Here is a 72,089-nt window from a genome sequence, read left to right as displayed (position 1 = left end):
GTCCATTATCTATTCTCGCCTGATTTGTTATGGCAATGAGTATAAATCATACCACGCTTCCCTCTTGTGGTGAAAAAACTCATTGCTCATTGCCCTCAAGTTTTAAGACCAGGTTTTGTGGCTTGGCAACTCATAATGCTACAGAATATGCCAGGAAAAAAACAATCATTATTTCCACTGGAAGCTGATTGTCTGTCCAGTTTTTTTTTTTTTTTTGTATACCACACCAATTAAAACATATTGCTTAAGGTGACCTTTCCTAGTAATGGACTTCACATAATAGACATCACACAATACATAAAGCAAAACTGTAATATTGGAAGCAGACTGCTATGTGTTTAACTATTACAACCTAAACAACAGCTAAGCTGACTGTTTGCCAACTGTTATCAACATCTTTAATAGGAACTATTATGAAGCTAAGATGTATCTACTCTTTAATGAAACTGAGAAAATCTTGTTTCCAAATATGATTAAAACATTTTATATAGCATTTAATTAAAAATGTTTTTAACGTTATGAATGCTGAATTTAGTGTACTGACCTGAAATAAACAGCTTCTCGTCATCCTCTATTGCAGACATTGTATTATCCATGTTGAATCCTTGTGGCAGAGTGATCTCTCGCTTGGCTACCATGCCACTACGGGGTAGTGGGATTGGACGTGCCATAGTCTTTGGTTGCTGCGTTGATCTGGCTTGTATCAGCTCTTCAGCTAACACTTCCTCCTGAACCCTTTCCTCATCCTCTTCTTGCATATAACTTGTCATGTCTTTGTTTTCTCCGACTGCATTCTCACCATGTCGGTTCTCTTCCACTAGTGTTTCATCCACTTTTGTTGATTCTTTTAGTTCTCCCTCTTCTTCCAAGTCTGTATCTTTGGCCAAGGTGATCCTGGTGATAGTTCTCACTAATGACTGAGAGCTTTCTTCTTTTGCATAGACATCGTACTCCAGGGATGCTTGGTCATTTGTGAATGAGAGGGGCAGAGGAGATGAGCAAAAAACCTGCAACTGGTCCTGTGGCGCTTCTGTTATCTCAGCATTAACTGTCTCCTTCTTGTTTCCCTTACTTACACTAAGAGTCAATTCCTCATCCTCGGCCAGTGGAAGCGACAAGCATAAGTTACTCTGAGGAAACTCTGGCAGCTCCAACACTGAAGAGACTCTCTGGCAGTGCTTCTCAGCACTAGGTAAATCTCCAGACTCCTCTCCTAGTCCTACCTCTGACACGTCTCCATGACTTTCCATAGACCTATCTAGTACCTCCTCAAACTCTCTACTGGCATTCTGCGTCTCCTCATTTAAGCGCATCTCTTTGGTTTGTGTTGCCAAAGCTGGAGCATCTGTGGTTATCAAATTACTTTCTACTGGTTTGCCATCAACCTGATCAACAACCAAGGCTTCAACTGGCACAGCAATGCCAAGAATTCTGGCAGCCCTTTGTTCAATGGATTCATTTTCAGGAATGCCTTTGGCACACTGGACTTCGTACAGATTACTAAGGTCTTCGGTCTGCATACTGTTGGCCTTCTCTTGACTCAAAAGAGTCTCAAGATGTTCATCTGCCAAGGTCTTTTCATTACTCCAGCTCATATAATCGGAATAAAAATTTTCGTCATCATCATCATCCTCAAAATTTGGCTTAAACCTACAATGAAGACTCTTGATCACATGGATGCGTGAGGACCTCCCTGATCTAGCAACCTCTGTGCTTTCTCTCCCAGCTTCCTTTTTGAGGGCTTTGGAGTTGAAGGCATTATTATTGTTCAAGCTTTGAGTACCATCGGCAAACTCAGGGCTGTGCCTGCTCAGATCTCCGCTACTGTCTGATGAAGTAATCTGCAAGGTCTCACACATCTCTGAGTTATCTGAAGGGCTGGTTAACATAGGTGACTCAGGACTCAGGCATGTGGGGGATCCAGAGGTCACAGTGTCTGGAACGGCAGTGTATACTGTTAAACCAACATCCTTAAGCATACACTCCTTTGGCACTGGGATATCCTGCCGATGCATCTCTGGATCTGTGTCCTCACTGTGCAGAATCTCAAAGTTGACATAATTTTCAGTTTTGGTGACAGGCATCTCTTGCATATGGCTGTCCACCTCTGGCTTGGACAAATAACCTTTTTTTCCTTTGTATTCTGGATGGCCTCTGTTCCCTGAATTGGACATTACATTTAAGTTATTGCTTTTGAATTGTGTCTCTGTGACCTGCACTATATGTGACTGCTGAACAGTTTCTTTCTTCACGTGAACTGGGGTGGTTTCTTGTTTTGTATTGTTGACCTCTCTGCTTGTGTCACTCAGCTCCAAAATACTGTTCAATGCATCATCCAGCTCCTCTATAGTCTGGTCAACATTTGGAGACTTCCCAGTATGATCCTGTATTTCTTTATTAAAAGACTCAAGCTCCCCAATAGCATCCCATTTTCGTCTGTTCACTGGCTTTAGCAAGAACTGTCCAAAAACTTCTTGACCATCTGCTGTTTGCTTGGTCTTTCTCAGCAAAGGTTGACGGTCTGGAGATGGTGGAATTGATGCTGACTGGGGTAGAGTCGGGCTCCTTATACTTGAACTACTTCCAGTCCCAGTTCTGGAGAATGCACTGTTGCTGGAAGGATTGAGATCCTTTTGACCTATCATGGGATATCCGTATCTGGCACTACAGTCGGTTCCATCATCATTATCAGTGATTGCGTAACTGGAGGGATGGTCATTTGCAGGAGGATGAGTATTTCTGGAAACTTCCGGAGAGCCCGTCTGAGTTTCCTGGTTTCTGTACTGATCTCCAGGCCAGGATCCTGCATAGAACAATTCATTGTCTTGACTTGGATCAAGTGTCCTAGTATCTACAATCTCTTTCCTTAAAGGGGAACTTTTAATTGACAGGGAGCTGCTGGACTGTATATGTGTCTCTTTGCTTGATGTTTTTATAAGGTTTTGGTTGTCATGCTGCACCACTGTGTTTTCTATTAAATTAGTCACTTTTTGATTGTTATTTGGGTCAGAGACACTTTTGTTTGCTTGCATACTAATAGGGACAGAAACCAGGCAAAACATTGTCTCTTTCAGCTTCTTCTTTGAGTTTTTCTTGTTCTCAGCCACAGTTTTTGCCTCAAATTTCTTTACTTGTGTCACTGTCTCAATCAAACCCTGGTCTGAGTTGGAGTTTTGTTGCATTGTCATCTGAATAGCAACTATATTACCATGGACAGCTGGATGCCTATTGCAGTTTTTGTCAGGTATTGTGTTTGAATTGTCTGTCTCCTTCAACACTTCCTTGAGCATACTGTCCTCATTAACAGAGACACTAATATTGCTTTTACTTGGTTCAGTGCGGTCAAAGGGTTTCTCTGTGAGAGAAAAGGCACTGTCATTAGACTTCTCAGATATGAGGTTGACCGGAATCTCATTTCTGATGTTTCTGATTTTGTCTGCATCCGTTAAAGAGTTCCCATCTATCCCTGCTCCTGAAATGTGTCTGACACGGGGGTCATCAAAGGGAATGTACTGAATGTTACCCATCCGTTCTTCACTGTAGCCTGGATACGCCTGTCTCCTGCAGGGCATACTTCTTCTTCCATCTCTGTAATGGTCTGGCCAAGCCATCCCAGTTTGCCTGATAAACCATTCCTGCACTTCTGTCATGGCAGAGCCCTGCATAAATGGGTCACCTCTATACTGGTGGTTAGCCATTGAAATAGGATAAGTTCTGTGAGCCCCTTTAACTACAGACTGCCTCCTGTATGATGGAGGAGGGATATAACCAGGGGGCTCTACACCAGAACCGCCAAGTTCTTGTACAAAGTACTCTTGCCTTGAGAAGGGCAGTGGAGTTCTGTCTCTGGCACGAGGAACAAGCTCCCCTGTGAGCATCTCTGCGCTCCCACGCATCTGCTGGTGGACTTCGTAAGATGGAGGTCTGAGAGGTCGGCTGAATCTGGGTTTTGATAGTGGTGCGGACTGTGCTCCTGATCGGTCAGTCCACCGCAGCCTGCACTCTTTATCATTAAGATGCCGTCCATGAGGGTCTCGTGTGTGGTGGCCGTTTAACTTATAGCTCCCATATGAATCTTGTCCAGCAGTTGGTATGCTGAAGTGCTGGTGGCTTTCAGATTGCAGAGCCATTCTGGGCAGTGACTGGGACTTGTTTTTGGTTCTGGGTGGAACGGCTCCTTCAGCAGTTCGTGGCCTACGTTGCTCCTGTGCCACCTCGTTTTCAGATGGATGACGGCTCATGCTGGTCATCGGACGCCACTCCTCTGTTCCCAAACTTTGGTACTTTCTTTCAGCAGCAATTCTCCACTGGTGGAGGGCCATCTCTCTCTCTCTGGCACGTGCGCTCTCTGCCCGCCGTTGTCTTTCACGGTTATGTTCCTCTGTGCTCAAGGCGGATTCTGGCCTCCGCTGCATGCCCTCTGGTTTGTTGGGAACCCCTCCTCCACTTCCACGTGGGTCCCTGAAGTCTGCATATTCCAGAAGCACACTAAAGTCCTGACCTCTTCTCCGCCAGTAGGACACATCCTGCTCAGATCTAGGCTGAGAATGTATTCCTCTGTGGGTCTCAAAAAACCTGCATTAAAAACACACAGATGGAATGAAATAAATAGAGGTCAGCTGTTATATTTGATAAGCTATACTTTGGCAGGCAGTATTTATAGGACTTGAGGATGTGAGATGAAGAGATTTAATGTACTTCTTTTAACTATAAATTTCTTGTTTTCAACTATATGTCAGTGATCCAGACACAAAAAGTATTTATACAAATAATAAACTGACAATGAAATTGTTTCTAGTTATATACAGTATACAAACATGAATATACTTAAAAGTGAAGTAAGCGAATTCTGAGAAAAGCTACAGAAAGTGGAACCGAGCACCACAACACACATGTAGTTAATCAGCAGTAGGGGGCGTATACACTCATGATGGGGAGGAGAAAGAGTGAGCAAGAGGAAGATTTGAAGAAAGACTGTAGAAAGAGAGATGGCTGAGAGACATTACAAAAGACAAAATTTCAATGAAATTTCACTGGAAAAAGAAGGGTTATGATCAGAGCTTTAGGACCTGCATAAATATTAGAAAAGCTTTCCAGCGCTGGAGAGACCTACGTCGGAAGGCCTGGGTGCAGATGCATAGGCTGCGTTGTTTCTGCTTCATACATGAGTAACAATGATTTTGCTATGTTTCATAGAACCAATATATGCTGTTGTTGTGATGTTAGCTATAGTAACAGGACAGTTTTTGAGTGTCATTGTTTGTCTGGAGCTGCTGACGACTAACAACAAACTCTTACTTGTGTATGTACTTACTCTTATGTACTGTATGTTCATTTTTTATCCTTCCTTCTCCTTTTTTCCTCATCTTTGCTTTATTTTTCACAAAGCATTATTTTGCATTGCTTCAGCTATGATAGAGAAGCGCCCACTCTTGCATTGCATGTTTGTGCATTTTGGGGGCGGAGCAATGATGACTGTTGATTTCAAATATGATTTTCAAAAATGTTTCTCAGGACACATCTGTGTTCAAATCCCACTATGCCAACACACAGGCAACATCACACTAACATTAAAAGAAGGAGGTGCATGCTGACAACGATGTCAACAAAGCAGAAGACCTCAAAGGCCCCAATAAACTGGGAGGTTTTAATGGTGCAAACACACCAAAATAAATTAGCATTTTATCTTAAGCAGGAACATGACTAACTTGTGTGGTGCAAAGCGTTGAGTCAGCACTGAAGGTCTGTTCTCTCATCCAATATCTTGGCAGCAGAGAGCATATGATCTGCATGTTAAACAATTCTGACCTGCACTCATGGAAGGATAATCTAGCTTAGTAACAGTCACAGCAGTGGAGCTGCTTCCTGCCCTGAACTGCTGAGTCTCAAAACATGTGACATGCAATTACTTAAAAGTGCAGAGATGCACTATAGCTTGATAGTATACCAATAATTGTCAAAAGAGACATCTATCTATCTATGACATTTATGACATTCATAATCTATGACAAAAGGACATTATGATTGACTAACTGATGAATGTAGGGAAAAAATGACATTTTGCAAAATTCGTAAGGAAAATTAAGTATTCTCATGTAATTTTTTTCTAAAGAAAATGAATCTTTGAAGCTGCTCTGCGACAATGCAGCAGGCAGAATTCAGATATTCACCATGTTTTATTAATAATGCTGTTATATAAGAGATTGTTATAAGGAATGGAATATTGATCTGACAAAGGGCTCATGGCCATGGGGAATGTGGTTTACTGCTGGCTCTGCTTGCAGAACTGAGCATGCTCAGCAGGGGGTGCTGCGGGCTTTCAGACAACATTGGTGTTTATTCCACTACAGTCCCGTGTGAAATGAGAGGAAATAAAAACCGCACTGCACTAAACATATTAATGAATTCATCTGCTACAGGGGGAGTGAGGTAGGAGAGAGTGCAGGGAAATGAGTGAGACTGAGGAAACGGAGTACATAAAAATGTAGGAAGTACAAAGAGGATGACGTGAGGATGAAAGAAAGTGCAAACAAAAAATAAGAAATGGAGGGAGAAAGGCGACAGGGGAGGAATTCAAAAAAAAGAAAAAAGGGAAAACTGGGATATGTCCTGGTGCAAAAGGGAAGTCCTTGACGGCTCCTACCTTTACGTAACACTCTTCATCATGCAAGACAGCTTAAACCTCAGATCAAAGGAACGAATGAAAAAGAAAGAAAGACAGCAGCAATACAAGAATATTGGACAGAAGATGAAGAGGTCAAAAACAACTCATGAGCACAACTCACCCACTGTCCGTGGTCATGCTGTCTTCTGGCAAACGTCCATCTCCTAGGTTACCGTTGTCCACGTCTTGTGTCCTCTGCTTCCTGACCCTGTTTTCAGTGTCACCGGGGAATCCCCTGGCAGGAGCTTGTCTGATAACTCCACCGCTGTAAACATGGTCCCCCTCGTAGCCATTCACGCCGCTGTGTCCTTTCCGCTTCTCAGCGATTTCACACCGGCTGTCGCTTCGTGACGGCAGACATTTCTCATAGGTTGCAGGGTGGGGGGAAGACGACTGTGAGACGGGGACATTGTTGCTGCTCCTTTGTGGGACTTTGTATCCATGAGAGATGAGAAGGTCTTCCACGCTGTACATGGCTACGCGGTGTGTTTATGCTTCTAGTGGTGTGTGTGTGTGTGTGTGTGTGTATGTGTCCGTGCGAGTGTCAGATGAATTCCACTCCTAGTCCAGATGAGGCAAGCTCATGAACAGCTGCACAGGAGAGGCCATCGCTGTGAAAGAAAACGGGACAGAGGGGAGGGAGAGAGAAAGAGAGAGAGACACAGACACAGATGAAGTTAAAATGATTATCTCTCACAGTTTTTTTCATAAGAGGATTGCTGCTCACAGCCAAAACAAAAAGGTCCTATCTTGTTGCCACGAGAGAAACGATTCGTATTGCTGTCGGTCTGTCTATCCACTGACCCAGTCTTCTCTTCTCCCATCTGCCCCCTCTTCTCTTCTTTCCTCTGTTCTTTATCCAGAAGGAAAATCTCTCCAGGATGACTGACTATCCATTCTTAGAAACTTTATCTTACCTAGGTGTGGAAAAAAAATCTTGAGCCACTATACCGACTTTAGCAATCGAGTAGTTGTTATAAAGACTTTATAAGAGGCCCTTTGTGTCTTTTATTATAAGATGACAATTAATGACAAATGCAGTCTGTTTGGATATTTGAATATGTGTGGATCTTTAAATATACAAGGATAGAAAAACCTGAAATTACTTACAATGGAAAGAACTTTGAAATAAAGAATTTCCCCAATGAGGAAAACGGTTTAATAAAACTTAAATAATGTCTTAATGAATATATAAAAAAATGCAAAAAGGTTTGCATGAATGTTAAGTTAAGATAGAAAATATCACCTATATTATTTAAAACCCATATTACAATGATGGTAATTCAGATTGTGATGAAACCTAATCTCATGAGATCAGATTTACATGTGAACATGCAACAGATTAAAAAGTAGTAGGCCTACTGGTGTAGACAACAGGTAACCAAAACAAAACCTGCCTTGAAAAGTCTGAGCAAGACTAAGGAAAAGACCTAACCTGTCCTAAACACACACACACACTGAGAGAGTAAGAGAAAACAAAATTGCCTGCAGTCTCCCACCATTGTAAGTTATTTCATTGATCTGCTGAGGGTGAAGTCCAAATGGTAGCTTAGACTTCCACAATACCTTAATGTTCTCACAGCTTTGCATGCTGACCGATTCTGTAATCTCCCTTAAACAAGCTAAAGCAGAATCTTTTATGGAAAAAACATGATTAGGCCAAATTAAAAAAATGTAGTCAATGACAATATCACCACAATCGATAAAAACACCCACAACCTTACGATTATGAATGATTCATTTCTACCATGTTACAATTTTACATGTTAGAAGATATAGACTGAGATTGAGATTTTTCTGATGGCACTGAAACAGATAGGCATGTTTTCATACCACATTTTTCCAAAAGAAAATGTCTGTTTTGATCTAAATGATGTTTGTCAGAAGTTGAAGGAAGCAGTTAGCAGAGGTATGACTTTAACATTTTCACACTTTCCAACCCAGATACTCCAGACTGATCCACATTCACCATTAAAAGCCCTTAGAGACAACTGCCTCTCACAGCATCATCTAGCACACACAGAGGTCAAAATGGGCAATAAAAACCCCTTTCTTTTCTCTAGCTCTTTACGTCTCCTCTTGCAGACACTCACACTGACAAATTTAGCAAAAAAAATAATAAATACGAAAGAAGAGTTTCCATCTCTACTGCCACATGGAAAATTCTTAATGTCAATTTTATCAATGACATTCATTAACACTAGTCATGTCTTTCAGAAACATTTAGTCCACCTGCACACACACACACACACACGAAGATGCTCTTTGCGTAATTCTCAAATAATGCTGGATAACACGATCATAGGTTTTACACAAACTTCTGTGGTTCATATCAGCAGCTGTCAGTAAATTCTTATATTTAAATATTTATAAATAATTTATCGGTGCACATCATTATTTTTTCATTCATGCACCATATTAATCTTTAATTAAAAACATTAACTTTCCCTCCCCCTCGATGACATCTCTTCTCTGACGACGCGTGCACCGGATTGAGAGGAGGGCAATAATCCCTCCCCTCCAGCAACCTGTCACTCACATGACATCACAGCAATTAGCAAACAACAACAATCCAATCAATTCCAGATGGACAAAATCATGTCACGCACTAAAAAAAATTCTCGTTCGAGAAGAAAGAAGCAGTTTCACTCGGATTTACGTCACAATAGGGAAGAAAAGACCCAAAATATCTATGTCTTCATCCCATTGCAACACAATAAATTCAAAAGCCAAAGACTTCAAACAATTCAAGCCAGGTCCACGGAGACTCTAAATAGCATAGAAATGTCTGCCTGCTTCAGAGCACAGCTGACGTTTTCTCGATGACAAACTGCCTCTTAGAGCATGAGTAAATTCATAAAATTGCAGATACGTGATCTAGACTACATTGCTTTTTTTTATTTATTAATGACCTGCTTTTATGGCTAACACATGTCACAAGCTAAAAATGAACAAAAGCGCAGACAGACCAGTGATGTCATGAGGCTGCTCTGAGCCAAAACGCCACAATAGCAGTGAATCATTTAATTCCACGCAGATATTGAGAACTTTAGATTTCTTTTTCCAGCAAGAAACGCTGAAGACCACCTCTTTGTGTCACCCACTTCGTGTAAAATCCCTTATTTGCAGCTAAATGCTAAAGATAAAACCCATAAAGGTGGTGGGCCTCTTACCTCAGAGCAAACTGAACTCTTTTCCTCTATAGACTGCAAGGTTTGCCTGTGGAGCCAGCACTGCCTTCCCTCATAAATGAATCACACATTTTTAGGTCTGGCCTGCCTCACACCCCCCCTCACCAGCAGTCCTGCAGAGCCCAGAGCTGCCGCCATGACAGTTTGGTGTCAACTCTTTATTCTTAGACTTAGTCAGATTTGTGGTATGTGTTTGTGAAAGAAAAAAAGACCAAAAGAGAAAGCCCAATAATAATAGTAAAAAAAAAAAAATAGTAAAAAAATTACATTTTCACTCAGAATCGGACAATGCACTGCATTTTTGCTAAACTTTTTTATAAAAGTTATTATGCAAAAGTGTGATTAAGATGTACAGCAAGCTTCATTGACTGGGAATTGAGTAAAGAAAATATTGACTTGCATGTCAGACGAAAAAGAAAGTCAGAGGTGGATCAAATACAATATTTTGTATTTTTTGAAATAACATAAATCAATGAATCGTGCACATTAAGACCAGGAACGTGTATTAGAGAGTAAATAAGGTCAATTTTGATTTCATGTTAACTTCCAGTCTGGAGTGACAGAACAACTGCGATGAAGCTTATGATGAACGACCTCATCAGACTAATGTCTCCTCACAGATTGCCTAATAAGTGCCATAAACATGAACGTAATGGCCAACGCAGTTTTAAGCCTGAGAGCACAGCCACTGTACCATGACACAGCATCATCTCATTCACTGAGTCAAATGTAAATAGGGATTCTGAGTGTCTATGGTTAACCAAAATAATATGTTTTATAACAAACAATACAATGTCCACCCTGTCCTATAAAAAGTCCTTTCAGTGCCTCACCCCTTCATTGTTCAGTCCATCCACAAGGAACTCCTACACTGTCCCTTAACAGGCACGTGTTCACACTCGGACAACAGGCGCTTCATCGTAAACACCGTGACATCATCACTGTTGACCTCTTCTTCCTGAGGATGTGTGCACATTTCAAGAGACAGGGGCAGATGGCTTGAATAAGCCTTTAACATTTACATTATGGTAATTTAATAGATGCTTCATATATTTAATAGAATGGTAGACATACACTACCATTCAAAAGTTTAGGGTCAATAAGATTATATTTTTAGAAAGTAATTAATACTTTTGCTCAGCAAAAATGCATTAAAGTGACAGTAAAGACTGTTATAAAAACAATCTATTTCAAATAAGTGCTCTATTAATTGCGATTAATCACATCTAACATAAAAGTTTGTGTTTATATAATATATGTGTGTATATATAGTATTATATTTATATGTAAATTATATATATATATGAAGAGTTCAGATGCAAAAGCCTCTAAGTGCCATCTGAAATTTTCTTCTAGAATGATCATTTTTATAAAGCTTGTATATTTAAGTTAAGTAATTTCACTTAAATGACAATTAATAGGTAATATGCATTGCCATTTAAGTGAAATTATTGAACTTAAATATACAAGCGTGATAAAAATGATCATTCTAGAAGAAAATTGCAGATGGCACTTAGAGGCTTTTGCATCTGAACTCTTCATATATATATATATATATATATATATATATATACATATATATATACACAATATCTGTGTGTGTGTGTGTGTGTGTGTGTGTGTGTGTGTGTGTGTGTGTGTGTGTGTGTGTGTGTGTAAATAGATATACATACATAATATATGCATACATAAATGGGTGTGTACACACACATAACATATATAGAAATATAATAATATAACACACATATTATATAAACAAAAACTTTTATGTAAGATGCGATTGATCGATTTGACAAGACTAATTTAAAATAAATGCTGTTCTTTTGAAAGTTCTATTCATCAAAGAATCCTGAATAAATGTATCACAGTTTCCACAAAAATATTAGGTGGCATAACTGTTTTCAACATTGATAACAAATAGAGATGTTTCTTGAGCAGCAAAATCAGCATATTCGAATGATTTCTGAAGGATCATGTGACCCTGAAGACTGGAGTAATGATGCTGAAAATTAACCTTTGCATCACAGGAATAAATTACATCATAATTAGAGAAAACAGTTATTTTAAATTCTAATGATATTTTATAATATTACTGTTTATTTTACTGCATTTTGATATTTTTTTCTGAAAACTGGGTGAACCAGAGCAGTACAAAAGCTAAGCAAAAGAGAATAATGAAGGAAGTGAAGAAAGATTTATTTAACGTATATTTAATGTAGTGCTTGCTGATGATGTCTATGCCTTCAGGTTTATTTTTAAAGTATGTGATGGTCATAGTTGCCACCAAATTATTTATGCCTCTATTCTCTTAGTGACAGACCAAAGCTACAGCTTTTGAGGAAAAAAAACATTAAACAGCTCTTGTTTTGTTTGAGCTGTGGTCATGGAGCCATTTTGCTTTCTTTGAAAAGCGGGGTTTCAAACAATAGCCTACAAGTATCATGGTGTCACTGGCAGCACTAAAGAAATGTTTTCAAAGTCTGGTAATTCAATTGGCAGGAGGACCAGAGGATCATCAAAGTAGGAAGTAATGCTTTTCCAGGCTGGAACTAACCACAGCTGAACAGTACAGAGTCAAACCTACAGTACAACTCAGTTCTCCATGTTCTCCTACAACCCTGAAAAATACTACATTTAGAATTTACCAATAGACAAAGTTACAATAGATTGTGTAAGATCTAGATCTACATGCCATCTTTCTAAAATTTGTTCCAACAGATTTAAAAAGTTCCTAAATAAATTAGATTTTTGAGCCAAGATGGGTTTATTTACTCGTCATTTAAACCTAACTAAACATTTAAAAGCATAAAGTGCCGTTTCTCTCGCAGTCCTGAAATGTGCTGGCTCAAAATGAGGTCTTTGCATCCATGCTTGAACATACTGTCAAGGTCAACTGCTGCTCTGTCTTGTGCTGTTAATGTGGCCATTTAAACTGAACAGAATGGTCAGCACTTGACTGAAACAAATCCAAATTTATATGTCTATTAAAATATATGCCTGTGACTGTCACTAATGGGTGACATTTTCAATGTCATTTGAGACATTCGTGATTTGTATGCCCAATCTTCTTGTTTATGTCAGGAGGCACAAAGGCCTTGAGAAAGATGATCCAAAACCCACAAGAATATAACAACCTAATCGTGAGGGGGGAAACGATTATGTTAGGCCTTGTAGAAGGTTCAGTGATTTGACCGAGGACGTCTACAAAAGCATACTTATAAAAAGCAACAATCAAATAACACACAGAGTACGACTTATTCATGGTCTTAACACTGACGATAAGTACGACTTATTCACAACAGGGTTTTAATGAACTAACCCGCATGGCTGTACATAATTCGAGCGAGGAGACTCGACTTACAGAGAGACGACAGTGACAAGGTTTATCAGTTAAAAACACTCTGATCAAAGGACTGGCATACAGGCATTCTGCTAATTACGCTCTTATCCTGCCAAAGAATATGATCTCAAATGAAGGGGAAGAAGCTTAGAGACGTTTCAAAAAACAGCACAGACAGGAAAACTTGGTGACTATAGACTATCACTGAAACTGCAAGAGCAAATAAAAGCCTGCAATTTAGTATTAACAAATAAACAGCAAAGTAATGACAGTTAAAACTGAATAGGCCACTTAATACCAGTACTACATAGTGCTATACTTCTGCTCATATACCCTTCAAACATTGAACAGTGAAGAAGGTTACTGTTATAATCAGAGGGGAAAAGCTGACCAGTGATTCTTATCAGTTTCTATTCCTCCCCTGAGCTTAATCATCTCAGGCTAATGTATTTGACCAGAGGAATCCATACAGGAGCATTGGAAAGTTCAGTGGTCCATCTGTTTTCCATATGAGTTTAAGGCCTCTAATCTAATGTATGACATCATCATATGCAAGAGCTATTACCAATCCTTTACCCTGGATCTCTTTTAATTACCATTAGGCCGCTATTTCATTGCACAGTTTCATCTGCAGATGGTTGCACTTAGCTTGTTAAATGTTTATCACAACCAAAATGCTTCTGATCTTAAAGCAGTTAAATTGTTGATCCACCAGGTTTCATTACTATGCAATATATAAGGAATTTGTGGGGGGAAAGCTTGTCTTTTACATCTTATTGCACCCTAATGTCGACCAATATGCAACTCAAACTATTTTAATTAGTTTAGTAGTACTGTATATCTATCAAACTTGTGTTTTTGATCAAACTGTTCTGAGGTGAAGTTAACAAAAAATAATACAAATTTTTTTTTTTTTATATTATAAAAATCTAAAAACTGTCACAGATTTTCAAATGCAGTGTCAGAATTTTGGACATTCAGGTATCTTCTCCTGTTCTCTTTCTGTTTTCTTTTCCAATACAGGCAAGAATTGAAAACAAACTTATACTTTGATGTTATCTATTCTTTTAATGAGCAATGGCCATTCGATTGCATTCATGATCTGAATGGGAACCTATGCAGTGATTTGCCCTATGCTACTAAAAAAAAAAGGAGATTGTAAGAGCATTCTCTGTTTTTGAATGAGGCAAATCTATTCATTAATCTCTATTATGGATTAGGTCTTGTACGCTCTATGCATGTTTACAAATGAACACACCACTGTAAAGTGACTAAAATTCCACTGAAATCTGAATGATTAACTGAGCGGTTTTTAAAATTAGGAAAGAATTATGTCATCAGTCTGTTCAGTAATGAACAGCCCTCACCACTTAAATGTGTCCAACTGCATGTGTGCATCAGCGGTATCAGCACATTTCCAGGAAACAGACTCCAGCCTTTTCTCCACGTACCACTAGATAAGTGATGCTCTGTGATTCAGCTCTCTTCCTCTTCTGTCCTTCCATTGCCCTCCCTTTCCTTTAGACTTAAGGAATACTTAAATAGACTATACTTTGGATGTACATGTTCTTAGTTCAGTGTCACTTGATGAAGATAAAGTTCTGTGAAAGAAAAAAGCACATCTTGAGGTCAACCAATATGGATTGTTATGGATAACTATATACAAGTGATATTGACTGAATACTAAATTTACTTACAATAATTACCTTCAAAATAGGCCTATAGCTATTTTTAAGTCTCTTATGCTCAAGTCTGCATTTATTTGATCAAAAATACAGAACAAATTGTAATATTGTGAAATATTATTACAATTGTAATATACTTTAAAATATAAATTATTTCTGCAATGCAAAGCTGGATTTTCAACATCATTACTCCAGTCTTCAGTGTCACATGCACTGTAAAAAGTGAACAGTTGGATCAACTTTAAAAAATTACTTCAATTGGTAACACCTAAAGAAATTACGTTTTTTCAACTTAAATTATCACGTTTTTCATGATAAAACATGATCATTTAAGTTGAGAAAACTTCATTTCTTTAGGTGTTACCATTTGAAGTAATTTTTTAAGTTGATCCAACTATTCACTTTTTACAGTGTGATCCTTCAGAAATCATTCTAATATAACCTGTGATACTTTTTTTTAGGATTAATTGATGAATAAAAAGTGAAAAAGAACAGCACATATTTCTAACCATATAAATATTTTTTTATTCATTAAAGAATCCTGAAAAAAATCACAGGTTATAAAAGAATATTAAGCAGCTGTTTCCAACATTGATAATAAATCATCAACATATTAGAATGATTTCTGAAGGATCATGTGACACTGAAGACTGGAGTAATGATGCTGAAAATTATGCTTTGCATCACAGAAATAAAATATATTTTAAAGTAGCCTATATTAAAATAGAAAATATTTTAAATTGTAATAATATTTCACAATATTATGTTTTTTTCTGTATTTTTTTAATCAAATAAATGCAGGCTTGATGAGCATAAGAGACTTATGTTTGTTTATATATATATATTCCCCCCACATTACAGCTTTTTTGGATTATTTGATCCTTTGGCCAAAAAAAGTTGTAATGTGGGTGGAAAATATATCGATAGACCAATATATTTTGTTATGTTTTTCCAATATATCTTTCCCTCACATTAGATCTTTGTTTGATCATTTGATCCTTTTGGCATTAACTTGACCTATTCACATTTTATTGTGATCAACCATTTGTTTTGTTTCTTCACCTTTTACAACAGCTTCCAACATGCAAAGTTTTTTAACAAATGGCCCACATTCGTGCTTTTGAAAACAAAGATCTGTAAACCACATGAAGACAGATATGCTTGATTAGGTCCTTTCCAACAGCCTCTTAACAGGACCTTGGCAATCAAAAGACCTGTTGTACATTGGGCCTACTCTGATCACAAAACATCCCTTCACATAGATAAGGGCTCATTCTAAACCAGACTCCTCTGCACTGCTGGCATCTAAGTCAAGGTCAACCAAAAGCAGCCCTGCTTTTGAACAGTAGCTTCCCAACTGAGTGGAGTTACCATCCGGCGCAGAGTTGTTGACCTCGCACCTCACTGTTCGCATCCCGCGAACTGACACAGGTCGCTTCCTCTGCACGTGAGACACATGCCCTTTGATGTTATTCACTATAACCAGCCAGTGTCAACACAACAGGAGGCTGTTTGTCTGAACAGTTTAACAACAACTGCTGACACAACCAATAGAAGCTGCCTGATCTCCATTCACACAGGTATAATACGGGAATAGGCTACTATGGTTTTCAGAGAGGTCGACTTTTTTTGGGTCCCCAGTCAACTTGGTAACTTTTTTTATTTTGTGTAATAATGTGTCAAATATTAAAGGGCTGTCCACACTCAAGAAGTATCATAACTATAACTATAAAGATATAGTTTTAAAAATCATTCTTAATTTAAAAGAATAGCAGAGTCCGCACAGCAACTATAACGATAACGGTAAAGAAAGATGATCCTATATTAGAATCAGGTTCACAATGACTTTTTCTAGCTGAACATTGACAGCCAATAAGAATCCATCCTGCTTTAAAGAGCTCATTTAAATCAGCAGCTAGATGACAGAACTGAAGCGCCATATGGTGTGTTAATGTGGACGATAATATCGTTCTTGGTGTGAACGGCCTTAACGCTAGTTCGGAACGATGTTGTTATGGTTATCTCCTGATGAACGCGATTTGCGAGCGCCTTTTAACCGGGAAGTGGGAATTCGCTAACTTATATTGGCCAAACGAAACGTATATGGTTATTGAAAAGTTTGAAAACACACTTAAAACACTACCTGTTAATATGTAATACATATGCTAATTAGGGGGTTAAACAACACCCCCTAATTTTGGATTGTGCGTGTGACACCAAAATGATGGCGCCAGGCGTGCGTGTAGGATATAGCAAAACATGAATGTTGTTTTAAACATTAAAAAAAGAGTTGTTGTTAGCTGTGGATCTGAGCACTTCTGAAATAGGATAGGCTACAGAAAATCCGTCTCCACAAAACTTGACATCAAAGTTATAATGGCATGCTACGTGAAGCCCATTTCTCCTCTGCACTACACAATCTGCTCACTTCACCCTTTACCTCTCTAATGTAACACACATCTTGCGCACTGCGCCCGACCCCTAAGCATACAATTTACAGACAAGCAGCAAGCTGTCTGCCTTCTGGACTATTTTTTTATTTCACAGCGGAAAGCAACAAATTAGCTGATAATCATCAATGCAATTCATCTCAGTCCACAATATCATTCCAGCCGTATTCGTGGTCATTTATTCTGTGATAGATGCAGAGACATTAGCCTAAGGGACGATAGATGCATGAGACCGTTATCTCACAAGTTCATCCCTTAGACGCTTCATTCCCTGCGTTTATTGAACGGCCCGGGTCAGTGTAACTAACGTCAGCAGCTGAAATCGCGTTTAATTCGGCAAGGTCTACAAGAAAGCCTCGTCAATAAGCCCATTTTCGAATATGTTAATCAATTTCAGTAAAAAACGGAACGTCCACGTACCTGAGATGTGCTCTTTTCGAGGACAGCGTTTAGTTCCTGATGTAGTGTGCTGAATCCGCTCTGTGTTGAGCATATCTGAGGGAAAGGTTGTGCAGAGGAGAGGGAGAGAATTGAGCTCAAATGTGTCTTGTGTGGGTCGGCTGGCGAGGGGAATGGTTCCTCCCAGCGTGTGGGTAAACTTTTACTGACGAGACTGTAACATTACCCCACCCTCCCCATCCCATTCCATTCCATTCCACTATTACACAAACCCAAACTGAGGCTTATTCATGCTGGACATGATAACTACAACTGTTGATTAATGATGAATAATGCGTTGTCTAATAAACATTAAGCTGGAGTCGGAGACCAGCTTAAGAAGGGTTTTAATAGGAGATACACTTTGAAATAATAATATTTTACAATTATATTCACTTTGGTACTATTTTTTTTTTAAAAGTCACCTTGAAATCCAAATAGGCAGGTATTGTTTTTTATGGGATATTGAAGTATTTATTATGATTTAAGCACGTTGGAAAAAAAAAATAAAAAATAATAATAATGTGCCCTCGTAATTTCTAATTAAAAAAAAAACTTCCCCTATAGCAACAGCATCTCTTGTCTGATAACGTGTTTACTGGCATGAGGGCAGGACAACCTGTCACTCACATGACATCACAGCAATAGGAAACCACAACGATCCAACCATCCAATCAATTCCTAATCGACAAAATCAAGTCCCGCCCTACATTTTTTTTTCACTCGGATATACAGTACTTTACAATAGGAAAGAAAAGACCATCACAACTTTTCATGACGACTTCAAGTAAATGGTTCAATACTCTCAAAAATGCATTTATAAAAAAATCTGCATGTTTTTACTTGATTTTGTACAAAATAATAATGCAAGTGCTTCATCTTTGCTTCAATTCATTTCAATAAAAAGTTCATTCATAATGCAGTAACTAAGATACTTTATTGTCATTGTACAAGTACAACGAAAATAAAAAATAAAATTTGCATCTATTAATTTGAATTCATTTGACTAGCATTTAATCCATCTTATTTTAATAGTTAATCAACAAACCATATATCTATTAATTTTATATCAGAAATGACAAAAAAAATAGATGTCCGAAACAGTATTGCAAAAATTAGTGAGTTCATATTACAGTAGTGTCAATATATTGTTTACCATATATATATTTACAAAGTGTGTGTAAGCATTTGCAATTAATTAACAGAGAGTATAGCAGGATAGACTGCCAAAGAGAGGAACCAATCAATGACTATGTGAAAAGGTCAAAAAGGTGAATATCAGATTGAAGTGTATCAAATCACTGTACAGTGTCCCATGAGTAAAACAAAAATCTTACCATGTGGAAGCTGGCAGATTACTGTAATTTGCCCTTGAATTTGAAAAAGGTCAACAGCAGTATTATAGTCCAGTCATAGCTTTAAATGAACAGCACTTTAGTAATCCGTAAATAGTAAACATATAGCGTACAGTATTACTCTAAATTGGCACAAAACTTCATGGCGGTTTCATAACTCATTGGATGGATATTATGATTACCTGACCAATTATTAGTATATTTCTTGCTTTAATCCTTAAAATCAAGGCCGTTTAGTTGTTTGTTTGCAAACCTTCAATGGTTCAAGGCAAGTTCCAGGAAAGTGTGGGCTAAAATATTTCCTTGGACGCTTCAAGTAGTTCAGTAGCACACACACACACACACCCGGCCCATACCTGAGGGTTTTCATGGCTGACCATTCTCAGATGGAAAGTGGTTTGCTTTGAGCAATTTAAAAGCACAAAAAGGCTGACGGATCTAATAATATTGACACAGATGTTCCATATAACAGAATCCACACAAGGTTTTTGGAATGGGAGTGGGTTGTTGGAGTTTCGATACATGCTTTTTTACTTCTCGTATTGAAATCACCAGAGTTGATCGAAGCTGTGGTTTACTTGTGTTTCCAGTGAAATCATTAGGTTTGTTTTGTGAGGTCACCTTACACTTACACATCTGCTGAACTAACTCTGAAGGTCATGGACCTTCAACCGCTTCAATGTTTGCGATAATTCCAGCCGCCTTTAAATTGCCTAGTTGCTGCTTATCTGTTTCCTGTAAATCTAGCCATTGTTTAAGTCTGCCTCCCTTCCACTAAAGTTTGGACAAACAGTATTAAGGAAAGTCATAGCTTGTAGAAAAAGAGGTAGTGTCCGGTCTACCGGTGTCCTTTTTGCGAAACAGAAACAATACAAAGGTAAAAAAAAAATAAAAAAAATGTGGGAATTCTTCCAGCTGACTACTGCGAATGAACAAATCAAGCCAAACCTATACAAAAATTAATGAATATCAGTGCACCTGGAAACCATTATAGTTGGATTTATTATAAAACAATATGATACATCACTGTTAGATCCAATAAAAACAGTATCTTAATACATATATTCAAATATTTTAAGTCTAATGTGAATCAGTCTCTCATCGAAAAACAGCATTTTTTACTTCTGTGAAATATAAAGGACATACCATCTTTATAAAACGAGGTATTATTAGCATAATAAATTATATTAAATACTGGGTGTGTGTGGTATACGTATTAAATTCATTCATATTTGACATACAGTCTAAGTGATTACTAATTGATATCAGATGAAGTGTTGAAATGTTTTCCTTAGCCTGTGTGAACGGGAGCAAAAGGGGAGATGCTTGGCAGCCTGAAACAGAACACAAGGTAATGGGCTTTGGAGGACAATCAATCAGCTGTGATAGCTAGCATAGCTCCAGCCCCTTTAGCTCAATCATACACATACACAACTTGGCGTGGTGAACAGAGAGATTGTCTACCACTCAAGGTTTCAGTGCCTCTTGGCCAATGTGCTTCACCTTGGACTGTCTGCTCAGCTCTGATCTGGTTCACTTGGCATTTACAGCCTGTCAACTAGAAACTGTCAGACAGATTATTTAATTGGCTTCCAGTTAATCTGTAAATAGATCAAGGGGGCGCCTTTATAAATATGAAGCATGAAAACCTCAACAGCTTGAACAGACTATATTGTGTTGAAGACTGAAAATTCATATCTGCAATTAACATTAAATACAAACAAAAGCAAATATACTAATCTCAGTTTTACATTTTAAAGATAAAGTAGGTGTCTGCGGGCTGACATACCTTACAATACTGTGGCTCTCCCATAGACATCTCATTATTCTGCCAGACTGAATAAAACACCAAAATACAGACTTGTGGTTTTGAGATGGAAACCATTGCAGGGGTTTGCTAGTTCCTTAATTGCATAAAAGAAAGTTTCCAAACTCAGATCTGCTGGAATAACCAATAGTGTTCATAGACATATTCTTAACATACACTGAAATCAGGCTCTGCACTTTTTGGGTCCAAAGTGAACCTATAATTTAGAGTGACTATTTTAAGGATTGCAGAGTGGCTTGTGGTGACTGGACCCATGCCACCTCAGAGCCAAATACCAGGTCGTGGAGTTATCCATTCCTCAGACTTGTTTGACCGAAACGGGTTGACTGTCTCCACATTGATTGCTGTTGACACACAAGTCTGTTAAAAAGGAAATTGAGAAACCAGGGGGAACATTTTTGAGATATTTAGGCGTAGTTGATTTGCATACAAGGTTGAGCAATGATTGAAGGCGGCAATGCAGTTATTGTTGACAGAACTGAAACTGTGACACAGTTGGCGTTAAGAACACTTGGAAAAATACGGTGGACAAGAGAGCTGCAATCGAAGAAAACACATGCAAATACAAAGAACACCGGCAGATTAAGAAAACATCTTCATCAGTTTGTCAACAGATGTGCTGCAAATACTCACAAACAGAAACCTTTCAGGTCATCGACAACACCACTGATGAGTAGACATTGAACAATAAGCATGTCCCAGCCAGGTTTGTCACTTGTTGGGGTCCCCTTGAAACATTTCCATTGTGATCCGTGCTATATTTGCAGCAATTTTCTGTTTTTGCTTGCATTGTGAGTATTTGCAGCACATGTGTTGTCAAAGTGATGATATTTTCTGAATTTGCTGGTGTTTTTTCTATGTGCATGTGTTTTCTTCAACTGCAACCTTTTGAGCTCTCTCGGCCACCGTAGAAAAAAATCCTTGTTATTTGACTGGAATTGGAGATTTTCCTTTAGTGTGTAATGTATCTGTTTGTGCATTCTCAAGGTTAAAAAGTTTATACTCTCCCACAAAGGGATTTAATCTATCTAACAGAGAACACTGCTCTAGACCTGCCTACAATACCTTGAATAGACTGAAATCCAGATATTACTTCCTCGAACGTCTACATAACAATGTTAAACATTAGCATAATACCCGCCAAAAGGCATAAACAAAGAAAGAAGGTGAAGCTAAAGAGAACTGTAGTGTTGTCGCCATGTCACAGAGATGCTGCGTTTCGGCGAAAGCAAAACCCCTTTGTGTGGCTTTCCGAAACTGGATGAAATTAGGAATCAGTGGTTATTATTTATTTATAACAATGGTCCTGAGCAAAAGTGTGATTCTTGACCAACCTTGGAGAGTACAACGCTGGCTATGCACAAGTCACGCTTGTGTAAAAGTTGGTTCCGATTGATCTGCTTGATTATCTGCATATTCAGAATCTGACTTGGGCTCGAACTGATACGATAAAAATGACGACATTAACTGTTTGTGTTTACAATTGCTTTAGAAGTCTTGAAAGCTGAAGCTCATGATTATGGTAAGGGGTGATGCATTTCCGACACATGCTTGAGGTGTTTAGCCAATCACAATGCACTGGGTAATCTGGCCAATCAGAGCACTCAGGGCTTTTTGGATAGAGGGGCTTTGTAGAAACGGAGTTCCATACAGACTGGGAGTAGAGGTACTGCAATAATGTACAGTATGTGAAAAATGTTTTTGAACATTAATCTATTCTATTACACCCAATAAACAAAATGATGAATTTTAAACATAGCATCATCTGCCCCTTTTAATATGTTTACTTAATTTCTAGCTACTAATCACTTTTAATGGCATTTGGCAACAGTGTAACTTATGTTGGTATATGGCGCTTGAACATAAATCATTGGAAACTCTGAAAGTTCTCTATCGAGATAAAGCACAATACTACTGCTGTCTGAAGAACAAGCATTGTTCACTCCACTTCTGTTATGGTGATCCCATTTTTATCTCATGTACTCAATTTTTCCTTCAGGTAAAAAAAAAACAAACTTGTGGGATAAGATAAGTCCCTGATTAATGGCACAATAGTCTCGATTGACCAAATGGAAATAGTGTATACCATAAAAAAAAGAGTAGTTAAATGTTAATGTATTAATGTAGTTAAATTAAATATTTAATTTATTATATTTATATTAATATATATTATATTTATTATAATAAATATATTATTTTATGTAAATATTGAATATTTATTACTTAAATAAATTATATATTCATGTTTATTAATGTATGGGTGAAAGATGAAAAATAACACAAAACCAAACAGAAGAAAAGGTTAAAGAAAATTGTCTATAAAAAAGGAATGCTGTGTTAACAGGGTGTAATGGGAATTGTATTGAATAAAGAATCTAAATAAATAAATAAAAATCACAATTAATATTACTGAAGACTTCATAACACACAAAGTGGATAATCAAAATAATTTGAACTGCATGCAAACACCAGTATTTGCCAAAAATATATTTGACATCCTAATTAGACCTTCCTCATATGCAAAGACTTTCTCAACCTCAAACATGGCAGATCTATAAAATGACTAATGCTTTGGCTACCACCTGTGCTGACAAGATGCACCACTTCAGCCAGAAAAGTGGTGCTTGGTGTGGACCAGGGCATCAGATCAGAGACTAAAGGCCGGGCCTAGTTTATGTTTCCACCTCAGCTGTGGCATCTGGATATCATGAGGTAGGATGGACCATTGGTGTGGCAGAGGGGTTGCATTAAACATATAAGGATCATGTAGAACCCACTCACCTCTGAACTGCCTGTGCGAACAGCTGCCAGCTGTTGATATTAGGGCTCATGCTGATCTTCTTTGATGTAGCACAAGCCCACAATCTCATACTGAGAACTTCTGTTCAAGAGCGTTCTATAATGAAACCCATCAGGGAAGTGCGGAGATGGTTTAGTTTGAATTTATACAAGGAATTCCAGATCAAATCTCAATTGCAGTTGAACTTCCAGCTGAATGTCACCTAATTAAACATTGCAGTGTTTGTCTAACGCACACAGAGAGTGAAAAATAGTAGAAAACGTAAAAAAGCTGACCTAGATCCTCAGCACATTTTGTCATGTCTTGTTAAGCGCACAGACACATTGAACTGAGAGCTAAGAGAGTGATCGAAGTCCTCGGGGATCCGTCATCTGCCACCGTGAAATTCCGTGCCGGTGCGAGTTATTACACAACTGCCATTCTGCCGTGGAATATGAAAACCCAACTGCTGTCCTTGATAGACAAGCAATGAACATCAAAGGCATATGCATGAAAATGTGCTGTTTGTATATGTGCAAAATAATCACAGACTCTCTGAAACTAATACATCTCCTTATCGTCATCCTGTCAAATGTCAAGATGAGCATTTTTTTGACATATTTGACAAGGTGAAATCATAAAAAGGCCTGTTCATTTAGAGAAATGAAAATAAGTAAACACAATCATCCCAGTGGGGAGTCTGGAATGGGACCAACAGCCACGTGCCAGTGGCTGATTACGAAATCCTTCCTGTTTTTATAGGCAAGCAATGCTAAGCATCTGACAGCAGTTTGGCCTGATGTAAGCAAAGATGGCTATCAGGCTGACCAGACAGAACAGGTCAGTTAATATATCCCACACATGAGTCCACCTGCCAACATTTAATATTCTATTACAGTAGAAGCCATAAAAAAGGGAAGTTCCCAATTCCAATGCAGTTATAGACAAAACAAGTTGAGTGCATGTGAGCTTTCTCCTCAGGGTCTAAAACAATTGCAGTGTTTTCTTAAATTGTTGCTGGATTTGAATGCAGTATATAAAAAAAATTATATTAATTTTAAGATTTAAAGTTTTTAAATCTTAACTTTAATTGAGCATTCAATGATGGCAAAAGTAATCTAAAATATGAGAAATTGGCATGAACATATATACAGTGGGTAGTAACTGATTATCTGGGGCCAGTTGTATAAACATAGCCATTATGTTAAGCCTGTGTCTTAAGAACTAGTAAGATCAACAAGAAGTTAATTAGGGGTAATCAGTCTTACTGTTCGGTGTCAAATTAGACCAATCTACATTTTTATGTTACTGACTTTAAAAAGTTATTAACAGTTTTAAAGAATAAAATTGGATGACTAACTTGTAAGACTAGTCAGTTTATGCAACTGGCCACAGGATTACATAATCAGATTCCTAAAATTAAATAATTATCTCTCTATCTATCTATCTATCTATCTATCTATCTATCTATCTATCTATCTATCTATCTATCTATCTATCTATCTATCTATCTATCTATCTATCTATCCTATACATATATATATAAAACGTTGTTGTCATGTTGTTATGGCCCAGTTGAGTTGTGTGTTATTACTCAGAACGTGCCCTAAACATATTGTAATGGAAAAACAGTCATGTTTCTTAATTTCACTTTGCATGCAAGCCACATCCATTTTATGAGATTTTAACAAGACTTTGCAGTGTGTGTGCTTGTATCTGGTTCATGCCCTTTGTTTGTGTGCTCTGACGTATGGGTGCGGAACACCATAATGTTTACAAGGCAGTCTAGATCCCCAGTACCACTGCAGTGTTAAAACACACTCACCGCCTCATTTCAACTCGAAATCTTATTAACAAGAACACACACATTAACAAAGACTCACCCACATTTTTTTAGCAGACTGTGAAATATAAACATTAAGCTCTTATCTGTCTTTCTGTGCTTGACTGCTGTAAACACAGAATAATAATGCCATCGACAAAATATTATAAGCATAGCGTACTGCTTTGTCTTGTATTTGATGAGACAGTATCTGTTAAAAACATAAAAGTAATAGTGTAAATGTTTACTGTACAGTTAAACTGACCAAGGCTGAATGCGAGTGATGCCTCACAGTCCTGTCACTCTCTATATGCAGGTTACAGCAAAGCAAGAGAAAGGGAGGGTAGAAGGAAAAGGGGAAGAATAGATAGTGAGCACAGGGTGAATAAGGGAGTGTATTGTGAAGGACTCGAAAGCCAAATGACATTAAGATAACCGCCATCTGGAGCCTAACAATGTTAATTTAAACAAAACAGGCACACAAAAACATTGCATTCCATGTCGGTGAAAAATCGAGAATGTTGCGTTTAAAAGTTAAAAACACACATCGGAGGACTTTAGCACAGCTGTGTGTTTAGAACGAGAGATAAAATTCCAGACCGTCAAGAAGGCTGATGACACATGCTAGCATGACTTGCTAATAACCCCCGTGGCTTTCTTGCACTGAACCGTATGTTACCCGTGACAAATGGGGTTTTCTCTGGTGGACTGAACCTTGAACCTTAAGACATCACCATCATTCCTTCTGTCATCATTAAATGAATGAAGAGAGAAGGAAAGAGCATGAAGTCTGCCTTCACTTTCAGAGAGACCATGTTAAAAGAAGTACAGTAAGTACGAGAAGCAGATCCTCGGGTAAACTTCAAACACTCAGATATCAGAGGTTTGACAGTTTAAAGATGCAAGATGTGCGCACGTAAGACTTTTTTTGAGCGAGGCTTCATTTGACCATGTGCTTAATTTTCAGGAATTGGTCTTTCTGCAGCCACTGTTTTCTTTTCCTGGAAGTGCTCTTACCAAACAACTTGACCATAATTCTCCAAATCCACACCCAAACACTCCCTGCATCACACTCAACACATGTGAAGCATCTGTAGTGTAAGTGCATGTGCTTTATAGTGGGGTCCAAATGTCATATGTAGAAAATATGTAGAATTCTTTTCCCCATTTAAACCTAAAGTTTCAGGATTTTAAAAAAACTAAACAAAGAAAAGTTAATGTAAAAATGTTTTTTTATAATAAAATATATAAGCTAAATTTTTATAATATAATATAATATAATATAATATAATATAATATAATTAATATAATATAATTAATATAATATAATATAATATAATATAATATAATATAATATAATATAATATAATATAATATAATATAATATAATATAATATCATATTTTCAATATATACTGGCAATTATTGGCACCCTTGGTAAATACTGTATGATCAAAGATGGCTGTAAAAATAAATCCGCATTGTTCATCCATTTTTTATTGCATTAAAACATATTTGCCAAAACCTATCCTTTCATTTAAGTAAAAAAAATTTAAAATCACATATATAATAAATACATGTTTTTCTCCAAAACACGCTGGCCACAATTATTGGCACCCCTAGAAATTCTTATTAGTAAATATCTCTGATATATTTTTTTTTAGCACACTAGGGTGACTATATACAGGTGCTGGTCATAAAATTAGAATATCATCAAAAAGTTGATTTATTTCAAGAATTCAACTTAACAGGTGAAACTAATATATATAGACTCATTACATGCAAAGTGAGATATGTCAAGCCTTTATTTGTTATAATTTTGATGATTATGGCTTACAGCTTATGAAACCCACAAAATCAAAATCCCAGAAAATTAGAATATTACATAGAATACCATGGTATCACTGTGTAATTACTGTGTGATTTCATGTAATATTCTAATTTTCTGGGATTTTGATTTCGTGGGTTTCATAAGCTGTAAGCCATAATCATCAAAATTATAACAAATAAAGGCTTGAAATATCTCACTTTGCATGTAATGAGTCTATATAATATATTAGTTTCACCTGTTAAGTTGAATTCTTGAAATAAATCAACTTTTTGATGATATTCTAATTTTATGACCAGCACCTGTAGGACATGAAATTGTCCAGCCATGACTTCTTGTTTCACAGGAGTATAAATATGAGGAAACACAAAGGCCAAATTCCCTTAATCATCCATCACCGGGTAAAACCAAAGATTATAGTTCTGATGTGCAGCAAAAGATTGTTAAGCTTCGCAAAATAGAAAGTGGCTGTAAGAAAATAGCTAAAGCATTGAAAATCTCCATTTCTATCATCAGGGCAATAATTAAGAAGTTCCAATCCACTAAAGATGTTACAAATCTGTCTGGAAGAGGACGTGTCTCTACATTCTCTTAATGCACGCTGAGGAGGAGAGTTTGAGTGGCCAAAGACTTTTCAAGCATAACAGCTGGAGAATTGCAGAAATTAGTTGAATCTTAAGGGTCATAAAACCTTAAAAAAAAACAGCACATATATCATCACATGTTGTTTGGGAGGGTTTCAAAAAAGATCCCCCTCCTCTCTCATCCAAAAACAAACTCCAGCAAATTCAGTTGCCAGACACGGGACTAGTTTCTGTGGTCAAATGAAACAAAAACAAAAAAAGCTTTTTGGCAGCAAACCCACCAGATGGGTTTGGCGCACACAGGAATAAAAAATACCTCATGCCCACGGTTAAATATACTGCTGGATCTGTGAAGTTTTGGGCCTATTTGTCTGCTGGAGGTCCTGGGCATCTTATTCAGATACATGGCATCATGGATTCTATCAAATACCAATGAAAAATCTAAATCTTTGCTAGAAATCTTATAATGGATGGATTTTCCATCAGGACAATGAGCACAAAATGAAGCTTCTGCCATGACCATCCCAGTCCCCTGACCTGAACCCTATAGAAAATGAGTGGGCTGAAGGGAAGACGCACCAACATGGAGCTGGGAATCTGAAGGATCTGGAGAGGGTCTGTGGAGGAATGGTCTCTGAACTCCTGTCAGGTGTTCTCCAAACTCATCAGGCATTATAGAAGAAGAATCAAAGTTGTTATCTTGGCAAAAGGAGGTTGCAAAAAGTAAAAGGTTTTGGAGATTTTCCTCACATTTTCAATTATTTTACTTTAATGAAAGGTTCAATTTTACAGAACACTTTAATATATTAACTAATATCACATAATATAAATAAATATTTTGGTGACATAAAAAACAAGACATTTTGGTCCACTTAAAAGTATCTGAGTTTGGTTCATATGGACATTTATGACACTGACCATGTGAAAATCTTTTGGAGTTCATGTAATATATATCAGCAGGTCCATTTCAAAACAAACCAACAAAAATAGCTTGCTTCATTCAAAAAGATATTTCATTCATATAGTAGACATTAGCATTGGTATGCATCACACACAGTCAAGTTCATAATAGAACAAAAATAGGCCTTATGGTAAACAGTGAGCCCCCCCCCCCCAATCCAGAGAGAGTCTTTGTGTCGGGACGTGCGGTTGACTGAAATATGATGAGATAGACAGTGTGTGGGGGGAGAGCAAAAACTAAAGACAGCACATTCGCCTGCTCAAGGACTGTCATAACTCATAGTCATTCTCAGACATTCATTTCTCAACTGCAGTGTAAAGAACAGCTGGGAGAAGTTTAGAAAAGGGTGTGTGAGCGAGATGGAGAGATAGAGATAGAGATAGAGATCAGAGTAATTCTACCTCCTCCTTAGTGTGATCCTAATCTAAAATAATATCATCGTTATAAATCATAGTTGTTTTAAAAATCATTGCATTATAAACGATTTTAAATAACACGCTTTGCCCAAATAAAGATAGTGGATCTGAGCTATAAGACTTGCCAATGTAATCAGCACTAGAGGAGTGATTGCTGGATTGTTCTGAATGCGACTGAGAGGGAGAATATGTTGCTGCTCCACTTTAGTCCAAGTGCAACACGCTGGTCTGCGGTCTGAAACCTCCTCCAGCTAAGCAAGACAGTGTAAACAATGAAGAAAGACGGAGAGCCAGGAAAAAAAAAAGACAAAGACTCCATCCTGACATCTTACCCCTTTGGCATAGTTATAAAAAGGGTCATTTTTGTTCTGAAAAAAAAAGAGGGGAAAAAAAAAACGTTTTATGGAATTTTATATTTGGTGTGCGTTTAAAAGCTCATTTGGAGTGGCATGAGTTTATGGGCTTTCAGGGCATCGTCTGGTTCAGAGGAAGAGTTCTCTCTCTCTGCTGCTCCTGCAGGTCATAAAACTCCCTAGAACTCCCACTTATAAACATCCACACAGGTAGATCAAGAAAAACCTTCACACTCCAAACAGCGCTGTGTGGTAATCGCACACACATGGGCAGGTTGAGCTGTGGGAATGCGGCTCTTAAAACCCGGTAGGATTTGGGAAGTCCTTGTAAAACCTGATCTCTCACACACAGATAACAGTAAGCGGTGCTATCTCTCGCATTTTAAACCTTCTTAATACAGCTTTCACATGGCAGGCACGCTATCTAAGCCTGCATGGACTCATACAAGCATCAAAGCTCTGGTTCCAGCTGTTGTTCGGTGGTTTACTACCGTATGCCGTTCCATATCAAACATCTAATTATAAAAAGAAGGGTCTCGTCGATGATAAAAACCACACATTGGTGGAACTGAAATCTGCAAAGTAAGGATTTTTATACGTTATTTTACTTTTATGTTAGGAGGTCTAAGTCCCAGAAGTGAGCATAGCTCTGATGCCAAGCTTATATTATAGCGTATGAGTTTATACTCCTTCAGACCCACCTGCTGGGTTGCCCAGACTACACCACAATGCCAAACTGAAGCCAGACCACCAACACACAGCCTAGCATCACTGCTCTTAGATGGATTTTCCCCTTTCTCATTCTCTTTTTCTCTTCTTCTCATAGCAAGTCAGGTATTTAGGATGCCGATGTCGAATAATCAAACTAGTCTGGTCCACCTTGCAGACAAGACGACAGGATCTGATGGACTCATAACATTTGCTTGTCTTTATGTGCTGTTTAGTGGACAGGTATATATGAAAACTAATTCTATAATAATTCTAATTCTAGAATTAATTCATTATATAAATATATATATATATATAAATAAAAGTTTGTGTTTACATAATATATGTGTGTGTGTGGAGTATAATTATTTTCTATATATAAATACACACACATGCATATATATTTAAGAAAAATGTGTTATTTATATATAAAATATTTATATATAATATAAATTATATATAATATAAATATATATATACACAGTATAAACATGCAAATATTTCTTAAATATATATATGCATGTGTGTGTATTTATATATAGAAAATAATTATACACCGTACACACACATATATTATGTAAAAACAAACTTTTATTTTGGATGCGATTAATCGCGATTAATCGTTTGACAGCCCTAATATATATATATATATTGTTTTCTATTATGATTTAATAAAAATAAAAATAAAAAAATAATTTAAAATTTAAATTAAAAATTATTTTATTAAATCATAATAGAAAACAAATAATAGTAGAAAATGTTTTGGGGGATTTCAAACATTTCAAAAGTAACAAATATGGATAATTTTAGAGACAAAATTGGAAAATTATTTAAAAATAGATTATATGACAATAATTCATGCTAACACAATATATAATTCTATATTTTTAAATAATTGTTCAGAAGTCTGTTTATGAAAAGTTGCTAAACAAACAAACAATGAATTATATGACATTATTTATATAATTCAACAATTAATTACATGAAAATTTATTTAAACACATTTTTCAGCAGTCTTCATGAATGATTGGAGTGGCCTACAATAAATAAATAAATAAATAAATAGGTAGGTAAATAGGTAGGTTGACAGGTATATAGACAGACACACAAATGAAAATGTTATTGGGAATTTGTATCCATCCAAAAGTTTTAAGTATTGATTATTTTACAGACACAACTTTTAATAAAAAACTATAACACAAAGTTTAAGCAGAGAGATTATGGTGTATTGGAAGTTTCTTAAAAATACAATAAGACCAATGATTACGATTTTTGTGCACAATATGCATCAATGTCATCGAACGAACTGTGGGCCTATACCATTTGCAACTAAAATTCCTGTGCGAGAAGAAATACTGCATTTATTGTCCTAGAATGGCCACAGGAACAGGGTACAATGAATCTTCAGATTAAACAATTTGCAGACACAGTGTGCTTGTTTGTACGTGAGAGAGAAAAGGAGACAAAGAGAGAAAAGAGAAGACATAAGTTCTAAATTAGTCTAGAGAACATCAAAATATGCAAAAAAACAAGTTTAAGGCGGGATTCTCTATATTAGCACTTACAGAAGTTTTCCATTATCTACAGTCTCCATTTGTTTGTGCATCTATTCTCAGTCCAGTCCATTTTTCCACTTCTTGAAATGACCTCAGAGTAACACTCCCCCTCCCATTCTCACTCCCATTCCGACATACTCACTGTGGGAATAACAGCCAGTGACTGCCCCGAGTCTGGGAATTCCTTCTGACAAAGTGTGACTTTTACATAACTCTGAGCTAACAATCTCATCCCCTCCCAAAAAAAAAAAAAAAAAAAACCCTCCTGTAACCACAGAATTCCCAGTTCGCCTCCAACCCGGTGTGTCTAAATGTTGCTGCGTTTGATAGCTTGTTTGCATTCCAGCAGATAATGAGCAAGAGAAATGAGATATCTGCATCCTTATCATCAACACAGATACCAACCAAGAAAACACAACACTATAAATAGAGCCAATCACAGGACAGTAGCATAACCTCTCCTTAACACTGTTCATTTTAATTCCTGGCTCATTATATATGAAAAAGTATGATGTCAGATGTGATGTGCAATAGTTTGTTTCTCACTTCGAGAAATACAAAATCAGCTTTGCTTTATTCACACAGGGATTCAGAGATCTGTAAAGCTGCAGTCTTTGAGGGCCACCCATTACCCGCAGTGATTCATTTATCAACAATAAAAGACCAACAACAAATTTAAACTTCATTGTAGATGATTTCAAATTGTTATTTGGATGTAATTAGGCTTTATTAGATCTGGTTGTAAAAACAATTTCTCAAAGCGATCAAAGCCAAGATAAATGTTGTAGATTTATTGCTCCTCCCCACCCATCCCTATATCCATCATGTCCCTTTTCATAGATTATGTCTCTTTCATCTCTCAAACCAGACTTGGAAAAAAACGAAAAAAGTTGTAGATCAGTGCGAAATGCATGTCATTGCTGAAGCACGCAACAATCAGCCGACTCTTCACACAAGCCCGACCAGGCGAGAGCACATGACCCTGTGACCTCTGCATTAATCTCTGACCTTTTCTAGCCTTCATCTCTAACCTCTCTGGTTGGGTCAGGCCTGTGCGGTGGTGGCCAGGCATTAGGATTACTCATGATAGCGAGGTAAAAGACACAACACACACAAGGCCTGGGTGTGAGCTTGTAGTGAGAAAAACAAAGTATACCAGAGTGCAAATGTTTGGGGTCTGTAAGAGTTTTTGAAAGAAGTTTATGATGAAAAATACAGTAAAAACAGTAAGAACAGTTTTCTAACTTAATATATTTTAAAATGTCATTTATTACTGAATTTGCACCATCATTACTAAAGTGTCACATGATCCTTCAGAAATCATTCTAATATGCTGATTTGGTGTTTAATGCTGCCTTCACGTGCTATCAGAAATGTCCTACTTCCCACTTCTGAAGTCGTGATTAAGAGCTCATCGCATTCAAGTGCTTTATTGTCGGAAAGAACAGGAACCGAAGGACACAAGGTTTATTCTTGCCTAACTGGGAAAATCGTAAAGCAAAAATGATAGGCTATTTAGCTTCCCATTCACTGACAACAATATAAACATTCACAGCGCTATCTAGATAGCTAGCTTGCTGACAAATCTGGAATTTCAGTGTTTAATTCATACAATAAGCTTCAAATGATTGTTCATATATGTAAATATGCACTAATTTAACGACGAGACAAAGGGGATGTAGCGGTTGTGGAAAAACCTAATAAAGAATACCAGTCACAGCAGCAATTGTTCTCCCCTTCGCCATGTTTAAAGTATATGGCTCGCCCATCTCAGGAACGTGGGTATGAAAATACCCCAAACTTTTGAATGATACTGTTCACATGGATCACAGGGTTCTTACAGATGCTCTAAATGTAGTCTATCAATGTGGGCTGCAGCTGCAAATTTCCATTCCGGAAACAGAAAATATCAAGGCTTTGGGTGCATACGAGAGAGTGAGAGAGTAAGAGAGAGAGAGACAGAGAGAGAGAGAGAGAGAGAGAGAGAGAGAGAGAGAGAGAGAGAGAGAGAGAGAGAGAGAGAGAGAGAGTGAGTGTGAGAGAGAGAGAGAGAGAGAGAGAGAGAGAGAGAGAGAGAGAGAGAGAGAGAGAGAGAGAGAGAGAGAGAATGGAAAATGGTATGAGATGGAACATCCTCCTAATGAAACTTTTCACAACATAAATCTAAATCTTACTAGTACTAGCTGACAATGAAATTTACAGTATTTAACTGCATTGTCATTTCCACAAAAAACTACAAGTGCTTAAAGCGCAGTGTAAAGATGTAATATTGTGGTTAAATATTAGGAAAGTGATGATTCAGTATGCAGATGCATGCAGGTAAAAACCAATTGTATTTCAGTATGCAAATATTGCAATGAATCATCGCTGAATTGAGTATTGAATTTCAAACCTTAATCTTAAAGAGATAGTTCACCAAAAAAGGAAATTTTGTCATAATTTACTCCCCCTCATGTTGTTCTAAATCTGCATGACTCACTTTCTTCTGTGGAACTCAAAAGATATTTTGAGAAATGTATCAAGTGTTTTTTTATATATATATATATACATTGGAAGTCAATGGGTTCCAATGCTGTTTGTTTCCCAACATTCATCACAACATCATCACTTTGTTCTGCAGAAAAAAGAAAGTCATTTTGGAACAACATAAGGGTGAGTAATGGATGACAGTAGTTTCATTTTTGGGTGGACTGTCCCTTTAAATTCATTTGCAGACAAAAATTATTTTAATAAATGTTAATAGATGAATTTAGAACTAATTATATTTCATTGAAAATAAATTTCTGAGGAATTTCAATACCGTGCTGCTTTGCAAGCACAGTAAATATGGATTTCATACATAGACAGCATGCAGCTAAAATGGAGAATAGCTCTGGAAAAACAAAACAATTTGCCAGTTATATGAACAAATGCTTTCCGTACCGGACCTGAGGTCATTAAGAGCTCCAGAGAGCTGTTCACTTTACTGGACATGAGATTAATCAGAGCCATGGGGTTCTGGCTGCTCTGGACATCCTCAACAGCCAAACGAGAGAAGAAGAAAAAAAAATCTCTTTCATAATACTTTATTTCCACAGCACACGCCTATGTTTTGATTCCTTTGCCACTGGTGAGAGTGTGCTTTCTTAAAAACAGACTCATAATGGAATGATACCAGGACATTTTTGAGATTCTTGATTTAACGATGCATGTTTAATTTAAAGATTTCTAGAAGAATCTATGATCTTCATGATATAAACTTACACATTTCTCTGTAACTCATCTGATAATATTCTATTGATAATAAAGGCTCTGTTGTTATTAACAATACCACTTGTTTACATATTTGCAGCTGATATTAATTGCTTTCTGTATTAATAAACTAATTACTTTGCAAATAATAATTACACACAATGACTCAAGCAAAAAGATGCAAAAGCAAAATGAAAGTGCACTCTCAGTCCCATAGTCTCACACACTTTTATGTTCTTTCAACATAAAAGCCTTTTTCCAAAGACTGCAGTACTCGTTACAAGCGAGATCTTTTTTTTTTTTTTTGCTGCATTTCAATGAGGTTGAGGAAAGAAGGGAGAACCAGTTCTGTCTGCAGTATCGTGCAAATCAAAGCCCCCTTTAATTATTATTTTAACTCTCAGGGATTTTCCTCTCCCACCTCAGTATTCACTGAAACACGACTCTAAAACTTAAAAGCTGACTAAAACTGCTTTCTTTCATCACATAGGTTTAGCTCTCTCTTTCTATTTAAAGGCAGATATAGCCTGGTGGAACCTGAGGTACCTTAATAAAGTAACTTTAGCTGGTTTGCAGAGAGACAAACCAAAAATCAGCCAAGAATCCAAATTTTGTCATTTTTCTCACACTCATGGCGTTCCAAATTCATATGAATTCTTCGGAACACAAAAAGTCAATATTTGAAGAATATTAAGGCATTTTTTTAATATAATGAAAGTGAATGGTCACTAGGTCTGTAAAGCTCCAAAATGTCTAAATAAAATACAAAACTTATACATTTTCATGGGTTATGTGATGTAAACACAAATCATGCATTAGTGTTTTGAGGTCATAATATGGTATTGTGCAAGGAACCGCGCAAAAACAAATCTTTATTTAAGCGATAATCTTTCCCTGTAATTATAAGTTGTGTGAACAGGAATAGATGTTGTTAGTGTTTTGCTGACACTAGTGGTCATTTCAGATGAATTATATGTATGTAAATTTTTTGAGTTTTGCCGTTTTTTCCACTGAGTCTAGGTTGGGTTTGAAATTACATGAGTAAAATTGAATAATGACATACATTTAATTTTTCGGTAATACTTTTCTAGAAACAATTTATATTGCATAATCAGGTCAGTTAAAGGGATAGTTCACTTTGAAATTAATTTTTGGTATGTTTTAGCTTACCTCAAGGGCATCCAAGATGTAGGTGTCTTTTTTTCCGCAGTAGTTTCAATTTTGTTATTTTTAGGTCAAACCGTTCTTGTCTGACAGTCATATCATGCAGGTCTATGGTCACTGTCTCAAAGAGCATGCACAGAGTCCAAATTAAAACAATTCCCCATCGTCCAAATTAAACAATTCCCCATCGTAAGTACACATTGATGGCCTAAGACACGAAACGAGCGGTTTGTGTGAGAAAACTAACCGTATTTATATAGTTTTTACCTCTTATACACAGCCACGTCCAAGTGATCTGGTGCAGACTGGTGCATAGATATATACACTAGATGTCACCTTGGCTACGGCAGTTCTTAACGAATGCCGTAGCCAAGGCGACATCTAGTGTAAGTATCTATGCACCAGTCTGCGTACACATCACACAACAGGATGCGCGCACGCCCTCTGATCACTTGGACGTGGCTGTTTATAAGAGGTAAAAACGATATAAATACTGTTCGTTTTCTCACACAAACCGCTCATTTCGTGTCTTAGGCCATCAATGTGTACTTTCGATGGGGAATTGTTTAATTTGGACGATGGGGAATTGTTTTAATTTGGACTCTGTGCATGCTCTTTGAGACAGTGACCATAGACCTGCATTATATGACTGTCAGACAAAAATATCAAAATTGAAACTACTGCGGAAAAAAAGACACCTACATCTTGGATGCCCTTGAGGTAAGCTAAAACATACCAAAATTTTATTTCAAAGTGAACTATCCCTTTAAGACTACACCAGACTTTGTGTCCTATATCTCCTATGGGAATTCTAACAAAAATTTGGATGGAATATTATTACTTCTGTCTGCCACCTCAACTCACTTCCTGTGGACTTTGAGACTTTCATTTCGGTTCTGATTTATTCCACAAAGACTATAATAAAAACAGCATTGTAATTTGTAACACCATTGACAATTATTAGAAAAGCCTAAAATGTCATCTCAGATTCAGTGCGATGCGCCGTCTGATTGTTCGTGACACATTTCCTTGTGCCATTTCCACCTCTCACCCTCATCACTTCTCCACAAGCGCCCATCCTGTTCCATTACACCCTCTCCTCCTTTCTAAATCACTCAATAACCTCATCTTTTTCCAATCATTTCCACATTTCTTCATCTCAATCTACTTCTCTTCCCTTTCCATATCGCTTTGATGACCTTTGCACCACCTTCATTTGATGGCAACTCACTAAACAGACCGTTTTGGATCTCAGCAAAAGGGGGTCGGGCCGGGCCGCTGATGGCCCCACACCTCCTTCTCCCTCCGTTCTATCAACGTATGTGCAGATTGGAGGGAGTGTGGAAAATTCCTGAGCTGTAAGCTAGCTGAACTCCTGAGCTCCCTCCCTCCCAAATTAAAGGCATGTGTGGAATCTCGAGCGGAGGTTCTGACAGCAAGGAAAGAGGGGAATGGGGGAAAGGCGAAAGGGAATTAGATGATCCTCGAAAGTGTGGATGACCAAAAAAACGATAGATGAAACAGAGTTAAAAGCAGATGAGAGTGCGCAGAGAGCGATTTTCTCTAAGGATATAACGTAGAGAGGATGAAAGAGAATAGTAGAGATGGTTTGGAGAATGAGAGAATGGGGAGAGTGAAGGGTGGAGTCGCTCCCTTGGGATGGAGCACATGTGCTTCCTATCCAGCGCTCCATGTGTATCTCTCCTTTTCTCATTTGTACACCCCCCCCTCTTTCTGAGCTCCTGGAGTGGGCGGAAGAGAGGGTGTTCGAAAGTCTTTAGCACAGATGCGAATAGCCCAAATGCCAGTTTAATAAAAAGAAAACAAACTCTCCCCTGCTTAACCTGACTCACCAGAGGGGGAATTAGAACAGGGGGTCATGTGAGATTGTCCCACCCAATCCCACCCTCTTCCTTGCTATTCCCCCCTTAGATAAATACAGATGAGGAGATGAGATCTCATTTGAGTTTCTCACTGAACCTCCTCTGGAGACAAATTGCTATACTAGCGGTATAGTAGTCACTGACACTTCACGAAGGACTGTATGCATATACAGTGGGGGTCCATAAGTCTTGTGAAAATATTTTGCATTCTTTTCAAATGAAATAAAACATTTTATTAGGGGGTGCTTGATTATGGCAAAAATCATAATCGTAATTATTTTTGGTCAATATTGAGATCACAATTATTTGACACGATTACTCAGTGACTTTAAAAATATCATACATCTACAGAACTTACATATGATAAATATAAAAAGGTGTGTATATATATGTGTGTGTGTGTGTGTGTGTGTGTGTGTGTGTGTGTGTGTGTGTGTGTGTGTGTGTGTGTGTGTGTGTGTGTGTGAATAAATGAATTAAAATTAAATTTGCAGGAAAAATTATTTTGAGAAAAATCGAGGGGGGGGGGTGTTATCTGGGGGGTTGAAAGCATACCGCTGTAAAGGAATTTTAAATTAAAAAATTTGATAATTTATAATTTAAAGAATTTATAATAAAAGACAAAACGACAGCATCATTGCAAAAGCAAAAGTCATTTTATCTCTATTTTATTTTGTTTTCATATTCATTCATTCGAAAATTGTAATTAAAAAATAAAATATGACCAAACGCCAGCCCATTTTATCTTAAGTGACATTTTCAGTGAAAATTTGAAATTAAACATTTACATGCATAAGAGTTTCTTAATATAGCATGTCCTCTTTTCACTTTAATGACAGCGGCACTCAGGCTGACATGGACTGATGATCATGTTAATATGATTTGAGAATGTTCACATGATTTGAGAATGTTCGCATCTTGTGCTGGAAGCAACATCTGACATCTGAGTTCACATGGTTGATATAAATTTATTTACATTTAACTAGCAACCTAGAAATAGTGCACAATCGTATTGGTTTTTAATTATTATTTTTACGCTATAATATTTCTTTTTACATTTAAATAAACAATATTAAAAATCATGATTTTAAACTTTTGGACTCCACAGTATAAGAGTTGTTCTAACAAATTGTGCATGTGCACATACACACACTCTCGCATGTGAGCGTTTTAATGAATTCTTACACAATAAAATGACAATTCAGTACATTTAGTGAATTATCCTCAATGTCCTGGCCCTGAACACCCTGAGGAACCGGACCAGAGATGAAACGAGTAACACTGCTGATGCTCTGTATATTTGTGGCACCTTATGAACCTATTTAAGAATCTTCTTGACAACAAATGAGCTTTAGTCAACTATAAATGTCACTACCACAAGGCACTGAGGAGGAACACCAGAAATTAATGAGTTTAGCTCCAGGTTTACAAACAAGATGAGCATCACAAGTGCCCAGAGAAAACAAAAACCTTTAAATGGCAACATCATAATGCAGACTCAATGATTCTGGCCCCATGGCTGCTTATTTATGCTATCGTCGAGATTATCTCTTATCAAACGATAAAAATAGCATGCTTGCTTCAGTGGAGTTACTTCTAAGGAACTGTTAATAATTCTGTTATTTTTGCTCCACTGAATGATAGAAGAATTTAGGACACATCACTCTACGAATTTCCCTACCATTTCCTTGGACAGGTGACCTCTGTTAGAGGTGAACTAAAAACGGCCCGAGGGAAAGGACGCAGAGACCAGCTCATCGCCGCAAAACTAATGCCAGACGCCAGGATGCACGTGCAGAGCATGTGCCGTGTGACCTTGCACAGATCAGCAACATAGCCTTAAAAAGGAGACCTTTGAACTTTGATCTTTAAAAGCCATAAAGTTTTGACATTAGAGTGTTTGTTTACCTAATCAGGTCACTGAACATTCTTGTAGTTGTCAAGACCTCTCAATGGACTCTCTTGGATTCTGAGCTCATTTCCTTTCGCTTTTTTTCCCCTAAACTGAAAATAAAATGGGAATGAATGTGTTTTCACTTACTGCTCCTTATGTTGGTCTTTCTATTTTAGTTTAATGCTGACAGCATCGAATATGTTACTGCCCATATGACATCAGCAGATGGGTTTTTCATTGCCATGCCAGATATCATTAGCCCATAACAACCTCTTATTAAAAATGAATTGACCTGTCTACATGTGTGCATTTGTCTGTATTTAGATTCAGGCTGAATCAGGATCTAATACTCATTCAAGGTTCAACTGAATGCTAAGATATTTGGTAATTAAATATAAAAAAAAAAAAAAATCATCTTTTTTTAATTATTTTTTTTACAGAGGACAGTGTGAACTGTGAAGTGCACAGAAACGCCAAACAACCACACACAAACAGTTTCTGAGCACAAAGAGAATGCTGGGTCTTTGCATGGGGGTGGTGGGATAATGGGGAGAATCCCTAACAAAGGCCATTTTGACAGAGTGAGCTTTGTCTGTATCAGCCCACAAATTCATCCACTGCAAATGAACTCGGCAGAAATAATGGGACTTTAAAGAGTGCTGGCCCTAGAAAAACAAAGCTGTTCAGCACATGATGTTGACCTTTTGTTATTTATCCCAAAATACTTTAATCCTACCACCCCATAACAAAAATAAAGTTTATAATGCGCCGAAACATATCATTACAAAAGATTGGTCACACTTTATATTAGGTGTCCTTAGCTACTATACCTGCATCAAAAATGCAAGTGCAATACAAATTGTATTGTAAAACACTTTTGCTACTATTTAGGTGGGATACGGGTAAGGTTAGGGACAGGTTTGGTGGTTATGGGTATGTTTAAGGGTGGGTTAAGGTGTAAGAGAAGGGTCAACAGTAGCCTATATAGATGTAACCACAGAAATTAAATACATCTGTAATTATATGCAGGTATTTTTTTTAATTTAAGTAAAATGTAAAAACATGTATGTATACACAATAAGTACATTGTATCAAATGATTCATTTAAATGTTAATACACAGTGGTTAAATACACTTAACATAAAGCTTGTTTTAACGTATTATCTTAAAGACATTTTAGATGTGTATTGTGTGTGTGTATATGTGCCATGCGGACAATCTAATAAGGGACCATTAAAAGAAAACGCATTTTTGCCTTCCACTGCACTGCTTTTCCATTATTTTTTAAATGTAAACACGACAAGGGGTTCTAAAAATGCAACACATATTTAATTCAACAAAAACGTGTCTCTAAATCCAGCAAATGCAACACGTCACTGATTGGTAAGACATTATACGCTTTAGTAACATTTTAAAGTATCTTCTGTAAAAAGAGTCTTCTGATGATATTGACACAGATGTGATGGCAGTTTTTTTTTTTTTTTTTAAACATTACCTGTTTTGTAATCAGTAGTCCAGTCAAAATCAGTGCGGAGCTAAAAACGATGTACTCCTCTGACCTTAGCTTCATCGTACTGTGAGGTCATCTCATCTCCTTTCAATCCAAGCTATCCACCATTCACCTAAATCACGTTAACAGAGTTACCACCTTGCCAAATATAGACCAATTCAGAATCTCTTTTAAGACTGAAATTTAATTTCAAACTGACATCAGTTCATTTACAAGCACACAGTGCCACTCCTGTTCCATCTGTATGGCAGGATGTGCTTTAAATGGGTCATGAATTCAGAAATCAAATTTTACTTGGTAAAACATCCTGTAAGTTTCAGAACTCAAATCTTCTTTGTTAGTCCAAAAATAGCTTTTATTGAAACCAAGCTCTGAAAACGACTCAATTCGGATTTTGTGACATTATGAAAGACGACCTCCGCAAAATCAAATCAAGGCCTACTTCTACATCATCGCATCTTTGGCCCCGCCCACTGGCATATTATTGAGAGGAGAGAACAGAGATTCAGGATCACTGGACTTAAAATAACATTACCTTCCAAAGGATCCTAATGCTAGAAAAGTGGTTATTTATTTTCAATTATGTGAATGTCTCAGTAGAGCAATATTTGTATGTTCAGTACATTTCACTGTGGATTCTTTGGTAAATCAGTCGTATTTTCGGCGCACCATCCCTTCGCTATCTTCTCATCTTCCTCCGAAGCCGCCTCTGTCTCCTCTTCATCAGCCTTATTTTGATTACGCATGTTGCTCTTGGTACAATGGTGTCTTAAAGCACCTGAAACTCAGGCTTCAGACTGCTCAAAATAGGGTTATAAGGCTTGTTTTGAACCTCCCCATAAGAACTCATCTTGATATTTCTCATTTTGAGACTATTGGGTGGTTAAAAGTAGAAGATCGAGCCTCTCAGATTCACCTGTGCATGGTACATAGGACTGTGCATGGGGATGTCCCCAAATATTTGAATAACTATTTCAATAGAGTGAGAGATGTTCACAGCTACTCTACCAGAGGCAGCTCTACTGATTTTGTACCTCCAAGAGTTAAGAGTAATTTAGGTAAAGAGTCCTTCTTGTTTGTAGCAACAAGCTTGTGAAACAGGTTGCCAGGATATTTAAAGATGACCAGATGTTTTGTAGGTTTTAAGCTGGCACTGAAAAAATGGCTTAGATGCCAATTTTAGTATGACAATATTTTACAGTTTTGTCTTGACGGTTTATTTAATATTTATATGGATGTGATGATTGATGCTTGATTTATAGCCACTTGCTCTGTCCCCCCTTTCTCAGGACCTCAATGGAAATAAGCCCTAGGGCTTTATTGTGTTATCCTGACTTTGTTTTGTTTCTTTTAATGTATGATGCAAAGATGTATCGTATTTTAAACAAAATGGTCAAATAAAATCAATCAATTAATCAATCAATCAATTCATGTCGCGAGGTCGCACCTTCCAGGAGGGGGCGTAGCGTTACACATATCTAGTTATGTTTGTTCTCGGTTTCGTTTTCATGGACTTTTGGTTTGTATTCGGTAGTTCCTGTGTTCCTTTGGCCCTGTTTCCACCTGGTATTAAGATGAGTTTTGGTCGATCGGATCACAAGTGGACGAGGGAGACACATATCCGTTTACACCTGGTGTTTTAATCTGTCTTGTTTGTCCACTTTCGACCGCTTCTGTCCTGATTACTTCAAGGGGAGGGTCTATGGGCGGGTCCCTATACTTCCATCAAGTTTAAATGCCGTCTGACAAGCGTGCTTCCCAATAACATGTCCCGCAATGAATATTCATTAGGTCAGAAGGCGGAGAGTAGGCGGTCATTAGTGGCTGTTCGAACGCATTCAACTACATGAACGTTTCCATTACAAAGCATTCCAGTCGAATGCGTTTTCGACTACCTCTGGAAGTGGTCAAAAGTGGACAAGCTCAAACCTTTTTAGATCCCATTTACACCTGTATTTAGTGTCGTCCACTTGTGATCTGATCGACCAAAACGCATCTTAATACCAGGTGGAAACAGGGCCTTTGTTTTAGTTTCCTGCTTCTCATTTGTTGTCATAGACATTCATTTATCATCACAGGTGTAAATCATTAGTTCCCTCATTTGCCCTGTATTTGAGTTGCTCTCTCACTCTTCAGTCAGTTGTTGTTCGTGTTTGTTTCACGCACACTGTTAAGCCTTACTGTTTAATAAACTTTGTTGTTTTTTTTATCCAGTCGTCAGTCTCTTTCAGTCTACGTGACACACATTATAAGTGCACCTTAGGAAACATTATAAAATAATATAAAAATGCAGTTCATGACCCCTTTAACTACAAAAATGGTGTGCCAAAAATGCAGAGCAACAGTCTTGCATTTATGGAAAAAAGATTTTAATAATTCATAACCAAATCCTAAATTAAACGATTAATTACAAAGATTACTGTCAACTCTGCTCCTATTAACGCTTTAAAATGGTATTAAGGCAGATAATCCTAGGCTCCCGTTTGCTGGGCACAAACGCCTACTCGCACACCTAAAGAAGAATTGCAGAAAGAGGAGAGTGGGAGAAAAATGTCCCTATAGTTCTCCAAGTGTGAGGTGAAGATGTTTAAAAGATCCTACTGTTGTGTTTTTCAGTAATGAAATAGGGAAATAGGAGAGCTCCGTTTCTCTCTAATAGTTTTAGCAGAGACAGATCATAGTGTTTATGGTTCCAGGAATGGATGTCATTACGTATGGATTTACCACTACTGATGAAAACCAATATTTATGGAAAGGCTCATGCTGATGTCTCAGAGTGTTTGAGAAAGAACAGGGAGAGGGTATACAATTCTAATTTACTCAGACTGATAGCAATCAAATGCCCATGCAATCAATTTCATGCATGTGGTTCTAGTTTTCATTGTAACTAAGACACACATACAGTGAGGAAAAACTGATAGCTAAAAACAAATTCTGAATTCTTCCATTTCCCAATTTTCACTCCTAGCATCAAGAAACACCTCAACAAGTTCCCTACCCTATATCATGGCCATAAATACAATCAGGTCAGCACCATCTCTGATAAACGTCAAGTTTATTACTCACCCTGCACAGCCAAGCCCCTCAATGGGAGATGATGGGAGAAATCCTGACCTCAGGCCAGTAAGAGTAAAGTGAGGGTTTAGGGTTTTTCTGTGAGCATTAAGTGCATAAAAAACTATGACATCACAGCATGAGATAAATCAAAATCAGTGAAACAATGCATATGGGATTATCAAAGCAAAGTTTTTTTTTTTCATGAGCAGGAAAAAAATTCCACCACAACCGTTTCCAACTCTGGTGATAGCAATACGAAATATCTTACAGACACCAAACTTTAGAACGCCACACACACACACACAAAGTCTGAACAATGATAATATACGAGGTAACCTAATCTCTGATCCCTTTTAAAGCTGGCAAGAACCAGACACAAAGACCAGAATATGTGATTCTAAAGTGGTGTTCATTTTTGCAAGGTCCAGTTAGCTGTTTTCACCCCTCATTAGTAACTCTAAACTGACAAGTTTTAAACACAGACAGGCCTATTGCAGTAAATGGAGGTCTTTCCAGACACCCATATTGTGTTAGTGCTGACTGAATTGCAGCCAGGCCCTCTGCACTAGAACAGCAGACGAGAGAGAAATGCCATCGACCAGCATAGCTCTATCGTTCCACTGAGGTCGAGTTTTGGTGCCAGGCTCAATTAAGCCTTGCTGAGGTAGAGAACTAAAACAATGGGAATTGTGGGTGTACACAGAGGCCCATTCAGATAACCGAACTTCGGTGTGTATGTGCGCTTGAGCTAGCTAAAAACAACAACAACAGGGCAGGACTTTCCACCAGTTTACTGAGCTAATGCTATTGGCTGGCGCAGCGCTTCCGATAGGGAAAAGAACTGTGTCAGAAGCTTTCTCAGATTCTCTTTATCCATGAGGTGCTTTGGGAAAAATCAGCGACCAAAGGAAAGGCAGATTTAGAGACACTGACCCCTCAGTGACAGGGAAAGATTGAGAGAGAGAACATGGGGAAGGACGGTCAATGTGTTTTGGTACTACGTGGCAAATGATTGGCACAAGCACTGCAGGGTTGGAAAGGACTATCGCCACTCTGCACAATGGACTCGAGGAGGAAAAGGAAAATAGATTACGCCTGGGTGTGAACAACACCAAATGAGAAATTGAGATCATGTGATTATAGTCACACTTTAATAATCGATGCATATCAGTTGTGAACACTTTAAAGTAACGCACAAGTGTCAAATCACTGCCTGGAAAAGTGTAAAATAATATATGGAGCATTTTATAGATATCAAAGGCTTCAAAATAGTAAATTGCACCTAACCAGCAAAATCCTCTAAAGAGGTTTTAAATAGCACAGGTTTTGACCGAAATTCCACTAAGACGGCAAAGCCAAGACCATTTTCATTTCATGTTGTTTTTCCTGCAAATCCCCCCTGTGTTTTTCAAACCCTCAAGCCACCTTTCCTAAATTCTTTCAGGCTCAGGAGAAAAACCCAGAGCCAAGAATAAGTTGAGGGAGCAAGAGAAAGAATGGGAGTATATATTTTGTACATACTCAAAAGCAAAAATACTCTATAGGGTAGTACTGAGAACAGTTGGAGAATATGACTAAAACACCTCTCTACTAGTGCCAGGGTCACAACAATCATTATTTCAGGAAATAATCATCATATTCGAAAGGAGTTTGTTTAGTTTGGCAGCAGGGTGAAGAAAAAAATTATAGCGCAACCTGACAAGTATTACACCCAGCGGAAGCCTCAACCCGTCTGCTGCCTCAGAGGCCGAGTTCCCTGGCCGAACCAAAATAATGGTTTATATTGGTTAGATTTCAAATGACAAAATAGACAGGTCTGGTTATAAGCACAGCATTTAAAAGTTTAGGGTCTTTTTTGGAGAATGTTGGTAATCAAACAGTTGACGGTGGCTATTGACTTACATAGTAGGAAAAAAAAATACTATGGAAGTCAATAGCTTAACATTCTTTAAAATAGCTTCTTTTGTTTTCAACAGAAGAAAGAAACTCATACAGGTTTGGAACAACTTGAGGGTGAGTAAGTGATGACAACATTTTCATTTTTGGATGAATTATGCTTTTAAGCTAACAGGTTACACACATAAGCTCATAAGGATATTGATTGAGTACTTATTACTTCCTCTATCTATCCCTCCTTCACCTGTCTTAGGGAACCCATGACCTTCCTCATGTTCTCATACAGTCACTGAAGTTCAAAGACAATTCAGATGGTTTAAAGCCTGTTGTTCTCTGGCTCTCAGTGGAAGTGGTAAGGTTAAGAGAAAGGGTTTCATCTTTGACCTGTGACCTCATCAAGTCGAGGAAACATTACAACTACTAACCAGCATTCCCAAGAGACTTAACAGTCTTTCATCCTCTCCCACTACTTTGCTTCCCTTTGTAGGACTTGTCCTGTGATACACGCTCAAAACATATTTCCTCTCTATTTGCCAACATTCTCCAACAATCTACTCACTATCTGTTTCCTGCCCTCACCAACAAAGTGCTGTAGTTCTTCACCTTTCCCATGTCTTCTTCCATCCATCTTCTCACAGTGCCTTCCAGTTTATTATGGAAGTTAGGCTTATATTGAGATATAGTCTCAATGACAAGAAGTCACAATTGTGAGACATAAGGTGACGTTGGAGACACAATTATGGGAAATAAATTCCCATCCACAAGAAATAAAGTCCCAATCACAAGAAATAAAGCTGAAATTAAAATTTTGAGCAAAGTCTCATTGTGAGGTATAAAGTCACAACTACGGAAAATAAAGACGCAGTTGTGAGAAACAGTCCAAATGTAAGGTCACGTTGTGAGATGTCAAGTCACATATTGAGATATAAAGTCACAGTTCACCAATCAAGTGAAATAAAGTTGAAATTCAAAGATGTAAAGTTGCAATAATGAGAAATAAAGTTGTAAATGCAAGAAATAGTCACAAATGTGAGATATAAGGATATACATAGTGATATCAAGTCTCATTGTACGTTATAAAGATAGAATTACAAGAAATTAAGTAGATTTAATATTTAAGGTCATGTTGTGAGATAAAAATACACAATTATGAGAAATGATGTCTTAATTCTGAAATAAAGCCACAAAAACTTTAACTCTGTGGAGGAAACAGGATCCCATAGTTTATGAAACAAGCACTAATATAAGTATAAAAAGATTACAAATAAAGAAGCCCAAGAACAAACAGTAATGGTCTGATTGTAAATCCTTTGTTTTAATATCTTATAAAATATTATGTACACTAGTTGACAATGAATGTTTATTCTTTCTGTACCTCTCAAAACACTTTAGTACTGATGTGACACGACCTTTGCTTTTACATAAAGTCATTAGACCGTTATATTGGTATTGCAATGCAGAGAAGATGGAGTCTGTGTGTGATCTAACAATCATAACTGTTCCATGCAAGCCGTTTAGTGTTCCGAGGTTCTGTGGAAACTGTAATGATTGCTGTTATCAGATCAACACAACAACCATTAAGCTCCATTTTTCTAGGAGTCGAAGACCGCAGTGGACCTCTTCTTCCTACGTTATATCATGTTGGGATCTACAAAGTTTCTCTTTCATGTGAAATACTTTAGTGGAACGGTGACTGAGCTTAGTTTGTAACATTTCTTAAAAGACTTACAGCTTCTGACTGTAGAAATACATAAACTTCACATTTGTTCCAATCTTTGGAACACTTATCTGCGTTGGTCATTCGCATTTGCTGTTCAGGAGGCTTTTCTCTTATTCTTGTGGGTGAGAGATTTATTAACCACATCACCTACTAGGATCTGCACTTCCCTTCTTTGCAACGGTTTCACCACCTTTAATCTTCAGAGAGTCTAACAGGTTCTTTATTCTTGAACTAGCTGGTTCCAGTTTTCTCTTCCTGCGACTTTTCACCCCTGCTCCTGAGGTGACTGAAGGAAGGAGAAGTGCAGAGAACCCCCACGGCGAAACCGACTCAGCCGATTGGCTAGAACTTCGGTTAAGAATTTCGCTTTTCTGAAAAAGCCAAGCACTTTCTTGACAAAGTTTCACGAAGCGTTCAAGTTGCGTTGCATTAACGTTTTTGCTAACGTTTAGAGTGGTTTCAAATGGATTCTGGATGTACAAAGCTGTTGTTTCCGGTTTGGTCTGCTCCTTTCCCTGGTGAAAGGGATATAAAGCAGGATATTTAAGTCTTCAGACACTTAAACACACACAGTGCATGCACAGACAGAGTTAACAACAGTCGCATCAGCATTTTCACACAAATTGTTATCCTGATGATATCATTTGCAATATAAAAAAAACCCACAAAACAGAAACATTTTCACTAATGGTCACAGACTTCTGGACCCCACATCTAACTGTGTCCACTGCAGTCCCAGACACGTTATTTTGACTATATATACACTGCCCTCTGGTGGCCGTTTGTGGAGGTTCCGCTAAGACGTCATCAGTGTCCTTTGGGAGTTTGCGCATGCATGCACGTGTCATCGGTGGATGACTCACCTTCCTAATATTGATCGATGCCTTGTTGAAGGGAAAATTGCCATAAAACTCGAAGAATTCCTGCAACAGTTTCGCTGTGCAAGAAAAAATTCAAACAACAGAAAAATTAACAGCATACATTTTTTAATGTCATTAACGATCAGTACAAATTTAATGCATTACAAAAATGCATAACAGAAATTAGCCATCTGTCCAAGGGTGAAAAGGTACAACCTTTAATTATGAAAACAAGCATATGCACTCACCTGATGTGTCTGTGTTCTTCTGCAGTGTAATCTTGCTGAGGTCACTGACAATAGTGCAGTCATTACCCTCAATGACACACTTATCCGATGGTCCTGGAAAGTGCACACACAAAACATAAATATAACGCGAGTGGCCTTCCATATAGAAATTGACTGTATTATTATTGTGGCATCAGTGTTCTTGACCCTGGAAGACAATAAACAATAATTGAGCGTGTGTGTAGAAAGTCGACTCAGGGGAGAGCCATATAATATGACGTATAGCAATTTTTCTGGGGTCACGGACAATGAGACAGCAGTCTCATAAAAGCTTTGGTCTTATATTTCAAGATGGATATATCATAATATGGACATAATATGTATCTTCTAAAAAAAAAAAGTGGTCCAGGCAGTTACACAAAATATTTTTAAATTAAAATAATAATAAAAAAACAGAAAAGATGCACAATCCTATGTGTCTTAGTATGCAGCGTATACTTGTTAAATTGAAGTATTAATTAAATAAATAAAACTGACCCCAAACTTTTAAAGTGTATGGTCACATGATAAAATGTATACACAGTTTTCTAGAATAGCGGGGCACCACAGTTTACCCACTAACACATCTTACCCCACTGTCCTCTATAAATGTAAAACACCAACACTGGAGCAGAAGGGGGAAAAAATTGCTCAAACGTTTCTGATTGAGTTTTGATCGTTTCACACTCTGTTTTCTCTGAATCTTGAGCATAGTTGAGCCGAACTCATGTGTTACAGGGCAGATCATCATAGCTCAATTTTGACCAAATGTGTAGGTACGGTTCTCACCTCTATGTGGCAGTATAGTTCTGCAAAACTGCAGAAAAGCATGTCTGTCAAAGTACAATTGTGTATACCTGCCAGTTCCGTCAGTCGGTCGAGTGTGGGCAGTATGGGAGGACTCCTCTGCTGTAGAAAGAACACTACCAGGACCGTTAAAGAGAAGTTGGTGATCCAGGCTCCTGGAATACTGCTTGTGATGCTATGAACCCGAGCCCAGTACCGAACACTGAACACCAGGTGCCGAACACGAGGGTCCAGCTGCCCGTAGATAAACAGCAGTTCTGAACTCTTCATCGCCACCCTGCACACAACAGAGCATTACATTAAACAGAATACACATACCTTGATAAACATGTCAGGGCAATTTAAAATGATGGCACATCTTAAATAAAAAAAATAAAAAAGGTTATCATTTCAGTTGCTGTGGGGAATCAAGCTAAAGAGAGCTTATAGTGTTCTCTGCATGTAATTTTCTAAAAAAAAAAGACATTAGAAACTATCAATAGTGAGAGTTCGGGGGCAGAACAAGTGTTTGGTACAAAGTTTAAAATCACCAAGAAAGTATTTATTATTAATGATTTATCCATGCAAGATTATTTAAAAAAAATCAACTTCCCCCTCGCTCTTGCAGCGGCATCTCCTCTCTTCTCTAATGACTTGTTTAATGTCATGAGACAACCTGTTACTCACATGACATCACAGGAATAGCAAACAGTAATGATCCAATCAATTCCAAATGGACAGAATCAAACCCAGCCCTACATTTTTTTTCTTGTTCGAGAGTTTCACTTATATATAGACCTCACAACAGGAAAGAAAAGGCTATCGCAACTTGTTTAATTTAAAGGGCACCTATTATGCCCCTTTTTAGAAGATGTAATATTGGTCTTGGGTGTCCCCAGAATGCATTTGTGAAGTTTCAGCACAAAATACGCCACAGTTAATTTATTATAACCATTTGAAAATGTCATTTTTGGGGCCTGTTTTAAAAAGAGCTGTTTTGTGTGTACCACTTTAAATGTAAATGAGCTGCATATCCCCGCCCTGCTGCTGGACCTAGATGATGAAGAGACTCCGGCACAGAATAAACACGAATGAGAATGGACTAAACGTCTCGGAATGGTTATTTGATACATTTATGTACTTACAAAGTTTTAATCGCGTCCCTTTTGCCATTATGGATGTGCAACACACACACACACACGAACTGTGATAATGTTCGCGCAATTTTTTGAAACTACACACACACACACACACACACACACACACACACACACTACTGTGAAGTACAAACGAATTTTTTTTTATTTATTTCTTAAGGGGAGGGAGATAGACGTTAATATAGCCTACTGTCTATGGAGATAGAGCAGACCTTAATTTATTTACATTTGTAAAGGCTGCAAAAAAATACCTACGTGACATAAAACTGTCTGACGTTGTTTGTTGAGACATCCTATGACGACGACAATAAATAGCTTTAGACGCATTTGTTGTTGAACTTGCTGACATCGATTGAAATAACTATTTGCTCAAAAATCATAAAATACACTTACTTTTTCTGGAGGTGACGTTGGATCGCGAACTGTAGGCAACGATGCACACTCTAGGATTAACTTTGACCCTCGTTCACTAAACAGTCAGTCAGAAAATGAATCTCGTATTTAGGAAGTTTAAGTGGTGCCTTTTCTTCATAAATAAAATCCATCCGCTGCGTTTTCAGTGGCTCTGATGTCAGTGAAGACTAGTATGTCCATTCTTACATCCCACAACACACTTCTTAGGAGACATTACCGGCTGTTGTTGAAAACAATGGAGGATGCAGATCACCGAGGGCGGGGTCTATGCCAAAACCAGATGTCAATCAAATCACGTCGGTGGGGCTTAGCTCATTTCTACGTCACAATGAGGAAAATCTAGAACAGGGTGTTCTGAGACAGTGCTTATGATTTATTGAGATAGTAAAAAAACTACTGGGTGGATTTTTATCATTCTAGGGTGGTTTTGCTCACACACTGCCAACACACATTTATGTTCAAACACCATGTAAAAGTGAATTTTGCATAATAGGTGCCCTTTAAGGTGGAGTTTAGGGAAACCAAAAAATCATTATATTTTGCAGTTCTATCTAATGTCACTAGGGGCGCACACAGCAGCTTTTATATAGCTTTATATAATATAGCTTTATATATAACTTTTATAATAATAATAATATTTACAAAAATATATAATAATAATAAATAATAATAACAATAAATGCATTTCATGTTCACCAGTCAATCTGTACACAATAGATTCCTCTTAAATCATTCAAGGACAAATACATTTCTGGGTTTCTCATTATGCACATATGGGTGTACAATATACACATCTGGGAATACCCCTCTCTAACCCACAGGGGACACAGTACAACAAAAAGAGCTGAGCAGGTTTCTGTGCATTACTGGTGTGTCACCTAAAAGGAATCATCATGGTGGTGACATTTGGTTTGGGGAAGTGTGAAAAGGAGTGAGAAAATAAACTTCATGTCAACATAGCATGGCATGGCATTAAGCAGACAGCACAACAAAAATATAAAAATTACCTATTGTTGGCAGTGAGATCACACTGAAAGCCAGAGGGTTGGTGAGAAAAGCGGACAAGAGGACATCGAGCTTGGAGAATGTTCTGGACTCCCACACATCCAGGGCCGAACTGGTCTACGCATTTCCCAATGACTGAGAGGATGCTCTGGGTCACAGCCCGCTCTGAGGCCCCTCTCTTCACCTGGTACTCCAGGGACAGTCCTGAGCCCTGTTTAAAACGTGACGGCATAATAAATCAACTAAGAAAAATGGTATCGCTATTGCTCTAAACTTAATTAACTGTAGAAATTCAATGCATATTTTTAATTGTAAAATGTAAAGCTTAAAGGAATGGTATGGAAGCTTGTTTCTGCCACTGAATAAAAAATAAAGAAAAAAGTAATTGAATTAAAAAGAATTTATGTCTCACAATTCGGAGAAAAAAAGTCTAAATTGTGAGATGTAAACTTGTTATTCCGAGAAATTTTGTAATTGAAACAAGTCACAATTGCCTTTTTTTATTCTGTGGCGGAAACAAGATTCCATAGAATGGGAAAATTCATCTAAAAAAGGAAAATTCATTATTTATTCAAATTTACACAATTAAATTAGGTCTTTCAAATATCTACTTTTTGTTCCATGGAATAATAAAATAAAATAAAAACATTTATATAAATAATTAACGAAAAAAAAAACAAAAAAAAACATTAACTGAAATTTCCACTCAAATACTTCAAGTATCTTGTATTTTAAAACAAATACTTAAATATTAAAAGAGTAAAAGGACAGTTCGCCAAAAAATGACATTTTTTTGTCCATTCAGTGGAAATCAAAGGTAAACTAACTGTTGGTAATTTTAAAAACTAATATAAAACGATTTGGTCACCAACATTCTTCAAAATATCTTCTTTTGAAGCCCACATCACTGACCTTTTTCTGGCTTGTTGCATAGATGCCATCGAGGTCCAGAATCATGTCGACATCACAGCCCAGTTTGCCGAAGCCGTTGACAGTGGAACCGAAAGGCCTGATAATGCATTCTGGGAAATATGCTCCAGCAATGTCTCCAAGCAGAGAGCAAACGAGGAAGCGCAGCCTGATGTTCTCTTCTGTGAGCTGTAAGGCCTCTGTCAGACACTGCAGTTGCTCATCTATCTGTGGAATGAAGAAGAAGAGCATTAAGTAAATGCTGAAAACTTCTGCATCTCCCATTCCAATATTCATTCTCTTCCATGAGCCTAATCATAAGTCTTGGTAAAAAAACCCAAAAAAAACTATTGCCTAGGGAAGACTTACACTGTCCTTTTCTGAGAGCAGTTGGCTGATGTCACCAATGGATGGAGGGGATTGCTCTTGGAAAGTTGGCATGGGTTGGTTGTTCATTTGACTGCCTGGCCATTTCAATGACAGCAGACGTGATTTGAAAGGCACTGCAGCTTCATGTTCAACAGCTGGTAAGTTAGTGCTCTCCTTCAATGAGGAGATGCTCTCTTCACTGGAGAATTCAACTACTGCATATGTTCCCTACAGACACAGAATCAATCATGAACACAGGTTCAGTCAAAGTGTCAGATCTAGTTAAGTGTCTAGATCTAGATATAATATTACTTGATGTAATTTTGCCACACTTACGTAGCTACTGTAGAAGAAATGCTTGTTGATTGTCCCGTGTTTAGACAGGTAATCTAAAAACTTATTTTCGTTGAACTTAGGCGGACAGCTGATCAAGACCGATCGTTCAGCTTGTTCTCTTCTCTCCTCCTGGATTGCTTGAAATGTTTTATTCTCCTTGGCTTTCGTGACTAAAACGAAAGTGAAGCAAGTGGAAAGAAGCATTGAATTAGTGTGGTGTGATCAAGCAAACATGAAATGTCCATCACGATTTTACCACGAGAAGACAACCTGGTATTTCTTTTAAACATAAAATGACAGATGAAAGCATGAATACGTTTTACACCTGTCATTCTCAATACCTAATTGAGATTTTTTAGTAAATGTCATGCCTATAGATCTACAGAGAAACAGTGTTACCGGTGTTGTTCCCTGCCTGGGCTTTGATTGCTGATATAGTTGAAGTGAGTCTTCTTTGAGTTTGAGTTTCCAATCCTAGATAAAACCTATCAAACCCCCCTAAACTCCTGAAACGTAACCTACACACGCCAAAGGAGGCCGCCATTGTTGATTTGAGGCGGGCGCATGCGTAGAAACTGGCTCTACGGTGGCTATGAATGGACATGCAGTGCTGCGTTTCGAGTTTGGAAAAAAAAAAAAAACAGAAATTTGATTGTTGGCGATTTGGCATGATCTTGGATTGTTTGGTTCTTCAACGCTCATCCTGGACTTGCTGTCATAGCAACATGTGCGCAAACTTAAACCTGCTCGGGAGCAGGCTTATTTCATGTTAACAGGATTAGATCCCGGCTTCATAAGCGGAGCTGATACGGGAAGTCCAGCGCAGCGCGATAGTGCACTTGTCTTTCTTTCTGAGATATTTTTTTTTTCTCGTGATTCGTGAGATTGTCGTTTTTTGTCGCTTTTATGTTTAAAAAAACAGTTTTAGGTTTGTTTGTTTTTTGTGGCATTTCCAAGCCACTTAAGACCCAATGTTGTAAAGGAGTTTTTTTTTTTTTTTTTTTTACATTTTTTAGGCTATCATAATTTTTTATGAAGATCATACAATCATGACCATGCCGATTACAGATGTCACTCAGGCTTCACTAACGTGATTGGTACCATAGTCTACTCTATAGGCTACCATAGACTGCCATCAAGGCCTCAATGAAGGGGATTATGTGAACAGAAAGGGGATTCACAATGTAAATGTGCAGCCCAGTTACTATTGTGATTCTTAACATTCCAGATTAGTAATATTATATCAAATAAAAAAAGGCAGTTGACTAAAATCTTCCATATCACAAATGTGAAAGCAAAATGGCCAGGATCTGTGCATGACTTAAGATTTTTCAGAGATTCACATTTATGCACATTATTTGAAAGTGGTAAGAAAAGTTCCACAATTAAATATCAAGCTCACTGTATTACATACACTTATGCTGATCCTAACAGAACTGCATTTTTTCATAGGTGATTATGACATGTTCCTGCCTGCAGACAGGTGTTTTATGACCCCATTCCCTGACCCAAACCAGTTTCAATGCAGCTCTAGCCAGGACAAGGGCACACAATGAAATGAACTTTGGCTAACTAAAGGGAAGATTTCAGTGTTTGAAAAGTCTGAGGGTTGCACACCTGACAGGGCCTGTGACATTGCTGTATGTGCCATATTACACAACATTGCCAAAAAAAACAAAAACACTTTTCATTAAATGTTTAATAAAAGACAAATATGCTTAGTTCCTTGAGTTTTATTTCAATTGTTCTTTGTAAAGAAAAGCCAGTGGTCAGGTGCCTGCAACAAGAGATATTAGACACATGCCTCATGCAACAAATAAAAAGGAAAAGTTGGCTATACACTGCCCACCTGTAGGCCTATGTCTCCTCTGTCTGTGCAGACTCTTCTGTGGGCCTTTCTGTAGATGTGGAATCCTGCAACTTATATTGCAGCCGTAAAGCATACAAGTATAAATTAAGTAAAGTTATTTATGCACTTGCAGGTAGTTCCTCCATATGACAGTTATCTGAGAGGGTTTATTCACTGTCCAGTGCAATGGAAACAAATGGACATTACAAAGTCTTATACTTTCTTTCCTTTGGAAAGTTAGAAAATGTCCACTTACTGCACATATTTCAGCCACCACTTTCTTGGGAACAGATAAGTGTGTATTATGTAAAAGTGCACAAAAGAGGAAAACACAATGTCATTACAATGAACTACACTGGGGGAAAATGTGATCAATAACTCATGGCAAAATATGTGTACATTAACATAAGTTTATCAGTTTTCACTTTCACAAGTCAAAGTCATCATTACTCAAGATTTAACAGTTGAAATGACTATACGGCCTTAATTTAATGCAGCAAAAATTATTTTACAGTGTAGGCTACTAAGATCTTTTCTAATTTTTTCTCAGCCTTTTTCTTGGTTGCTTTTATAAACAGAACACCATTTATTTAACAGTGCCTTTTATAAAAGAGACTATAATATAACTAAAAATGACCATTATGTAGAATATTTTTGTACTTCACTTTTATTTGTTCCCAGGTTCTAGTATGGTGACTGACATTACAATGCACAAAGTAATTATGCAATTATTAAAATACAAAAATATAGGCTATTAAGTGATAAAAACATCTAACATGGCCACTTCTAAGTTCTAACGGATTTAAATTGTCTGCTACTTTTTGCCAGCCCTCTCTCCTGGCTTTTGCAGACTTTGAGGTGTTCCCTGGCGTTTAAATTAAACATTAAAATTCCGAATAAACTTCGACTATTAGTTCTTGCTCTGCTGAGGAGAAAAACCGAGCGCGCTCTTTGGCCACGCTGAGCAGCCAATAGCAGCGTTGCTGATCAATGTTTCTACTATCGATACATATCCCCTTTTAACCAGCGCATGAACGCGCAATTATCTCAGATAACTCAATCCAGCGATACTAATCATATCCGGCAAGTGTGTTCGAAGAACCGAGTTAGCCAGATCATGATTCGCACGATGATATCATCTTGGATGTGTCATTTGATCTCGGATGTAATAAGCAACGTACGAAGAACGGGCCCCAGGAGATTGAAAAATTTGTAAATACCGACTTGAAAAAATATTGTTGGAGATTTTCATTATTTCCTGTGACTCGAACATTTCGAATTTGATCATCAAAAGATTTCTGCAAGTTTACAAATTAAAAACACAAAAGATTCGTTTAGATTCTGCAAGTTTACAAATTCTGAATAGGGACAACTTCAGCAAAGGAAAAAAAAAAAGAGAGAATAAAAAGAACACTTAAAATATTTGTACTATACACACACACACACACACACACACACACAAACTCACACACACGCACGCACACACACACACTCACACACACATATACACTCACCTAAAGGATTATTAGGAACACCATACTAATACTGTGTTTGACCCCCTTTCGCCTTCAGAACTGCCTTAATTCTACGTGGCATTGATTCAACAAGGTGTTCTTTAGAAAGCATTCTTTAGAAATGTTGGCCCATATTGATAGGATAGCATCTTGCAGTTGATGGAGATTTGTGGGATGCACCTCCAGGGCACGAAGCTCTCGTTCCACCACATCCCAAAGATGCTCTATTGGGTTGAGATGGTGACTGTGGGGGCCATTTTAGTACAGTGAACTCATTGTCATGTTCAAGAAACCAATTTGAAATGATTCGAGCTTTGTGACGTGGTGCATTATCCTGCTGGAAGTAGCCATCAGAGGATGGGTACATGGTGGTCATAAAGGGATGGACATGGTCAGAAACAATGCTCAGGTAGGCCGTGTCATTTAAACGATGCCCAATTGGCACTAAGGGGCCTAAAGTGTGCCAAGAAAACATCCCCCACACCATTACACCACCACCACCAGCCTGCACAGTGGTAACAAGGCATGATGGATCCATGTTCTCATTCTGTTTACGCCAAATTCTGACTCTACCATCTGAATGTCTCAACAGAAATGGAGACTCATCAGACCAGGCAACATTTTTCCAGTCTTCAACTGTCCAATTTTGGTGAGCTTGTGCAAATTGTAGCCTCTTTTTCCTATTTGTAGTGGAGATGAGTGGTACCCGGTGGGGTCTTCTGCTGTTGTAGCCCATCCGCCTCAAGGTCGTGCGTGTTGTGGCTTCACAAATGCTTTGCTGCATACCTCGGTTGTAACGAGTGGTTATTTCAGTCAAAGTTGCTCTTCTATCAGCTTGAATCAGTTGGCCCATTCTCCTCTGACCTCTAGCATCAACAAGGCATTTTCGCCCACAGGACTGCCGCATACTGGATGTTTTTCCCTTTTCACACCATTCTTTGTAAACCCTAGAAATGGTTGTGCGTGAAAATCCCAGTAACTGAGCAGATTGTGAAATACTCAGACCGGCCCGTCTGGCACCAACAACCATGCCACGCTCAAAATTGCTTAAATCACCTTTCTTTCCCATTCTGACATTCAGTCTGGAGTTCAGGAGATTGTCTTGACCAGGACCACACCCCTAAATGCATTGAAGCAACTGCCATGTGATTGGTTGATTAGATAATTGCATTAATGAGAAATTGAACAGGTGTTCCTAATAATCCTTTAGGTGAGTGTATATAATAATGTAATGTTGTGAAAATGCATATATTTTCATAATTTCATATATTACAGTGAGCTTAAGAGATTCATTTGTCTTTTTGTGTAAGACTATGGCTATAAATAATTTGAAAATATTTATACTCCAATGACTTCAGTTTGAAATGACTGAAATCATTTGGCGAAGTGATATGTAATGTTGTCAAGACCTGCCTGGAACTACTTTAGCCGTGGGTTTCCCTGAAAATAATTGCACACTGTAGAACGTTTGTAAACCAATCAGATTGGTTACATCGTCCGAATCGCAGTTCATTCATTCCGTTCACGAACGATTCAGTGTACGGAAGTGAACGAAAACGATTTACGTGCCATTAAAAATATAGTCAGATACATTCATGAAGTACCGATTGTGCCAGACCAGCTGAATTTACTACTATTCAGATTGTCATTAACTTTTGAAACAGGTGTGTTGTGTAATATTCAGTTCCTGTGAAAAACTGTTCCAGTGGGTGCAGTATAGGCCTACATATGAATATTCATGATATCCTCTGTTGTGAGCATGGCCTTGAGACAACGCGCAAACAAATGGAACTAAAAATATTAGTGCACGCTCCTCAAGTCGCAACTCGTTTATTAATGGATTATTTCGAAAAGGTATTCAATGTTAAGCATTAACTGCAACAGTTCACATTTTCAAAACAATGAATAGCCTAGTTTGTATAAATGTGATAAATCGTCTGAGCTGTTTTTCCTGATTGATTACAGGCATTCAAATAAATGGGTAAGGAAGGACACATACCTTTTCGAAATAATCAATTAAACGAGTTGCGGTAAACGAGCATGCACTGATATTTTCCTTCCAATGGTTTGCGCGTTGTCTCAAGGCCACGCCCACAACAGGGGACATATCTTGAATATTCATATATACTCCACCCACAGTTTTTTTTAACTGAATAGGCTATCAGTTACCGCTACAACTGCATCCCAGACAGAGCTCCGCAAAATTTGATTCGTTCTAACTTACTCAAATATTTTAAGTCAGTTCACCAAAAGATTCTGTTTCGTTTAGTGATTATTTCTGCAAGTTTACAAGTTATGTTAGTTACCATGCTACATCGTCCAAGAAAGAGTGAATGGAAGTTAAAGAAAACTTAACCTCATGTATCAAAGGAGAAAAATGTAGGAGTATTTTTCAAACGAGATAAAGTTTTTCTTTGCTGTCACGAGATTTTTAGAAGAAAGTAAGCCTACTATTCTTTTGAACAAGTGAATCATGAAGAGGAAAGCAAATTACATCCTTAATTTTCCACGGAACATTCTGATAGGGGACTGTGGCAGGATTAAAGCAGATAGGCTACGTGACCTATCATACTCTCAACGAGAAAATACCTCTCAGTGAAAACAAAGAGAAAACGAAACCGCAGCTGACGTATGAGCGAGCGGAGGCGAAGCTTACACACACATTCCTCTTATCTGCGAGCGTCAGTGTGTTAGAGCTTCAGTGGGAACTATGGACCATCAGTGAGCATGAGCCCTGCTGTGAACACACTGACCGAAAGGTAGGTAAACGCCTGGTATTTATACATATTATATCGTTTTGTTTTGTGTGTACTAGGCAACATAATATAGTCCGTATTAGTATTATCATCACAGTATGAAAATATGTCTGGATTAGTCAAGCGAGTTATTGGAAGTTACTCAACCTTGTCAACTGCCTAATTTCTAGGCTGTGTTTTTGAGCATTAGTTACTTGTATAATATAGCCTATATATATTATTATTATTAATGTAATGTATTAAAGTGTTTTATTAATTAGTAATTCTACATGAGAGATATCTCAGGAGATGATGTTTTCAGAATGTTTCAGAATCAGCACCGTATTTTTGGGGAAATTGGGCATGTGGGGGTCTGTCAAAACAGACGGTCAACTTCACGATTTAAGTTGCTTTAACATCTTATTTGCACTTGTGAGTTTGTGCTGAGGGACATTTTTGCAATGTAAAAGTTTTTGCTGGTATTTGTTTTGAAAAGAACCCTCATGTTGGGGTTTCCCTCCCCCTGTAAACCACCCCTCACTTGCAAGCAAAATAGAGCAAGCATGGTGATCAGGAAACACCTGACCACACTGTATATATGAGTGCGAACAACATGAATGCATGCATTTAATTACATAAGTTCATGTGCTGTTTCTAATGATCAACAATTCTGTTCTAGAATTCAGTCAAGGATGGAGTACAAGAATGAAAATGCTGGTATAGAACTGCTTCTTGCTCACATGAATATTGAAGACTTCATCCAAGAGGCAGAACATTTCTACTGTGTTGGCGAGGAGGTTGAATCAGGAGTTTCATTTGAGGAAAGTTTCTCGCAAGAAGACATGGACGAGAATGAGGAAACGCCACACGATCTAATCACACATGCGCAAAACCCCGGAAAGGTCCGTTATGGGACAGCATCCGACCTCCTGGACTTTGTCAATTTGGTCTCAAACATACCATCCTCCTCTCTCCTAGAAGTGGGTCAAGAAATGGGTGTTCTGCTAAACAAGGTAAGCTCTATTGATGGTTATTTACCATATATCCATAACATATACAGCTGATATATACAGTTTGGTTTCAGCATTAAGTAAGTGAATGTATTTAAAATGTCTTTACACTGTGAGATTGTTGGCTTAAGGGATAGTTCACCCAAAAATGAAAATTCTGTCATCATTTACTCACCCTCATGTTGTTCCAAACCTGTATGAATTTCTTTCTTCTAGAAGATATTTAGAAGAATGTTGGTAACCAAACAGTTGATGGGACCCTATTGACTTCCATGGTATTTTTCCCCCTCCATACTATGGAAGTCAATGGATCAACCCTCTGGTTACCGACATTCTTCTAAATATCTTCTTTTGTGTTCAGCAGAAGAAAGACATTTTTACAGGTTTGGAACAACTTGATGGTGAGTAAATGATGATAGAATTTACATTTTTGAGTGAATTATCCCTTTAATTAAACCAAGCTTATTTGTAAATACTTTGAGTAAAGGAGTGTTTATACTTGTTTTACAATTTGTCATAGCCTTACTCTCATAAACGCCCTGCTTTGTTCCTGCAGACAGACATGGTCATTAAGGAGGGGCATTATCGCATAGATTTGGACGTTCTTCTGTTTCCGTGGAAACTGACCTACAAGCCCATAGGCCCTGGACATGTTCCCAAAGGCTCATTTGGAAAGGTCCATCTGGCTCAGGATACCAAAACTCGGAAGCGAATGGCATGCAAACTAGTAAGTTCAGGAATGCAGACAATGTTTGTTTAAGGAACAGTTTCTTTTTTTTTTTTTTTTTTTTTTTTTTTTTTTGGCAAATATAGTTGTTTTCATTCCACTGTTAAAGGACATGACTTCCCTTCTGGGAATCTGTGTTCTTTTATGACTAAAGCAAAAACATATTATGTACTGCTTGTTCAAAATAGTATGTTGAAAACAATTTAATAAGCACAACATAAGGATTTCAAACATAAATTAGTGAAGCAAACAGAATTTTCATATGAAAATATAACACAGATGACACGTTATAGTGAATGATGTGTTCTTGTGACAAGCTTATGCACCAGCATGTAAGATCACAAGGATTTATGAACAATGGAAAAAAATGACACTGAAAAGAGAAGCACTCGTATAACTCGTTGCATTCAAATGAGGAAGAGAAAATTTGGGAAATAACGCAGTTTCTCTAAAATATTGAGGAGGTCAGCCTGCAGTGTGCAGTGTTTGAACAGAAACTGAGAATGGCTCTAACGTACACAGGAAGCTGACAGAAACGCCCCCGTGGAAACATGCAGCCCACAGAGACGGTGTCTAAACTGTGTGGTAGTGTGCAGATGTCTAGTTGGAGAATAAGTTTCAGACTTGTGGTCAATATGAAGTCGGCACGAAATGGAAGTTGCGATAGGCTTTTCTTTCCTATTGTGACGTATATCTAAGTGAAACGGCTTCTCAAACAAGAAACAAAATAGGGCGTGACTTGACTTTGTCCATTTTGCTATTGCTGCAATCTCATGTGAGTGAACACGTCTTCAGAGAAGAGAAGAGATGTCATTGCAACAGGCAGGGGAATTTATTTTGATTAAAGATTATGACATGACGTGAAAATAATGATGTGTCATGAAATAATGATTGTCAATTTCTGAATCAAAAACATTCACCCTCTTAATGAGGCCTTTAGGGTTTTGGTCAAATAATTAGTAATCAATTAGTGGTCAAGGCGGCCGATGTCTGGAACAATTATGCAATATCACACAAGCAGTGCAAGACTGCACATATATTACAGTGTGAGTTCTACCTTCTCTAAGCCATCTGTATTTTGTCCTTTCTTATCAAATTCTTTGCATATATGAATTCTTAAATATTTTAATGCATTTAAGTATAATGGTAATTATATATTACCAAATATAATTGGTGCACTTCCACACTGTCTGAAATGTAGAAGTTATAAGTGTACATTCTCTCCAGATTCCTGTGGAACATTTCAAGCCTGCAGATGTGGAAATCCAAGCCCGGTTCCGACATGAGAACATAGCAGAGCTGTATGGGGCATTGCTGTGGGAGCAGACGGTGCATTTGTTCATGGAAGCGGGCGAAGGGGGCTCGGTTCTGGAGAAGCTGGAAAGCTGTGGTCCAATGAGAGAGTTCGAGATCATCTGGGTCTCTCAGCAGGTTCTGCGAGGCCTGGAGTACCTGCACTCCCACAACATTATACACCACGACATCAAACGTAAGAGCTTTGGATTGCATCACAAAGGATTTTTTTTTCTGAAATATCACTGCAGTTTCCTACCAAACACAATGTGTTTGACCATGTTGGATCAACTGCTTTGAATGAAAAACATACTTCAAAAGCGGGGTCAAACGCAGTTCAGTACTTTTTCATTGCTACCAGAAGCAACAAAACAAACACTGTTATTTCCCTCAAATGCAACAAAAGGTGCTCTGTAAGTAAGCCAGATAATGACTATGTGGTCAAGAAAGGTATTCAGCTTATTGACAGAACTTAAAACTAGGCCACTGGGAGGAAGCAGCAGCGTTAAATGTTTGACAGAGGATTGGCCACAGGCTAGAGAAGTTCATTTTGTTTCATTGTTTTTAGATTGTGCCCTTCAAAGATGAGGAACACAACATAATGAAATATGGTAGGGTTGGGACAGACAACATTCTGCTGCTGTTTAGTCATACGCAGAAGCCCATCAGTGCTGCAGCTCATGACTTCTCAGGCGTCTGGAATTTCCAGTCAGCACAGCGAGAGGAGGGAGAAGACAGATGTGATTACTCAAATGTATTACTTTCCGGGGCTTATAAAACAGGCCATCCGTCTATCTAGTGCTTTCAAATTTCAACAAGACTGAGAGGGTAACGTGAAGAGATATAGAGATTCAGTGAAATGAGTGACCAATCACAGTTTTGTGGTTTTGAGGGTTGGCTTCTTGACATTCGGCTTGGAGAGGAAACATGTTATTTCAAGTTGTGTCAAATATGGAGGGAGAGCAAGAAAAGGGGGTTTTGAGACTTCTGATGTTCTGTTTTTCAATCCACCATGAGTAATGACTGACCTTAATCTGCTTCTGGAAAACAACACATTGCTACTTGTCTGGTGCAGCACATACACAAACTGAACAACCTCAATTTTGCAAAAACAATTGAGATATAGTTGCAATGTCTTTTATATATCAAAATGAAATATCTCAAATATCACTACACACTTCTGAACACTTACTTATTATGATTATTTTAGATTTGATGTGTGTAAGACATGAACTAAATTCTCTTTTTGTCCCTGCAGCCAGTAATATTGTGTTGATGTCCGCCAAAGCCGTGCTGGTGGATTTTGGTCTTACAGTACAGATGAAGGATGATGTATATGTTCCTCGGGACCTACGTGGCACCGAGGTGAGTGTGTTTGAGGTCACTTTGCACACTTTAATTTTTCCATACTTGGTCTGTCAATGTGTCGTGACTAAATGCTAGTCTATATTTAGAAACAATGCAGTATTTGGCAGTTCCTGATTGTGCTGGTGGCAGACGTCCTTTAGAAAGTCACTGAATAAATATTGTCTTATGGTATGTACATTTTTAAAATAGTTAAAGGGCAATTCTGACAAACTGAAAGGAGATCTGAAACACTAGAAGGCACACACACGCACAGATGCACTTTTTTCCCCTCTTAGCTGACATTCTGTTCCCTTATAACCTCTGGGAAAGACCAAAAAAGACACAAACACATGCCCATTAGCACACTGAGGCGTGCTGACTTTTTGCCCCATTTGGAAAGTCCAGCATGCCTTTCTAAACAGCACTGAAGATTCCCAACATAGAATAATAACGTTGTTTACTACGAGGCAGTACAGTGAGCAGTTTGCCAGATGTCACATTTGCCTAGTACATCACCAGTTGTTTTTCATATTTATATTATTCAGAGTGACTGAACTGTAGAAAACAGCCAGTCCAGTCCAGTGTTCAATGCACAAAATTGCATAACAAAAATAAGAAAACCTGCTGCGAATTTTGTTAAAAGCCTCTGCACATGTGGGATCTGAGCTCATATTTCTTGTTTTTCCTTCTGTACAGATGTACATGAGTCCAGAACTGGTTCTGTGTCGAGGACATAGCACAAAGACTGACATCTACAGCCTGGGGACCACAATCATACACATGCTGAGTGGCAGTCCTCCATGGGTTAGGAGATATCCCCGAACAGCCTATCCCTCATACCTTTACATAGTAAGTGTGCTTTTTTCGATTTGATCGTGGTGCATCGGAATACCTGCTCTTTTAATTATATTTTGTTTGTATTTATTTTACCGCACCGGTATTAGGGAGAGTCCTTGAATGTGGCGAAACCTCACCATATGAAAAACCAACTATATGCATTAACCACAGAGAAAAACCCAGAAATGCCAAGCAGGCTGATGTCATACCTTCATGACATTAAGCCTCAGTCAGCAAAGCATATCTCATGCTAATTCTGTATAGTAAAGGATGCAAAGGATGCTAATTATGTATAATTATTTAATTATAATAATTCTTTATACATTTTATTTCCTGTCTTTTTTCATTATTTTTCTTTATTCGCTTTCCTTTTCTTCATTTGTGTTTCTTTTTTAACCACTATAAAGCAAAGGATCACAAGATATAACTTGTGATGGCAAGTTCTCCTTTCAGCAGGATTTCAGAAACAATTTCTAAATAACTCTTTTATTTAAAAAAAATAAATCTGCAGTTCATCAGCTGTTTAAGCTTCCTCTACGCTTTGCAGATTATTTTGACATTGGCAGTTTTGCATGTTTCACTTTAAGAGCTCCTCATAATAGAAGCAGACTAAAAGCTGGCATCCTTTGTGTAGCAAGTCCAACTGCTTTCAGTTCCCTTTTCACATACTACACTTCCTTTTCATGTAATGGAATGTAAATTCATGCACAGTGTCTTTTTGCATGAGGTTGCTTGCAAATGCACCTGTGCCACCATTAAAGGAGAACTCCGGTCAATTTTAACATTGAGCTAATTTTTTTGTACATTTGGAGTGCTGTCAATACAGAGAACAACGACAAAAATCGGTGTTGCCTACACCGAGTTATTCTATTTTTAAAATTTGCACCCTGTTGACTTCAATAAATTTTTCAATAAAAATGATGTTATTTAAGCCAGCGCAAATACCTTTGTTTACATCCTGTTTTTCGGTTGAAGTCCAAAGTAGTCGATTGCAGAGTTCACACGCATAGGTTTAATACCTATGATCACGCGCGTGAACTCGGCAATCGACTACTTTGGACTTCAACCGAAAAACAGGATGTAAACAAAGGTATTTGCGCTGGCTTAAATAACATCATTTTTATACATTTCTTTCACATCTACTGCAGTCAGACTCAGTCGTGTTCACTCAGAAGGAATCACTCACATTTTCTGTGCACTTGTAATGACACATCAAGGATGTTAAGAGGCTAAAAGCAGGTTTAGTACTTGCCCCATTGAAGTCAACAGGGTGCAAATTTTAAAAATAGAATAACTCGGTGTAGGCAACACAGATTTTTGTCGTTGTTCTCTGTATTGACAGCACTCCAAATGTACAAAAAAATGAGCTCAATGTTAAAATTGACCGGAGTTCTCCTTTAATTTTCACCTGGGGTGGCTGGGTAAGATCCAGGCTGAATCTGAAATCACTCCCTATACCTTCAAATAGTGCGTTATTTGAGGGGACAGCCATTTGTAGTGGTGTCCGAAACCATAGTGGACGTTATTGAGTGCACTTATTCAATCCCACATTGCACTGCAATAACAAGTGTACAACCGATGTACGCTCAACGGCTGTCCGAATTCGCTCACTCGATTTCATTCACTCCTTCAAGTGAACAGTATTAGTGGACTAACGTAGGGAATAGTGTATGAGGGTTTAGGGGGCGATTTCGGATTCAGCTTGTGATTGTCATTTCAATGGCGGGGCAAAAAAACTGCATCTAACGTCTAACTCTGACTATGCGTGGAATACCTTCACACGATAATAACCTTGTATACACAAATATCTTCCACAATTGTGTTAATTGATGAATTAATAGAGATCAGCGGTTGATTGTCATAGATGTAGCCTAAGGCTATTTACACAAAACGCGTTTTTGCTTATCACAGCGCTGCTTTTCTATTGTTTTTCACTTAAACGCGGTAGGCGGATATGTTTTTTTTTTTTTTTTTTTTTTTTTGCAACTTTATTTATGATTTTCAACAAAACATTGACATAAGTTCAGCATTTCTTACAAAAGTTGTGTGAACTCCATCCCCCACCCCCCCCCCCCCACCCCACGATAGGCGGATATGTTTGACCATTGAGCTTGTGTCATGTGCCTTTTACACTATCTTGCACATGACACAGCGTTCTAAAATCACGGTGCTCAAGTTAAAGCTGCAGTCCGTAACTTTTGGCGCTCTAGCGGTTAATAAACAGAACCGCAGAAGAACATTGTAGCCGGAACTACTTCTCTCTATTTATGTCTATGACGAGTCACGCAGGTACTGGGCTACTCCGCAGTGGTAGGACCCGTACCAGTCTAAAATAGTCTGAATATAAACACTTATTGTATAACACTTGTATTGTAATTACTGGAGTGATTCAGGATAAGACAAAAACACAGTTTGGAAAATGGATACATGATGTACTCATTTGTTAAATAAATGTTGTAAATTCTGAACACAAAAAAAGTTATAGGCTGCTGCTTTAAAATAAGTTCAACTTTTAAAAAAACGTCTCTAGGCCATTTTTTTTTTTTTGCATTGCACTGCCAACGTCTCATGTTTCTTAATGCAAAGACAAGTTTTGTGTGAATGGAAAGCACTGTTGCCATGTCCACTTATTATAGGCCTCTTTGGGCTTGTTATTTTTCCATATGTTAAAACTATGTTTTCCAACTTAGTTTGGCTGGTGTGTGTACTGTACGTGGCCTTTGTGCCAGTGTCATAGTTCTTTGAGTGGAGAAAAGTCAGCTGTATATGCGGTCAAAATGTTTGCGCACCAGGGGTGGCCAAGCTTCAATCAGGGGTGGCACTTCTCCCCTGATTTTCACACTCTTTTTGCAGATCCACAAACAGGCCCCTCCTCTGGAGGACATCCCCGAAAGCTGTAGCCCCGCGATGCGCAGGCTCCTAGAGCACGCGCTCGATAGGGTCCCTGCACGGAGGAGCTCTGCCGGGGAATTACTGAACGAGGAGGCCCTCCATCCGTCTCGGGAAGACCAGCCGCGCTGTTGGAGTCTGGACTCTGCGCTGGAGGAGGGCACTCATCCACTGCTGCGACAGCACAGTCAGCTTTCAGACAGCACTCAAGGTACATAATCACACAATACACATACAGTATTTCATGTCAAATTCATTTGATAGCATGCTTAAGATCTTTTACTCTTGTATTTGCAGACTCTTCTTTGTACACTGAGGACTCTGGGCACTCTAAGAAGAAAGGTTCCCTCTATATGGATCTGGGCGCCTTGGCTGGCTACTACAATATGGTTAGAGGGCCACCATCCAATGAATATGGCTAATAAGGTGGATTTTTCCTGAGGACCAGTGGGGTACTTGTGTAGTCTGCATTCATATACAAGCTGTCGGATATGCATGGATGCATCAGTTCAGTGGAGCCAAACTCTCCCACAAGATGATTCCGCATATATGGTGTCCTAAATGAGGACAGTGTACACTGATTGGACAATGAGCCGTCCAATTAGAGATGGATGCTTTTTGAAATGCAAGAGACATTCAAGACTTGTTGAGGAGAAGAAAGAACTGTGGTTTTTATTGTTTGGTGAACAGTTTGTTAATACAGTTCCTTGTCTGTGCTTTTAGAGCATGAATATAATGACACCATATTCTGTATAAAATACATACTAGAAGGGATGCACCAATATTAAAATTCTGGCCAATACAGATAAACTGATAATTACTTCTAATTTATGGCTGGTAACAACTTAATGAACAATAACTTAAACAATATTAAAGCTATAACAATATATAAATACAATTAATGGATGCATCACAACATTATAATGTACAGTATAAAAATGCATCCCTAATATTGGCTGATAAACAATATTGGGGTTGATATTGTGCATCCATAATACCCTAATACAGACAAATACGTTTTGCTTTATATATATACTGTAATTGTAAAGCTTGTGCTAGATGCATTGATTATGCATTCCATATCTGATCACATAAAGGCGGGCCTTAATGAGAGTAAAGAGATTATAGTAGATTATCACTGCCAACAGCAGAATGTTTTTTAATAATATGATTTTTTTTTTACCATAGCAGTGCTATGTATGTTACGAATGTATATATCTCCATTGAATTACAAAGGCAGGCCTGTGTTATCTGAAAGTATATGCATTCTGACCTACATTTGTAGGGTTTCTTTTTGTGTGAAATATTAATCATAATGTGGCGAGTCTGCTGAATTTGAATATATGACCTTAACAATAGTCTGTCTGTGTCTTTAGCTAATCATTTCAGTAAATAATTCAATTTTTAATTTCTGTTTTGCAATCCCCATGTGAGTGCCTTGTCTTTAAATAGCTTTATCTGAGATCCCTGGATAATACATCCATTGTAAAAAATAAGAGATGGCAAAAAAAAAAAGGACACTACAACAATACAGTTTATATTTCCAGGAATTGTTTTCAGATGATACTGAAAACTCATCTCAGGTTGATATTCCCATGGAATGTGTTTTTGTTAAGTAGTTGCAATGCAAGACAAAGAAACGTGCACTCAGACAAATTTTTTTTATAGATTGTCCAGATCCTCCCAATGTTTCAATGTGTTCATAAAATTGACTCAATAAATATCTGCTGTGACACTGCAATTTTGTTGTCTAAGTATCTGTATGAAATTATTTTAATTTGATAAAATTAGCATGATTTTTTAAATATTAAATATGCCAATATACTATACTGATGAAAATGTTAAGGTTTTTAGATAAGGTTTTAGATAAATGATTTTAGATAACCAAGGTAAAATTACATTATGGCTGTTTCAAGCAATAAACAGTTCTTCAGAAGTGTCTTAGTCATTTTGGAAAGACCAGAGAGTCTATCTGTGATAAATGATAGTATCACCTAAGATGAAGACTTCTGTCTGTTTTTACTTTAGGGAAGTTATAGTTTAAATAAATAAATGGACTAAAATGTGTGATTCATCACTGTGCTTTGAAAGGTATTACGTGTCGTGGGAAACTGTGTTGATCTATGGCACGTTTGTAAAGCTAAAAGTAACAAGTGTAAAATAAACATTTTGATAGCTGATAATGATAAGATATGCCATTTAGTTGGTAAGTTCAAACACTTTTTGGGTGACTGAGAATTTTGTGTGCAGAAAGGTCACAAAATAATGTAAACTCTGTGACTTTCAGGATGGAAAACATAAAGGTGTTCTGGGGTTTCTGATCAAAATAAGCATTTGAAAATCCAAATTATTATTTTTTTTGCAAGACGGTACATTGAAATTCTTGCACAGCCCATCCCATGAAGCACTGCAAATGATGCATTCGAATCAGAATTTATGATTCTAAATAATATTAACTTTATTAAATCTGTATTTCAATATAATACCCCCCCCCCCCCCCCCAAAAAAAAGGAAAATGTCAGACATATACTAATATAGTAGTAGTTTGAGAGTGTGTGGAGACAAGATTACATTTACATTTAATCATTTAGCAGATGCTTTTGTCCAAAGTGACTTACAAATGAGAACAACAAAAAGCAGTTAAATCAACAGAAAGACAGCATGTAACATGTAAGTCCCAGTTAGTCTAGCACAGTATGTGTAGCCAGGTTTTTTTTTTTCTTAAATTTTTTGTATATAAAACATAGATATCGAACAGAAAGTGTTAGTATTAATGGGTCGAAAGTGTTGATGAAAAAGATGCATCTTCACTGCAAAAAAATATTGCTGTGATTATCACAACTTAAAATTCAACATTAAAATAAGAAATAATGTGTTGTTTCAACTTAAAAAAGTAGGTGTTCATGCTTGCCTTAAAATATTAAGTTTAGTTAAATTGGATTAGTTTAGATAAGTTGGAAATTTAAGTTATCTCATCAAATTTTTAAGTTGTTATAACTAACTGCAGCAACATTTTTGCAGTTTCTTGAAAATGGTTAAAGACTCAGCTGAGTAGGCAGGTCATTTCAGAGGGAACAGTCAATGTAAAGGTCTGTGAAAGTGATTTTATGACACTTTCTTCTCAGAATTTGAGACCCATTGCTTCATGTGTGTGGCCAGTTCAATAAAAACGAAACCACACTTCACTATAAGTAACACAATCACACGACACGTGCATATTTCCACCCAGCGACACTTAAATGAAATGTGTGTTTTTGCTCATGTGTCATTTCTTGAGAAAGAGAAAGAGAGAAGAACACGGTCGGCAGACTAGAGCTCAAGTGAGGAAGTGGGTTTCCCCCTGCCGACAGCTTTCTGGCTGTGAAGTGGAAGGTGGAGCGGGTGAGAAAAACTGTATTCCCTGACCTTTACAATGCACAGTGAGAGATATTAGACCATAAAGGGACACGAATTTCTACAATGATGTGTCACTCG

The 72,089-nt window shown here is 37.7% G+C and overlaps 3 protein-coding genes across 5 annotated transcripts in view; 1 reads left to right on the top strand and 2 right to left on the bottom strand.

The window, feature by feature from the left end:
• Positions 1-17,964, bottom strand: part of jcada (junctional cadherin 5 associated a) — a 20,313-nt gene extending 2,349 nt beyond the window's left edge. The window contains exons 1-4 of one of the 3 annotated variants that reach the window (XM_079851102.1): positions 17,751-17,964; positions 14,563-14,796; positions 6,786-7,275; positions 545-4,575 (exon numbers count right to left, since the gene is read on the bottom strand). In XM_079851102.1, the coding sequence (XP_079707228.1) occupies positions 545-4,575; positions 6,786-7,138 (4,384 nt within the window). In that variant the 5' untranslated portion in view covers positions 7,139-7,275; positions 14,563-14,796; positions 17,751-17,964. Of the gene's footprint in view, positions 1-544; positions 4,576-6,643; positions 7,276-14,562; positions 14,797-17,750 lie in introns of all 3 variants that reach the window. The other 2 variants (XM_079851103.1, XM_079851101.1) reach the window with 2 other exon arrangements.
• A 29,916-nt stretch (positions 17,965-47,880) lies between these two features.
• Positions 47,881-55,018, bottom strand: mtpap (mitochondrial poly(A) polymerase; the record flags this gene model as incomplete). Its single annotated transcript, XM_079850638.1, has 9 exons — positions 47,881-48,827; positions 49,176-49,249; positions 49,421-49,513; positions 50,296-50,522; positions 52,803-53,011; positions 53,713-53,937; positions 54,079-54,306; positions 54,415-54,584; positions 54,814-55,018. The coding sequence occupies 9 exons, from the start codon at positions 55,016-55,018 to the stop codon at positions 48,456-48,458; spliced, it is 1,803 nt and encodes a 600-aa protein (XP_079706764.1). The 3' UTR covers positions 47,881-48,455.
• Positions 55,019-60,303: 5,285 nt separating this feature from the next.
• On the top strand, positions 60,304-70,356 carry map3k8 (mitogen-activated protein kinase kinase kinase 8). The gene is made up of 8 exons (XM_079852213.1): positions 60,304-60,536; positions 61,192-61,525; positions 62,079-62,249; positions 63,477-63,738; positions 64,801-64,907; positions 65,586-65,738; positions 68,580-68,826; positions 68,913-70,356. The coding sequence occupies exons 1-8, from the start codon at positions 60,505-60,507 to the stop codon at positions 69,035-69,037; spliced, it is 1,431 nt and encodes a 476-aa protein (XP_079708339.1). The 5' UTR covers positions 60,304-60,504; the 3' UTR covers positions 69,038-70,356.
• Positions 70,357-72,089: the final 1,733 nt, after the last annotated feature.

The sequence above is a fragment of the Squalius cephalus genome (genome assembly GCF_949319135.1).
Source record: "Squalius cephalus genome assembly, chromosome: 19".
Lineage (NCBI taxonomy): Eukaryota > Metazoa > Chordata > Actinopteri > Cypriniformes > Leuciscidae > Squalius > Squalius cephalus.
Note: the sequence above shows the minus strand (reverse complement) of the source record. Positions and strands in the feature narration are given on the sequence as shown.

Coding starts and splice junctions, on each gene's coding strand:
- map3k8 (XM_079852213.1), top strand. CDS start 60,505: ATGAGCCCTGCTGTGAACACACTGACCGAAAG. Junction 61,526..62,078: donor TGGGTGTTCTGCTAAACAAG/GTAAGCTCTATT, acceptor TTGTTCCTGCAG/ACAGACATGGTCATTAAGGA. Junction 65,739..68,579: donor ATCCCTCATACCTTTACATA/GTAAGTGTGCTT, acceptor CTCTTTTTGCAG/ATCCACAAACAGGCCCCTCC.